At 43.1% G+C, this 72,089-nt stretch overlaps 1 pseudogene; it reads left to right on the top strand.

Moving 5' to 3' along the window:
* Window positions 1–1,479: 1,479 nt before the first annotated feature.
* Window positions 1,480–1,649, top strand: LOC126417538 (U2 spliceosomal RNA; annotated as a pseudogene).
* The last annotated feature ends 70,440 nt before the right edge of the window (window positions 1,650–72,089 follow it).

Genomic DNA, 72,089 nt, shown 5'->3' with positions numbered 1-72,089 from the left:
GGGACTTATAGGACTTTAATGGGGCAGATATCCATACAACATTGGCTTATTAGAAGATGGCTCAGATCAAGATTTTGTAGGAGAGTATAGGAGGAATGTAATCCCTAGGCTCGGTCTGTTAGTAGTTTTAATCTACTGTGGGCTATCTGTTGGATGGTTAGTAGGTCAGGTCACCACATTAGTTTCCAGTCAAGCGTTAGTCCAATACATTTTAGTGTGTTAATTACCTGGATAGGACAGTCATAAATGGTAAGGTAGAAGTCATGCGGGCAGAAGGCACAGGTGCTTCATCCTATAATTATTGCTTGGGTTTTGGAGGTGTTTATCTTGAGGAGCCATTAGCTACCCTTAGAGGTAAACTGACTGAGGCAGATTTGGAAGGATCGTTGGAATATCTGAAGTGTAGAGCAGAGGGCGAGGAAAGCGGTGTCATCACCATACTACAGGAGATGGACTGATGAGTTAGTGTGGGCATGTCAGCAGTGTAGAGGAGATAAAAGAGAGAAGAGAGGGTGGAGCCCTGTAACAGTACAGGGATTTGTATAGTTAATAGTAACAAAGGACAGACAGTTAGGAAAGATGCAAAAAGGCGGACATAGTTAACTGGAAGTGCATATGTTTGGAGTTTAAAAAGGGGACCGGAACGCCATACAGAGTTATAGGCTCCCTCTATGCCGAGGGACACAAAAGCAGCAGCTTTATGGGAGTTGAGTTGGAGGGATTGGAGAAGGGTGAGGTGCAGGACAAGGTCATCAGAGGAGAAACTGGAACAGAAGCCACAGTGATTAATTGGAAGAAGGAGATGGTGGGTCAAGTGTTGATGGATGCGTTGGGATAGAATGGATTCGAAGGTCTGGCTGACCAGCACGACTATAGATACCTGCCCCTACATATAGGAGTCCTGCAGAAACTACATTGTGGAAGGAAATACACTAACTAATATAAACATGGAAAATACATCATATGATATTTTTTACGAGTGTAGCGCTGATTATCTTACTCCAACATGGCATCTCAAGAGGAATAAACTGAAGAGTCACCTCCAGTCTAATCCAGCTCCATGTACCGTGTGTATAGTGAACCTGTAAAGCAGACTACCTCGACTCTTCCCTTGTACCTGACCGCTCAGTACATAATAAGCTGCAACTTCTGGTCGCCGACCCCTCTTGACCACTGCTACGCTGGCCGTGGCACACTGCAAGACAAGCAGGTGTGGCTTGAGTGCGGCTTGGGCATATAATTCGAACTGCAGTTTCACCCCCTATGTAGACTCTTCCCAGTTTAAAAAATCTATTTTACCCAATCCGAAATCGGAATGTTATTGTCCATACACCTCAAATTTCTCGAACGAATTGTAGATTCCTTCCTTTTATACAAGTTGTTTCCGAAGACAGAACAAATAAAAGCACACACGCATTTTCACATTGCTAAAGTATCGTTACTTGTTAAAATGCTGTACAACAGTAGGGCGTAGGCTATATTTCTCCCAAGTATTCGTCATCAGGTAAGTAAATCTATTCTTAACAGCTTAATATATGTTATGTCCTGCATCACAGGACTAGAATATTAAACTTTTTCTTGGCTCGTGATGGAGTGCTAAGAGCATGCGCTACCTCTGTCACAGGATGCCTCCCTGCTTTCAAATTCCCTTAAGATAGCTAAATGCCTCGTCATCTACAAAGTATCTCAAGGCAACCAAATAGCAGAAAAGAGGAGTCGTAAATATCGGGCTAATACTGCATATCATTTTATAAATTCGGTTATGTAACTGATTTTATTAAGATGGCCATCTCTCCCTCTGTAGTGGGATATTGAAGTTTCGTTAAAAGATCTCACCGCTAGGAAAGAACTCCTGATTAACGCTCCAACTTACGAATCATATCCATGGCACTATCACAATCGATTCCACCTGAACAGCGGCACGTCATTAATACCAAATTGTTGACTAAATAATGAAACTGATCATGAGAGTCCCTTTGCACGATGAGAAATTTCTTTCCTGCAATCGGATTACACTCGTCAAGTAAGCGTTACAGACAATTCTGTGACCTCTATAGGGCCTCCCCATAAGCTATGTAGTCACTCCCTCCGATACCAAAATGGGTAGTAACCATTGTCAAACAACTGAAGATATCCAACGCTAATTCCGATCTATCCGTCGGTTACCTTGTCACGCTTGTGGAAATAAATCACTTAGAATCTTGGATACTGCTCCTGCTGAGACCTGTCAGTCTATGGTGGCAGTAGGATGTCTCATTCTCTCCTCCATCCCCACGACGCCTCTGCCACCATTCCTGACACCACCACCGGGTCGCATAAAAACAGCTGCCACCGCCACCAGCCGCAAGTCGGGCCCGTACCACTCCTAGCCAACACGCCACTGCTCGCCAAGCCGCACAGCTGTTAATGATTCTAGACCCGCAGAAATTGTCCTGTCCTTCTCGGAAGGACTGGGCGCTTAAATGTCACTGAGGTATAAAAGAAGATGTTGAACAATATTCTTCCCTTCCTCCAACCTGCAAACCGAAACGTTCTGAGACGTGTTTCCCCCAGAGTACAGCCCTATACAAGAGTTCCTATTGGCAGCCGCCCAATTAGTGGGTGGATGCTTCGAGAACTCAAATTGGGAATCTCTGGAGGGAAGGCGATGTTCTTTTTGAGAAACACTATTGAGAAACGACACTTGCAACCGACTGCAGAAGGATTATGCTACCGCCATCATACATTTCGCGTAAGGGCCACGAAATCACTGATGTTAGATTTAACTGAGTGTATACTGTGAGGTATCTGTTGAGCAGTTACCATACCCTTGAGATGCTACGAACCTGGTGACCTACGCAGTAGACAAATCGCTCTCCATGAGACCTTGTGGAACGAGAAAGCAAAGTCGCGCAATGAATAACTAATTAAATATCTGAATTACACCGGGTGGCAAAATTAGACATGAATTGTAGGTATCACAACTCACATAGATATACTGATAAAGGTTTACATCAAGCTCCTGAATGAAACTGGCCAGTATAAGAATTTGGTTTATTGGTAGATGCATTGACATGCTTTTAGTCGCCGGCCGAAGTGGCCGTGCGGTTAAAGGCGCTGCAGTCTGGAACCGCAAGACCGCTAAGGTCGCAGGTTCGAATCCTGGGCATGGCTGTTTGTGATGTCCTTAGGTTCGTTAGGTTTAACTAGTTCTAAGTTCTAGGGGACTAATGACCTCAGCAGTTGAGTCCCATAGTGCTCAGAGCCATTTGAACCATTTTTTTGCTTTTACTCACTGAATAGACAATACAGATAACTACGAAAGGGTACAGTGGGGCAAAAAGATTTACCTAAGACACTGGCACAGACGGATGGATTTTAGATAGAAATGATAGAAAAACTGTGTCCTCGAAAATCTCCAGTGCTTATTGAATAAGTTGATAGCCTAAAGAGAAGACCCATAAATGTACTACAAACACCAATTCTCTTGCCTAAGAGCATAATGAGAGCAGATAGATAGCTGCCTTGTTACGACATATGTAAATGCTGCCCATGCTTACTACTCTGCTGATACTCAGTTGCAGGGGATGACTGCAGTTCTAAGTTCAGCCCTTGTACCAGTGATCACCTCTAAAGTGAAGATATCTCCATTTGCAGTACTAAAGTGTAGTCATCTCCACCAGAAGATCTACCCCGAAAAGCTGTACTATATCCTCCACAAAATGTAGTTGGTTCTGCCAACACTGGAATCTCGGTAGTCAATAGCAGTATACTTTCCGAGTTCTGTCTTACGAAAAGTTTATAAGAGTTGCAGCAGTTCCCCTCAAATTACCACGTTTAAAGCCAATGCTGCCGAGTTCTTTATTAGAGTGGGGCCGTAGACTGAAATACTTTCCCATTATATGTGTATTTTCGCTTTCGCTCAGTAGAAACAAGTGCACGTCCTCACTCCCGAGTCTCTGATGCTGATACAAAATTAATCATCATGTGCCACGTCTGGGGCTCCTTACAAAATTTAAACATCTATGCCAGCAGCCTCCTCCAGCCTCTACCGGCTGTGTGCCACGCTTTTCTCTTCCCTTCGCAGGTTTTATCTTTACTAAAAGATACTCTTTGAGCTCATCGCATACTGTAAGTTCATAGAGTGCTGGGCACTCTTGGTCTGCCGCCTCCACAGTGACCGTCGGGGGTCCTCGCATCAATCGCTTGGTTTCCAGCAAGTACCTGACTGAATCCTGACTTTCAGCAGAAAAGTTTTCGTTACCTGCCCGCTGTGCTCCGCTCGGTGTTCTTCTGCATTCTCACAGACGGCCATTCCAAGTTGCCGGAAAACACTACAGGGACCCACCACCACACAGAATTAAATGAAACAATATTTAGATATGCAATCACTGCTATTAGATTTCATTGTGTGCATACTTTCATGCAGCGTTAACAATTTAAATGGATTGTGTATCCTGATGTGAATAGTGATAAGGGTACGAAGCAGTTCTGAAAAAGAAGTCCCATAACAGATCAAACAGCATAATATATCCAGACAGGATGGTGAGTTACTTCACCAAACAAACAGACAAACTCAAGAGATTAATCTGCGTAATCTGCTTATTTTGACTGGAGGTAAACTACGTGTGACAAAATGGACGCATCTATTCTACAAAGTAATAAAATCAGGTGCTATCTTGTAGGAATATACAGGATTTATCAGAAAGAATCATCCGATTTGGCACATCTATCATTCTGAAACTAATAAACATATACAATGGATTTTGTTTTTTAATGAACGGGAAAATCACAAAGGTTTTTTCATACCTTTTCATAGGTGTTCAACATGCCTCCCTTGATAAACACAGCATATATCAATGCGGTACTCAAGCTGTTCCCACACTTCAGCGAGCATGCCTTGAGTTACAGCTTCCACAGCTGCTGCTATGCGATGTGTCAGTTCATTCACTGTTGTTGGTAACGGAGGCACATAAACAGAGTCTTTTATAAAGCCCCACAAGAAAAAGCACATACAGTGAGGTCAGGTGACCCTGGAAGCCAGTAATGTAAGGCTGAATCATTTGGTCCAGTGCGATCAATTCGTCGTTCAATAATCCTTTGATTTAAAAATTCCCGCATTTCCAGCCGTCAGTGTGGCGGTGGCTGAAGTCGCTCGAATTGGTCTCCAACTGTGGGAAAAGAAAGCTCTCAAGCATATTGAGATATGTGCTTCCTGTAACAGTGTACTCGCCAAATAGAAATGGACCATACACCTTTTCCCGTGAAACTGCACAAAACACACGAAATTTTGGAGAGTCTCTCTCTTGTAGTACGAGGTGCATTCAAGTTGTAAGGCCTCCGATTTTTTTTCTCCGGACTGGAAAGAGATGGAAACATACGCATTGTTTTAAAATGAGGCCGCGTTCATTGTCAATACGTCCCAGAGATGGCAGCACCGTATGGCAGATGGAATTTTACCGCCAGCGGCGAGAATGAGAACTGTTTTAAATACTTAAAATGGCGACGTTTTCCTTACTTGAACAGCATGCAATCATTCGTTTTCTGAATTTGCGTGGTGTGAAACCAATTGAAATTCATCGACAGCTGAAGGAGACGTGTGGTGATGGAATTATGGATGTGTCAAAAGTGCATTCATTGGTGTGACAGTTTAATGAAGGCAGAACATCGTGTGACAACAAACCGAAACAACCTCGGGCTCGCACAAGCCGATCTGACAACATGATCGAGAAAGTGGAGAGAATTGTTTTGGGGGATCGCCGAATGACTGTTGAACAGATCGCCTCCAGAGTTGGCATTTCTGTGGGTTCTGTGCACACAATCATGCATGACGACCTGAAAATGCGAAAAGTGTCATCCAGGTGGGTGCCACAAATGCTGACGGACGACCACATGGCTGCCTGTGTGGCATGTTGCCAAGCAATGTTGATGCACAACGACAGCATGAATGAGACTTTCTTTTCGTCGGTTGTGACAATCGATGAGACGTGGATACCAGTTTCAATCCAGAAACAAAGCGCCAGTCAGCTCAATGGAAGCACACAGATTCACCGCCACAAAAAAATTTCGGGTAACCGCCAGTGCTGAAAAAATGATGGTGTCCATGTTCTGGGACAGCGAGGGCGTAATCCTTACCCATTGCGTTCCAAAGGGCACTACGGTAACAGGGGCATCCTACAAAAATGTTTTGAAGAACAAATTCCTTCCTGCACTGCAACAAAAACGTCCGGGAAGGGCTGCTCGTGTGCTGTTTCACCAAGACAACGCACCCGCACATCGAGCTAACGTTACGCAACAGTTTCTTCATGATAACAACTTTGAAGTGATTCCTCATGCTCCCTACTTACCTGACCTGGCTCCTAGTGACTTTTCGCTTTTTCCAACAATGGAAGACACTCTCCGTGGCCGCACATTCACCAGCCGTGCTGCTATTGCCTCAGCGATTTTCCAGTGGTCAAAACAGACTCCTAAAGAAGCCTTCGCCGCTGCCATGGAATCATGGCGTCAGCGTTGTGAAAAATGTATACGTCTGCAGGGCGATTACGTCGAGAAGTAACGCCAGTTTCATCGATTTCGGGTGAGTAGTTAATTAGAAAAAAAAATCGGAGGCCTAGAACTTGAATGCACCTCGTACAACTTTATGTGGTCGTTTCGTGACCTATATTCTCACATTATGACGGTTCATCTTTCCATTTAAGTGGAATTTTGCCTCGTCTCTAAACACTGAGCGTGGAAGAAAATTGTCATCCTCCATCTTGCCAAGAACGAAATTATAGAACTCCACAAGTTTTTGTTCGTCACTTTCACGAATAGTCTGCAGTGGCTGAATTTTGTATGGTTTTATTTGTAAACGTCGACTAACAAAAGCCAGATGGACATCGGGGGCATGTTGAGCGAATGGATTTCTGCGGACTGCTTGTGAAACTATGGGGGATGCGTTCGATGTCTGTGTCAGACACGCGGGGAGGGCCCGGCGATTTGCCTTTAAACGAACAACCTGTTTCTCGAAATCGTTCGTGTCATCGTCTGATGCTCTGCGCTGTAGGAGGATCCACAGCATGCCAAGTACGAAAGTCACGCCGAACAGTTATTACTGACTCGCACTTCCCAAAACGTAGAACACAAAACGCTTTTAATTGCCGCGACACCATTCATACCAGAACTGAAATTGGCGGACACTGCTGCTACCTAGCGGGAACCATGTAAAACTCTAGAGTTCGCTGTTTCCAACAGTATGTTGTTCACGCACACGTCTCAAATAACATAATGGTTCTGATTTTTTAAAATCGGACGATTCTTTTTGATATACCCTGTACAATAACGCTACGTTTAGACTGTGGAGATGCCATCATTTTTCCTTCTCCTGACAAGAAGCACGGGGCCACATAATTGTTGACCCTTACCATGTGGCTGCTGACTCGACCATGGTAGTGTTTAACGGCGTAGAGCACGTCGCAACCGGACGCAGGAATGTCAACGTGTTGTTTTCTCTGATGAGATAATGCTCTGACTGGCGTTCGGAGCTGCGGGGGTTAGCGGAGGGATCTGGCAGAGATAGGGGGGAATTACCGGCGGAGACTCATTGTGGTTAGTTATGTGTGCCGTCAGGCAAGACTGCTCATTCCTGGAGTTTTTTTTGAATGTGTTCTGAAAGCACAGGAACTGTTTGTCAAGCTACAGCCTCATTCACTGAAAAGAATTATATCCTGGGGAAACTGGTACCACACTTTTTATGCTCGATTACTTGATATTTACGTTTATCGTGTTCATTTTACAGTCAATAGGGGCGCCTGGTTTTATTGTGAATAGCATATACAGCAGCAATGCGTGAAGTCTTTTGTAAACCGTATTTTGTACGTGTATGGTGTTTTAAACTTCCTGCATTCTCTCCTGTTCAATAGCTGAAGAAACCCTTTTTCAGTGGAAGTTACACAATTAACTTTATACCTGAAACTCAAATCAGTACGTGCTTTATAGGATGATCGATCATCCTGTTGTGGTAGAATAATCTTTACAGGGATACCAAGAAAGTGTAGTAACTTTTGTGATCAATTACAGAAATATCGCTTATATTCAACATTAGAAGAGTTGCTCCGTTCCGAAACGTTACATAGAGTCCAAAAGACTGGGTGTTGTGTGATGTCCTTAGGGTAGTTAGGTTTCAGTAGTTCTAAGTTCTAGGGGACTGATGACCATAGATGTTAAGTCCCATAGTGCTCAGAGCCATTTGAACAATTTTTTTTAGAGTCCAAAAAACATATTACGACATGTGTGGTACAAACATCGAGGAAAAATGCGATACGAAATTGAAGGTGAAAGGATATCAATGATACGATTCGCTGACGATTCAGTGAAAGTGAAGCAGAATTACATGATCTGCTGAATGAAATGAACACTGTAATGAGTACAGAATGTGGGTGATGAGTCTATCGAAGGAAGACGAAAGTAGTGAGAAGTAGCAGAAATGAGAATAGTTAGCGTCAGGATTGATGCTCACGAAGTAGATGAAGAAATTCTACTACCTAGCCAGCAAAATAACTAATGACGTACGGAATAAGGAGGACATCAAAACCACACTAGCACTGCCAAAAAGAGCAAACTGGCCAAGAGAAGTCTTCTAGTATCAAACATAGGCTTTGATTTAAGGAAGAAAAGCCTGCGAATGTACGTTTGGAGCACTGTATGATAGTGAAACACGGACTGTGGGAAATCCGGAACAGAAGAGAATCGAAGCATTTAAGATGTGGTGCTACAGACGAATGTTGAAAATTAGGCGGACTGATAAGGTAAGTGAACCGTGATTTATTTTCAAAGAATATTCTTAAGAATTTATTTTATTTACTAGCGATTCATCAAGAACATTAACACATTTAATCACACTATGTAAGCATGGATGTAGTTGCCAGGGAGTAACTGATGAAATCACAACCAAATTCCTTTTAACGAATGGGAATTTTATTCACCTTAATAGTGCCTAAAAGCATTTTTTTTAAAAGAAACAGATTTAAAATTATAATCAAAAACCACCCTCTAAATATCGAAGTTACAATTTATTCAGAGGCAGAAAGAAACAAGTTTTGACTGTACGAATTTTCGGGCAGAGAACCTTGCCGTACCCTTTTCACATGGCCGTAGTTACGACCGCTCACAACAGCCTCTGAAAGACTACACTGGTGCAAATCTGCAACACACCAGATAACTTTAAACAAAAGTTTTAACAATTTACAGAAGCACACAAACTATGCACCCCCCCCCCCCCCCCCCTGGAGGAGGGATGGAAACGGTACAGAACACTAACAAGTAAAATATTAACCTTGCCACCGAAGGTGCAACTTGATTTTAACTTCTAAGAAAAGTCGAACGGTGAAAGGGTGGCAGCTTTATATACCAAAATGATCGTTTAAATAAAAGCCCATGAAATGCAGTCTTATATAAAATTCTAGAAGGTTAGTCAAACAATAGTTAAGATGCTCTACAGTACACAGATACCGCCTCTCAAGATCATAGGCAATAATATCAAAGTTTCCAAAGATCAAAACTTATTTCAGGTATTAGGCCGTTACACTCCAAGCAATAAATTCGTTAACACACCAAATCCGACAAACATGACAGAGGCAGCTACTAACGTACGGTAGATTGATAGATTACCGAACAACCCGAATCGCAGGTTGCTCTAACCCGCCCCTACTCCACAAGAAAAAAACGAACCACCCGATTTATAAACAACCACCTTCCCGCGGGTGAGCAAACGGAGAAAAATGGTGGCACGACCCCAAAACAAAACGGCTGGTGACCTCACCAAGAACACAAGTAGAATTAACAAGAGTAAATCAAACAACATATCACCAATCACTTCTAATAAACTGCGATTTCTCGAGAAGACCTGGCGCAGCACCCCCAAATCGCTCTCCCGAACCGTCCGCTGCCAGCCGCTTCAACGGACGCAGGAAGGCGCGCCGATCTCCCGTCTCACGACGTCGCAGCTCGCACCGGCCAGACTGATGTCGTGGGTTGACTCCTGCTGCTCTCGTACGACCGCGAAGTCACTACCCCTCGCTGTACGCCGCAGCCCACTGGAATCACGTGGCGACCTCACATGCGCCGACGATCAAGACGAACAAGTCATCTTGTGTCTAGTGCGCGACCGACCAACTGATCAATCCAACCGCCAATGACCATTGCCTGAGCAAACTCGAGCAGACTGGCGGCCTAAAGCGCGGACTCAGATGCAGTAACTAAGCCCCGACCGGGCGACCACTCGCTGAGTTCTCTTCCTGGCGGAGTAGAAAGACTCTCATTTTGCCGGCTTTAAAGGTTGATCCGAACGACAGACTTACTAGCACTCCGAACGACAGACAGACAGTAACTGCATAACAAATGCGGACGAAAGACAGACTAGCAAGCTGGGGACGAGAGACTGACCAAGACTCACTCACTGGCCAGCTCATAGCGCTCCTTAAATGCACGTGAACGGGCAACCTTTCCCCCTTTCCCACCAGAGGGAGACACCAAAGCTGCGATTGCCACAGTGGCGCCACCGCCAGAAACGGAGGGCGACTGCTTCACACTACGCGCTGCGGCGCGCTCTTCAAAACAGCAATATTTATCACGGCTCAGTAAGGGATGAGGACGATCTGCGCAGAATCGAAGAAGAAAGGAATATGTGGAAAACACTGACGAGGAGAAGGGACAGAATGACAGAAAATCTGTTAAGACATCAGGGACTGACTTCCGTGGTACTAGAGGGAACTGTAGAGGACAAGAACTGTAGAAAGACAGAGACTGGAATACATCCAGCAGATAATTAAGGGTGTAGGTTCTAAGTGCTACTCTGAGATTAAGAGGTTCGCACAGGAGATGAATGGTTCCGGTAGACAACCTCTGACCATCACAAGTGATGTCCGCCGTATTGTACACCGAGTACCTCGTAATTGCTTTACATATACGCCTACCACCCGGAAACAAATAATGAACTTACTGGAAAATTCTGTGTCATCCGACACCAGTGTTCGGAGAGTAGCAGGAGCCAGAAAAGGCTATTACCGTTCCATTCGTCGGCTGCCGTTAACACAACACAACGGCTGCGTCGGAATGCTACCGTCAGCGGGAAGCATGAACTCCTGATGAAAAGCGTCGCATTGTGTCCAGTGATGAATCGCGGTTCTTCACTTCCCCGGATGACCGTCATCGGCCAGAATGGAGACGAACCGGGAAGATGTCCAACACTCGCAACGTTTCGGAGAGGCACAGTGGTGTTATTCATAGCGTTATGGTGTGCCATCGAGTATTGTTTCAGGTCATGACAGATAGAGATCGAAAGAACTCTGACGACACAGCGGAGCGTCACTGATTCCCTGCGTTCTCGTGTGTTTCCTCTCGTGCGGCAGTAACGTGGTGCCACTTCTCAACACCCAAGTATCCTCCACATACGTCTCTGTGAACCAACTACATAATTTTATATAAATTATGTAAAAAGCCTTGATCGCAGCCAATGTTAACTCCTGGCCGGTTTCGGCCTTTTAATTACACGCCATCATAAGAGTTTGCATTGTAATAACAAAAGTAAAAGTACTATATTACAGATAGATTTTTAGCACCAAATAGACAACAAATCTTATAAATGTACCTCATTACTCTAATAGTTGTGACTCTCTCCTGATATAAAACATGGAAAAGTCGCAGAAACATTAATTTATAATACCAGTAACGTCGACGATTTTACAAATGACATGTATACGCCTTTAACATAATTCCTAAATTTTTACTTTTCTTTTTCAGTTACAGTTTTATTCTAAGCTCCAAATGCTTCTAAATTATTTGTAACGAATCGTTTCCTCTTGTGGACAGTGAAGTATTGCAGATTATCCACGATGACATAATGTGGCTAAACTGGCGCCAGTTCTGTGAATAACGCCCCTCTTTTCTTTGGTGAGTGATATGGACCTCCAGTGATATACAAACGCCAAGTATATCTTTGACAACTGACAGACATACTAATTAACCTGGATGTCCACATGGAAACTGCGTCCTAATACGTTATTACAGGTACCAAGAGATGGCACACATATACAACGATGCATTTACTTTTTTCTAGCGTTTTTTAAGACTTAAATAACTGAATACTAAGTCAATCGTATAAATTTTGTATTAATACGCCATACATTTGGTTTTATTACGAATAAATAGCAGTAGCTATATAGTAGATCTTATAGTGCTAATTATTTCCTGCAGACCATACACTCGATCTCACGCAATGAATTACATTAAATTTTAAAGCTATTTATGACTCTGACTGTAACACAGATTATGAACCATAAGTCAGTATAAACTTGTTGCTTGGTTAGTTAAATTTAAGAGATAAATATTTGAAAATGAAGAGATATTAGAACAAATAAGCCCTCGGTCACAAATATTAAGTCAAAACTGACCAGGTTTCGACGCTACTATGAGCATCGTCTTCAGAATTAAACTAACTGTTTTAAAACATAATCGGTTCTAGGCGCTACAGTCTGTAGCCGCGCGACCGCTACGATCGCAGGTTCGAATCCTGTCTCGGGCATGAATGTGTGTGATGTCCTTAGGTTAGTTAGGTTTAAGTATTTCTAAGTTCTAGGGGACTGATGACCTCAGATGTTAAGTCCCATAGTCCTCAGAGCCATTTGAACCAAACTAAAGTGTGTACTGATTGGAAAGAGATGCAGTACTTACAAGTCACATTCGAAAAAAATCCAAGCCGGGAAGGCAACGTCATTAAAAGTTATAAATAAGATAAGATGGCTAGCCGCTAAGGACTGTGCGTATCTGAGTGAACATGGGTTGCAAAAAACTGAGGTGCCCACGTTAGAAAGTGTGGGCAAGTAAACATGGTGTTGCTACGAGCGTCATCTAGTAGCCGCAGAAACAACTAGGCTACTGTACATTCAAAATTAAACACATGAAATTGTAATGAAGCTGATTCAGGCATAACGTAAGCACTTATAATAATAAGATGAAGTTACATATTTATCTGCTTTAAACAGATATACATTTTGTAATGTAAAAAAACGTCAGTTATGACATACGAGAAAACAGCCCTTAGCGGCGCGCCATCTTATCTTATTACGACTTTCCGGCTTCGATTTTTTTAGAGTGTGACTTGTAAGTACTGCATCTCTTTCCAGTCAGTACACACTTTAGTTTATTAATGTCTTATATACCTATTATGTGTTTGAACAGTTAGTTAAGTTCTGAAGACGACGCTCATAGTAGCGTCGAAACCTGATCAATTTTGACTTTATGTTTGTGACCGAGGGCTTATTTGTTCTAATATAATTCTGACATGGTCACTGAACCTTAGCAGCTATGTTCAAAGTTTTACGAAAATGAAGACTCAAAACGATATGTAAGTCGTTCCCCACTGGCCGATGGCGAAGCCTTACGCTCTGGAGCGCCCACTCTCTACATTATATAACTCGTGGCTGCTTAGCCATCAGCATCAGTTACAGCGACCTAGGCATCCACACAGGTCACGCGCCATCACCATCATCCAGATGGGTCATAATGGATCGTTTTAAATTTTACATCATTCACTTCTCTAAGTAATACAGCATTTTTGTTATTACAGTGCAAACTCTGATGATGGCCCTTAATAAAAAGTCCGAAACTGGTCAGAAGTTAACAATGGCTGCGATCAAGACTGCATAATGTTTAGGCATCACCGTGCCCATCAAGATCCTTAGATTTATCCCCACTACAAGAAATGTGGGACGAGCTACAACGTCAACTCCTTCCCATTTCCAATATGAAGGACACCAAAGTCCAATTACAACAGTTGTGGACAAACTTCTCTCAAGCGAGGATACAACCGTTTGCAAACCTTCTCAATCGAATCGGTCCATGCATCCAAGCCAGAGAGGGTGCCACGTTCTTTACAAATTTGGATCTCTTTCATAATCACTGAAATAACGTGACGTACTCTCTCTACCTGTGACGCTGCATTTTTTTTAAATTCTCTCCCTGTGGATGCTTCACCATTTAGTCAGGCAGTGTATGTTTTGGTAGTTATTTAAACTCTGCAGCAGAATCTCTGAAGCAGCATTACTCACTAATCAACTTCGTGAAACGACTGTGGGTTACTTGTGTACTTGAATAGAAGCTTCGAAATGTGGTGCTAGAGAAGAGTGCTGGAAATTAAGTGTGTAGATCGGGTAAACTAATGGACTAGAGCAAATAGAAATTTATGCCACAATTTGTCGAAAAGAAAGCTGATGCGACACATTCAGACCCATCAAGGAATGCCAGTTTTGCAATGTAGGGAAGTATGCGGGTTCAAATAGTAGAAGGAGACTAAGGCTTGACTACAGTAACCGGGTTCAACTGGATGTACAAGTTCCAGTCACGTTACAGTGACCACCTGTCCAAAGGACAAATAACCACTTTTTGAAGCTCGGACCGCTCCGAGATGTGCGGGAAGACAGTTCAGATTCTAGAAGGTACTGACAGAGAGATGGAGCAGCGTCGGCTCCATTGGCGTGGTCAGCTGCGCTAGATTTCTCGGTTGAAGATCCAGAGGGCGAGCAGCCGTATCGAGGTGGTCCCACAGATTGTCGATTGGATTTAAATCCAGGGTGTTTGGTGGCCAGCGGAGAAAGGTAAATTCATCTTGGTGGTCTTCGAACCACGCACGTAAACCGCAAGCTGTGTGACATGCTGCATCATCCTGCTGGTAGATACCACTTTGCCGAGGCAAAGCAAACTGCTTGCAGGAGTGGATATGGCCTCCCGGATTGGTGTCTACTTGTCTTGATCCATTGTGCCTACCAGAATGATGAGATCGCCTAGAGAATGCCAAGAAAATATTCCCCAGATCATAAACCTCCCTCCTCCAGGCTGGACCTTTCCGACGATTGTTGCAGGATGTTTGGTTTCAGACGACTCACGCCCCCACACGCCAACGGCTTTCTTTCTGATGTAACGTAAAACACGATTCTTCTGGAAAGGTCATATTTCTCCACTCAGTGGACACCCAGCTGCGCTATTGACTTGCGAATTCCAGCGTTCGTCGCCGATGAAAAGCAGTCAATGTGGGTGCATTGATCTGGCATCTGCTGCGGGGTTCGACAGGCAACAACGTTCGCTGAACGATTGTTGAAGAAACATTGTTGGTATACTCTGTTCATCATAAGAATAAACCTGATGTAAACATCACGCCATGTATTCTTCGGTGTTTGCTTGTATCTCATTGGATTTCGTTTCACATGGAGCGGAAGCCAAGTTGTGTCCAGTACACTCAGATGGTTCAAATGGCTGTGAGCACTATGGGACTTAATACCTGAGTTCATCAGTCCTCTAGAACTTAGAACTACTTAAACCTAACTAACCTAAGGACATCACACACGCCCATGCCCGAGGCAGGATTCGAACCTGCGACCGTAGCGGTCTCGCGGTTCCTGACTGACTGTAGCGCCTAAAACCGCTCGGCCAAATACAGTCAAGTACAATCATAAGGAGAAGGGACAACAGCTTTACCGGCGCTTTAAACTTGGACAGCACTTGCCACCCAGCGGTCCATCTAGCCTGCACTGATGTGAGACGTAAAAAGAGACGAATGTCATTTAATTTTATGAGAATGAAATAGTAATTGGCAAACTCCAGCACTACCGCGCGCTTATTGGGTGAGAAGACGGAAAGCAAAAAATGCTCTCGTTCTCACCTCACATAGTATTCTAATTACAAGCATGAGTGATGGAAATTGCTAACTTAAACACAGGGTAGTTTTTCTGAGCGAAACTATGTGTACTCCAAAAGCATACTGCCGGCATTTCACCGTACTGTTGAAGAGTGAAGCCACTGAAGATGTCGGTCGGTAATCTCTTAGCTCCTTCCTTTTTCGAATCAGAGAAATACATTTTGATAACGAGACGATCAACAACAGAATCAACGAAGCCATCCATGCGCTGCATTTTCTCCTTTTCTTTTATGACGCGCCGCTCTATATCCTGCCAAAATTCGGCAGTGAGATATGAAAAAGCTGCGTCGTTAGTTCCAGTACGTCTGGCAGCTTAATAGACTTCTTATTTCTCGGGCGAAATCCCTTAACTTGAGTCCAGGTCAGTTCTGTTGGGTTCATATTGTAATCGTACAGTGGCAAATGTAAAAATGCAGCATTTGTACGGTGTGCACGATGCTGTGGAAATGATTGTTTTTCATTTTCCTAAGAGACATATCTACAACTGTGGTGTAAAACAATGAGCATAGTGCAAATAAAGAGTATTTACTTTTTCATTTTTGCCTTAAAAAATTAAATTGTTGTGTTTTTTTAATTGGAACAACCTTTATTAACAGTCTTTCATGAAATATCGATAACTGAAAATTTATATTTGAAATGAAAACAGAAATTTCTCATGCAATATGTAATTCAAAACAAGAAGACGTGTATTATTCGTAAAAAATGATGATGAATTTTACAGTTACGAGATGTAAGTAAATCAAATTGAACGAGGAAAAAAAGAAAAAAAACTGAGTCGGGCCAGACTTGAACTTTTTACTGCAATAAGTTATAAAATTGCTACATTTCCAATTTTTTTTATTCCATGAAAACAGTAACAAAAATGGCTAGCTTACAATGAAATTATATAAATAAGATGACAGATAATTGCAGTCATAAATTACAGCATTCATAGAATGAGGATTCTATCTTCTGCTGTACATGGACATACACTGGCGCTTCAACTGTATGTAATACAATGCCTTGGAAAACTTCAAAGTCGGTTATCTCTATAAACTTACGACAAAAATTAAGAACATCCTATTTTTCGGCACTTTTAAAGTGATTTTCTCACGCGTGTTTCTTTACGGAACAGGAAGCAGCCTCAGCCATTTTCATACTCCGTATTAACAGAGCGACAATCAGAGCACAAAAATACAGACGCTGTGACTATACACTGTATTTGAAATAAAAACTCCATAAATGAAACGTGATTAAGAAAAACGTTGTTGGCTGCTAATACATTTGAACTTCTTAAAGTTTCATTTAACGTAACTGAGTAATAATACTGGGTAATCAAAAAGTTAGTATAAATTTGAAAATTTAATAAACCACGGAATAATGATAGAGAGGTAAAAATTGACACACATGCTTGGAATGACATGGGGTTTTATTAGAACCAAAAAAAAAAAAACAAAGTATTGCTACACGCGTGAAGGATCTCTTGCGCGCGTCGTTTGGTTTTGATCGTGTGCTCAGCCGCCACTTTCATCATGCTTGACCTCCCAGGTCCCCAGACCTCAGTCCGTGCGATTATTGGCTTTGGGGTTACCTGAAGTCGCAAGTGTATCGTGATCGTGATGCCTCACCATAACTCCGGACATGCTTTACAGTGCTGTTCACAACATTATTCCTCGACTACAGCTATTGTTGAGGAATGATGGTGGACATATTGAGCATTTCCTGTCTTACTTTGTTATGCTAATTATTGGTATTCTGATCAGATGAAGCACCATCTGTCAGACATTTTTTTAACTTGTATATCTTTTTGGTTCTAATAAAACCCCATGTCATTCTAAGCATGTGCGTCAATTTGTATCTCTCTATCTACATTATTCCGTGATTTATTCAGTTTTCAAATTTATTCTGACTTTTTGATCGCCCGGTATATCTAATACATAAATAGGACCTACTTCCAAGAGCGAAATAACACCAGTGTACATGTTCTACGGTTTCTGACCAATCATCGCGTGTTTGTTTACATCAGGTATATTCTTATTATGAACGGGGTGTAGCCCCTAGGTTCAACTGGACTGTGAGTTCGTCAAAACCGGCACGTGTATTCGCCCATACACATCACCTTTGTCGTTGTTCAACCCTGTCATCTACAGACCGTGGTGCACCACAGTTTCCTCGGCGCTGATTTTGGTTAGCGCCATTTTGTATGCTCGGCATAATTTAACCATGGCGGTGTGCGAACGTTTTACAAACTTAGCCGTTTCGGAAATGTTTTCTCCCCTGGCCGGAAAGCCAATGACGATGCCATTTTGACGTCAGAGAAATCGCTGCGTTTGCTCATTGTGACAACAAATGCACTGTTTTCCTCGTTCCGCCTGGATCGCTATATACCCACCACTGCTAGTGCTGCCACCCCCTCTGTGAGCGGTTTTTGCAAGCTGAAGTGGAGCATAGCCGGTGGTCACACTGATGTGTCTGGACCGAGTAGACTGCAATAGTTGGCGATGAAGAGATTTGCTGTGGATATTGTCGTGGAGAGCTCCAGCAAACCAATCTTGCTCGAACAGTCCACTGGTATACTGCCGGTTCATAGTGTCCAACAAGAACAATATTTCGGCGATCAGACTTGTCGCCATCGTCAGGTGCGCTGACGAATTGAGGTCCTGAGGGGCCGCCCGCCCTCAGGAGCTCAGTTCGTCAGCGCACCTGACGATGGCGACATGTCTGATCGCCGAAATATTGTGCCCGTTGGACACTATGAACCGGCAGTACACCCGTGGACTGTTCGAGCAACAAATACGCCTGGAGAAACTGAAGAACCACAAACCTATCTTGGTTTAGACTATCACAACAACAACAACAATATTTGTACAGTTCTTTTGTGTTGAAGGCGGCCTTTTAGGGCCGGTTTTCTTGGCAGCTGTTACCCGGCAGTGAGTACGCAGCCTCTGCTGCACGCACGCTACCTGCAGCAGCCTTCTACCGCCTCTCTACTCAGCCTGGCGGGGAGCCGTTGAATGCGCGGCAGCTCTCCACTCAGACGGCCCTCTAAATCAAGGCACGCCGCACTCGCCTCTCGGCCGCAGACTTGCCTGCTTTGGCTTTCTCGTTTTTATTTTCACTTCTTTTTTTCTCTCTCTCTCCGCGAGCCCCACAGCCGCACGTGTAGAGGTGAAGCCACGTGCATGCGACGCTGAGCTTCGGCGACAGTAACACGGCCCCCAGTAACACGGCCCCACTCCGTCATCCATTACTTCGGCCGATGGTGTCATTTGTTTCACGTCTCTAAGATGACGGGCCAAGGCTTTGCCTAAGACAGTACGGCGGTAAATGCGTTTGCACATTTAGGAACGCTATGTCAGACGACCGCTCGTTCTGAATTTAGTAGCTATAGCCTCTACACAACGGTGAAACTTCGGTAACAGTCTCAGGTTTTCATACCATACGGGTATCTTATAAAACAACAAGAAAACTGTATCTGTCAATCCGTAACAGTTCCGATGTTGATGCTATGGCACATTACAAGAACTACTGCAAAATATTAAAGACTGTAATACGGACATCAAAGCAAATACATTACAAGGAAAAGATAGTCATATCAGATAACAAAATAAAGACTATATGGGATATAGTGAAGGAGGACACCGGTAGAACCAGACATGAAGAGGGACAAATAGCATTAAGAGTAAATGACACATTGGTGACAGACATGTATAGTGTTGCAAAACTTTTTAACAAACATTTTATAACTGTTACTGACAAGATGGGGTTGTTAGGTTCTGTAGACATTTCAAGTAAGTTCCATAATATGAATTTGAATCTCACTACCCTCAGCAGAAATAATATCCATCATAAAATCACTAAAATCAAAAACATCTAGTGGGTATGATGAAATATCAACAAAGTTAATTAAAGAATGTGATTCTGAGTCAAGTAACATATTAAGCTATCTGTGTAACCAGTCATTTATCAGTGGAATATTTCCTGAACAGTTGAAATACGCTGAAGCTAAGCCACTGTTTAAGAAGGGAGGTAAAGAAATAGCATCAAAATTCCGTCCAATTTCACTTTTGCCAGCATTCTAAAAATTTTTGGAAAAAGTAATGTACAATCGGCTTTATAACCATCTTATCTCAGATAACATACTGTCAAAGTCACAGTTCGGATTTCTAAAGGGTTCTGATGTTTAGAAGACAAAAAATTGCAGGCAATTGATATAATTTGTGATCTGCCAAAGGAATTTGACTGTGTAAATCACAATATCCTTTTAAGTAAATTAGAATATTATAGTGTAACAGGAAATGCTGCAAAATGGTTCAAATCTTATATCTCTGGCAGGAACCAAAGGGTGTTATTAGGAGAGAGACATGTATCAAGCCATCAGGCATCATCCAACTGGGAACTAATTACATGTGGGGTCCCACAAGGTTCCATTTTAGGGCCCTTACTTTTTCTTGTGTGTATCAATGACCTTTCTTCAGTAACATTACCAGAAGCCAAGTGCATTTTGTTTGCCGATGATACAAACATTGCAATAAATATCAAATCAAGTGTAGTCTTAGAAAGATCAGCTAATAAAATATTTGTGGACATTAATCACTGGTTCCTAGCGAATTCTTTGTCACTAAACTTTGAAAAAACACACTACATGCAGTTTAGAACTTGTAAGCTGTGTTCCACGAGTATATGCCTAACATACGATGACAAGCAGATAGAAGAAGTGGACAGTGTTGAATTCTTGGGATTACAGCTTGATAATAAATTCAACTGGGAGGATCACACCACAGAACTGCTGAAGCGCCTTAACAAATCTATATTTGCAATGTGAATTGTGTCAGACATATGGGATATAAAAATGAGAAAGCTGGCATACTATGCTTACTTTCATTCCATAATGTCATATGGGATTATTTTTTGGGGCAATTGATCAAGCCAAGCAAAAGTTTTCCGGGCACAAAAGCGTGCAGTAAGACTTATATGTGGTGTGAACTCAAGAACATCTTGCAGAAGCCTGTTTAGGGAACTAGGGATACTAACTACTGTGTCCCAATATATTTATTCCTTAATGAAATTTGCCATTAAAAATATATCACTTTTTCAAACCAGCAGCTCAATTCATGGAATCAATACCAGAAATCAGAATAATCTTCACAGCGATTTAAAGTCACTTAGTCTTGTACAAAAAGGTGAGCATTATTCAGGAACACACATTTTCAATAACTTGCCAGCAGCCATAAAAACCTTAATAACCAACGAAATTCAGTTTAAGAGATGCCTAAAGGATTTATTGGTGGCCAACTCCTTCTATTCCATTGTTGAATTTCTCAGTAGAATCAACTGATTTGTGTGTGTATATGTATATAAGTACAATATAACTTCTGCACAATTTCAGTGCAGTAATGTGTTCATTGTAAATAAGTGTGTGTGTGTGTGTGTGTGTGTGTGTGTGTAAGTACAATCTAGCTTCTGCACCACTTCAGCGCAGTAATGTGTTCATTGTAAATAAGTATTTAGTGGTTGTATTAGACGTTTATTACCTTATAAATAAATAAACTTTTTTTATTTTAAATTCAGTGCATTAGTATTTGTAAAATGATTCTTTCATATAGCGTTCATTGAAAAATGACGACCATGCCACTTGGTACATTAGGTTATTTGAGTTGTGAATATTTGTCGTGTATTGTTGTTTTTCTGACATGTTCTACATCCTGGAGGACCTCCTCACTACGGATCAATTGTAATGAAAGTAAATCTAATCTAATACTTCATATTTGCTGTACTGGGGCAGAGACGGATGAGAGCGTCGCCCGAGTGGTGGACAATATCCTTGACACTGTGCTGAAAGTAATCTGTGGTGGACAATATCCTTGACACTGTGCTGAAAGTAATCTGTGGTGCGCTTGGTCACCGATCGGATGTAAGGCCCTACGGCATTCTTGTTAGGGGCATACTAGCGAGCAGCTGAGTTTTAGAGAAGGAGATCAGTAATTTGTGAATCTGAGGGGAATTTACTGGAATACATTACTATGGAGATGAAAACTTGAAGATATTTTCTTGGCTGTATGGATGGAGAAAATTTTTGAATAAATGTTTCAAGGTAACCAATGCACGGTCAAGGATGAAATGTTTGTCAGAACTATGTACTGAAGGAAACCTTTGTTCTTAGATAACTACTAATATTCATGCTTGTTAGTGTTAATTTGACCTCTTTGATTTCATTGTGTCACAGACAATGCAATTTCCTTAAATGTCTGTAATTCTTGTAACGAGTGAATTTGGAAATGGCTAGAGTCTTCTTGTGTTGTACAGTCTTTTTTGACAATAATCAGAGTTAAAGTTTTAAAGAACACTTTTCTTTAAAGTAAAACTCTCCTCCAAGTTTAAAATATTTTGTGGTGTGTGCGTTGCACGTTACGCCACACACAGCCACATATTGTTTCTGACAAGCAAACAAAAATTTATTAGTGAGCAGATTATTTTTTTCTTTCGCTGATTTCAGTTTGCTTTCGAGAAGTTCATTACCCCAGACACACAATACCACGCTGAGCAAGCGGTAAGTTATTTCTCTTTCAGGGCAGATCTCACTTTGCATTCTTGTGAGCAAACAGTATGTAGTCAGAGTTTTCAGGTATTGTGTCAAGTAAGCAGATTAACTGAAACAGTTTAGGTACTCTTAAACAGTTATTTTCTTCCGAGTGAAGCAATATTTTATGGCTCTAAGCACTATGTGACTTAACATCTGAGGTCATCAGTCCCCTAGACTTAGAACTACTTCAACCTAACTAACCTAGGGACCGATGACTTAAGCAGTTTGGCCCCATAGGATCTTACCACAACTATCCAAAAAAATTACTGAGGTCAACACATCATATATTGCAGTAATTCTTTTTTGTATGTTAAAATTCAAAACATGGAACAACGCGCGGTCCAAAGTAGAAATGTTTGTAACAGAAACGTGGTCCGTTTTTCATACGAAATATTACTGTGTAGAAATAGCTGACTTGGTTAATTTGCGGCCGCTGTGGCCGAGCGGTTCTAAGCCCTTCAGTCCGGAACGCGCTGCTGCTACGGTCGCAGGTTCGAATCCTGCCTCGGGATGGATGTGTGTGATGTGCTTAGGTTAGTTAGGTTTAATTAGTTCTGAGTCAAGGGGACTGATGACCTCAGGTGTTAAGTCCCGTAGTGTTAGAGCCATTTGAACCATTTGAAGTCTTGTACAATGGATTTTTAACGAGATAGGCCCACTGTGTATCGATGTCCTCATAACATGGTTCTGAAGATGACCTGATGGCCGAAAAGCGAAAAATGTAAAGTTTATTACAAAAAATTTGACCATGATGGATTATAACATTTTCCAGTGCATTTATAATCCCGAACACTGTAAGAGATTTTATGTTTTTATTGGCGAGGTTCCCCAATGCCATATTTCACAAATGAATAAAATGTTTTTAGTGAATACGGCCTGATGGCATTGAACAGATTTCCTCCTGTATCTCGTAATGTTGTGTAAAAGACATCTTGTAAACATCACAATAATATATTTCTTTTGCGGAATGTAAGGGTGTATTTGATGCATACCTTAAGTATACTGGTACCAGCATGTACTTTACTCTCGAATAGCATCATAGGGTCCTCTCAACTTAATGTCCCCGTCAACAATATCACTTTCGTTTCTCGCACGAGACACCGCGTAGAAATGTGAAGTTTAATCATGGCATCTATCAGAACCTGACGACACCACCTTTCCCCTACCTGCCGTCCACATAAGAGAGGTGAAAGTTTTCTTCGCCACCATAATTTAGACTTCGAGACGAGTAGCACCACACGAGATGCGTGGAAATAAATTACGAATAAAACGAAGTAATGGGCTAGAATGTTGTCGAGAACACTGTAGCAGTTGGTAAGTTATTTTGGAACAGAGAAGTTTTTTGTGTTTGGTCTGTCAGATAAACAATCGGGCGTGCCCTATCTGGGAGGTGGGTGGGGAGCATTCCTCAGTCAGACTAAACATAAAATAACCTCCCGCACAAAGGAAGATATCCCGTGGCCGAGGTACTGTTGGTATCGGGCTTGGATTGTAAACAGTTATTCACATCGATATCAGTGGGTGTTGGTATGTTGGGAAGGTAAACAGTGTCTCTCCTACAGATGTATCAAACATTCTTTAATCGTGACGTATGTCGTTAACGTATACGTGTTCAAGACTTTCTGTGTAAACAATTTTGATGGCCATAAAATAATTATCATAATATAAGACAATAAGATTATCCCGACTATGTAAGTTGTGAAAAAATTTCAAAATCAACAGTAATTCGACAATTATACATAAATTAAGATGACAACTTAATCTGTCATTAGAGAACCTCGGCAGCGAGAACTTTCACATGACGATCAAGAGTTCTGCGATTCACTGCACGTCGGACAAATGCATGTTCGATGGTTAGGTGCTGGTGGGTGCTGTGTGAAAACCGACGGGATAGTCAATGTGGTCGATTGTAATCAAGGCTTCACTTTCTGGACGATCTGCGAAAGATGACCACCCCACCGGGAGTGTAGAGGAAGTAGTCAAGTGGTTGACGGATTTTTTTTTTTTTTTTTTTCATTGTGTGACAAATGTTTTCAACCAAAGGTTAAGACGCTCGTTCGGCGAAATAGGGCCGCCAACACGTCGGTATTATAGCCAAACTTTGCTACAGAAAATATTGTTATATTTCCTGCATATACTGTTGGCTATGTTGATGCCAGAAAGCGGATGTACTCGTCGTGTTCCAGGACGTATCTTCTACCGTTAATTATGGCGAACATACATTTCTGAGTCATAAGACCGGCACATTTCTGTCACTTTGTGGTAAATTACGAAGACTGTTTTTGAAATAGTGAAACACGTATGTAACATAGCAGCGATGGCGAGGCATTGTAGCATCTGTGACCAGAGAGTATGCGCTTGACCGCCCGAGTGTTGCGAGCGGTTCTCAGTCTGTCATTCAGTCGTTGCAAGTCTGTAGCTCTGTCTAGTTGAGGGCAGTAGTCTGTCAGTAGTCGTCGCGTGCTGTACGCTAGTAATCGTCATGCAGAGCGGTCGGTCAGTAGTAGCAGTCCAGTGCGGTTGTGTGATGTAGTCAGTCGGCAACACTGGTCAAGATGCTGAATGAGGTATACTGTTAATTAAGATAATCATCGGATAATGTAAAGTTTAATTATTGTAATTAATTTTCAACAAGTGCCCCCAATAATAATTTTGATTTCAAAAGCAATTTTACATAAAATTTTTATTTAATTGAAGTAACTATTTCGTTCCACTTCCCTTAAACAAAAGTTTCAGTTTTCAATTAGATTACAAAAAAAAAAAAAAAGAATATTATTATTTGCAATGCAGTTCCTCCAAGCGGTGCGAATTAAACTTTACATTATCCGATGATTATCTTAATTAACAGTATACCTCATTCAGCATCTTGACCAGTGTTGCCGACAGACTACATCACACAACCGCACTGGGCTGCTACTACTGACCGACCGCTCTGCATGACGATTACTAGCGTACAGCACGCGACGACTACTGACAGACTACTGCCCTCAACTAGACAGAGCTACAGACTTGCAACGACTGAATGACAGACTGAGAACCGCTCGCAACACTCGCGCGGTCAAGCGCATACTCTCTGGTCACAGATGCTACAATGCCTCGCCATCGCTGCTATGTTACATACGTGTTTCAATAGTTACACATCATCTATAAATTTACAAATGATAGTGTGCAGCAGTCAGTCTATTTTTTTGCACGTTTTATTATGCAAATCTAGATGTCGGCTAATGCCTATCCATCACCAGTACACTATCTTTTAGTCTCGATGCATGTTAGTTCCCTGTTGTTCGGGCGCCCGAGCAACAGGGAACTAACATGCATCGAGATTAAAAAATAGTGCATTGATAATGGCTAGGCTCTAGCCGACATCCGGATTTGCGTAAAAAAACCTGCCAAAATAAAAGACGACTGATTGCTGCGCTTTGTCATTTATAAATTACATAACAGTCGCTGAGTGCACCCACTTTCCTGATGAGTTACACATCATGTATTATGACGATGTACACTATGAGATCAAAAGATCCGGACGACCCCAAAAACATAAGTCTTTCATATTAGGCGCATTTTGCTGCCACCTACTGCCATATGCTCCATATCAGTGACCTCAGTATTCATTAGACACCGTGAGAGATCAGAATGGGGCGTTCCGCGAAACTCATGGACTTCGAACGTGGTCAGGTGTTTGGGTGTCACTTGTGTCGTACGTCTGTATGCGAGATTTCCACACTCCTAAACATCCCTAGGTGTGATTTCCCTAAATCACTCCAGGCAAATGCCGGGATGGTTCCTCTGAATGGGCACGGCTGACTACCTTCCCCATCCTTCCATAATCCGATGAGACCGATGACCACGCTGTCTGGTCTCCTTCCCCAACCAACCAACCAACCAACCATCCCTAGGTCCACTGTTTCTGATGAGGTAGCGACGTGGAAACGTAAAGGGACACGTACAGCACAAAAGTATACAAGCCAACCTCATCTGTTGACTGACAGAGGCCACCGACAGTTGAAAAGGATCGTAATATGTAACAGGCAGACATCTATCCAGACCATCACACATGAATTCCAAACTGCATCAGGATCCACTCCAAGTACTATGACAGTTAGGCGGGAGGTGAGAAAACTTGGATTTCATGGTCGAGCGGCTGCTCATAAGCCACACACCACGCCGGTAAATGCCAAACGACGCCTCACCTGGTGTAAGGAGCGTAAACATTGGACGATTGAAAAGTGGAAAAACGTCGTGTGGAGTGACGAATCACGGTAGACACTGTGGTGATCTGATGGCAGGGTGTGGCTACGGTACCAACAGTAAAATTCGGAGGCGGTGGTGTTATGGTGTGGTCGTGTTTTTCATGGAGGTGGCTTGCACGCCTTGTTGTTTTGCGTGGCACTATCACAGCACAGACCTACGCTGATGTTTTAAGCACCTTTTTGCTTCCCACTGTTGAAGAGGAATTCAGGGATGGCGATTGCATCTTTCAACACGATCGAACACCTATTCATAATGCACGGCCTGTGGCGGAGTGGTTACATAACAATAACATCACTGTGATGGACTGGCCTGAACAGAGTCCTGACCTGAATCCTATAGAACACTTTTGCAATGGTTTGGAACGCCGAATTCGTACCAGGCTTCACCGACCAACATCGATACTCTCCTCAGGCAACACTCCGTGAAGAATGAGCCGCCATTCCCCAAGAAACCTTGCAGCACCTGATTAAACGTATGCCTGCTAGAGTGGAAACTGTCATCAAGGCTAAGGGTGGGCCAACACTATCTTGAATTGCAGCATTACCGATGGGAGGCGCCACGAACTTGTAGGTCATTTTCAGCCAGGTGTCCGGATACTTTTGATAACATAGTGTATATCATGTTCTTGTTTTAGTGGCATTTAGCCTAATCTGTTTCTTATTCAACTGCGTGTAATCTGAAGATGTTCCTTTAGAACGAAACAGATATCAGCGTAATATGCGTACCTGACATAAAGCAGTGACAGTTTTTCTACGCTTTTCAGCTGTGGAAGCACGGAATGATCAAGATTATTCATTGTTCCCACACAATACAAATACGATTGTAAGTGATCCCTCGTCCCACGAAAAGGTCGTGGCTATTGGTCGTGATGGTATTTACTTCGACAGTGGTGGGGACGTTTCCATTGATTGCTAGTTATTTTTCTTTTTTGTGTTGTGACATAGAGACGTTTGACGACAAGCGATAAGACAACAGTTTAGAACTGGAAGCTTCAGCAGTTCGTTCGTTCTGTGAAAGAACTGGTAAAGGACTGAGCATTAGCATTAGAAAATTCCGGAAGGAAGTTTAAAATTTAATGCACTTTTTCCAACTGGAAAATAATCCAATGTGTTTACTACACTCTCTGTTTTTTTAGCGGTCTTCAAAATTTATAATCTGTCGACTGTGAGTTCTATCGACATCACAGAAGATATTTTATCTACGTTGGATTTCGTGAAATCTATGGTCGTCAATGAATGTTCGCGAATAACGCACCAGCCACAAATGGTTTTAAGCCGTTTTTATTTTATACCGATAGCTGATTTAGGGCATAAACGTCCATATTCAATGGCTAATGTTTCCCTTTTCATGACATCAATAGCAGCATGTCACCAGCTTGTGAGGTAACGGACGAGTTGTTGCGCGCTGAAAATATTCTATGTTCCGAGTTGGCGTTGCCGCACGGACCACTCGGCAAGCTGGGGCTCATCATCAACTGCGTGGTGCCGAACATTAGCCGGAGCATGAGGGGTAGCCCTAGCGTGGTGTCCAGGCCGACCGCGTGGCTGGGAATTCCATGTTGACACTATGTCCAGGAAGGTGGCTTTGTGTCGATGAAGGAGATTTGTATGCTGGGACTGCCAAAGATGGCTGATTTTGTGAAACCATAATGGCAGACATTTCACAGTTCATGACGAAATTAAAAATAGCCAGAGGAATCATGATACCTTAAAAAACCATGTACATTACCATTATTTGCACGACGATTCTGATGGTGTAATCAGATTTTCAATATCTTTATTAGTTTAAAGTTTAGTATCTGCCTGTAAATTATACAAGTAACACCCAGCCACGAATTTCCGAAATCTAAACGGTTAATCGGCTAAGCAAGGATGGCTAGAGGACAAATGTAAGGATGTAGAGGCTTGTCTCACTAGGGGCAAGATAGATACTGCCTACAGGAAAATTAAAGAGACCTTTGGACAGAAGAGAACCACTTGTATGAATATCAAGAGCTCAGATGGAAACCCAGTTCTAAACAAAGAAGGGAACGCAGAAAGGTGGAAGGAGTATATAGAGGGTTTATACAAGGGCGATGTACTTGAGGACAATATTATGGAAATGGAAGAGGATGTAGATGAAGATGAAATGGGAGATAAGATACTGCGTGAAGAGTTTGACAGAGCATTGAAAGACCTGAGTCGAAACAAGGCCCCGGAAGTAGACAACATTCCATTAGAACTACTGATGGCCTTGGGAAAGCCAGTCATGACAAAACTCTACCATCTGGTGAGCAAGATGTATGAGACAGGCGAAATACCCACAGACTTCAAGAAGAATATAATAATTCCAATCCCAAAGAAAGCAGGTGTTGACAGATGTGAAAATTACCGAACTATCAGTTTAATAAGTCACAGCTGCAAAATACTAACGCGAATTCTTTACAGACGAATGGAAAAACTGGTAGAAGCGGACCTCGGGGAAGATCAGTTTGGATTCCGTAGAAATGTTGGAACACGTGACGCAATACTAACCTTACGACTTATCTTAGAAGAAAGATTAAGAAAAGGCAAACCTACGTTTCTAGCATTTGTAGACTTAGAGAAAGCTTTTGACAACGTTAACTGGAATACTCTCTTTCAAATTCTGAAGGTGGCAGGGGTAAAATACAGGGAGCGAAAGGCTATTTACAATTTGTACAGAAACCAGATGGCACTTATAAAAGTCGAGGGACATGAAAGGGAAGCAGTGGTTGCGAAAGGAGTGAGACAGGGTTGTAGCCTCTCCCCGATGTTATTCCATCTGTATATTGAGCAAGCAGTAAAGGAAACAAAAGAAAAATTCGGAGTAGGTATTAAAATTCATGGAGAAGAAGTAAAAACTTTGAGGTTCGCCGATGACATTGTAATTCTGTCAGAGACAGCAAAGGACTTGGAAGAGCAGTTGAACGGAATGGACAGTGTCTTGAAAGGAGGATATAAGATGAACATCAACAAAAGCAAAACGAGGATAGTGGAATGTAGTCAAATTAAATCGGGTGATGCTGACGGGATTACATTAGGAAATGAGACACTTAAAGTAGTAAAGGAGTTTTGCTATTTAGGGAGTAAAATAACTGATGATGGTCGAAGTAGAGAGGATATAAAATGTAGACTGGCAATGGCAAGGAAATCGTTTCTGAAGAAGAGAAATTTGTTAACATCGAGTATAGATTTAAGTGTCAGGAAGTCGTTTCTAAAAGTATTTTTATAGAGTGTAGCCATGTATGGAAGTGAAACATGGACGGTAACCAGTTTGGACAAGAAGAGAATAGAAGCTTTCGAAATGTGGTGCTACAGAAGAATGCTGAAGATAAGGTGGGTAGATCACGTAACTAATCAGGAGGTATTGAATAGGATTGGGGAGAAGAGAAGTTTGTGGCACAACTTGACTAGAAGAAGGGATCTGTTGGTAGGACATGTTTTGAGGCATCAAGGGATCACAAATTTAGCATTGGAGGGCAGCGTGGAGGGTAAAAATCGTAGAGGGAGACCAAGAGATCAATACACTAAGCAGATTCAGAAGGATGTAGGTTGCAGTAGATACTGGGAGATGAAGAAGCTTGTACAGGATAGAGTAGCATGGAGAGCTGCATCAAACCAGTCTCAGGACTGAAGACCACAACAACAACAACAATCCGATTTTGTTGATCGACGTGTCTTTGGAAAGCTATTAGTGTAAACCTAAATTGGTATGAATTACAGGCATGTGACTTGAATAGTGCATGAGTTACTGGAGGTCAAAGTGGCCGATTACTGTTGGTTGCGTCAGGCCATAAGTACACCACAGTTACACGAAAAACGGTACCAGCATGCTTATAAATATATTTATTCGTCTGTGTGTTTGTTTATATCCGATATTAACTATTGATGAAGAAATTGGTTAAATATTTGCTGTGTTTTAGAAAGCACAGATACATTAGGCGACTGCCCTACTTTTGTTTCTAATCCTTTGATACATGTTTATTTGATTTGTTTATGTATTTAATAATGTGTGTTAGAGTGTGTTTATGGCCCAGCCGTAGGACTGTTTATTTAATTTCAAGTTATTTAAATGTAAGCCTGCCGCGGTGGTCTAGCGGTTCTATGCGCTCAGTCCGGAACCGCGCGACTGCTACGGTCGCAGGTTCGAATCCTGCCTAGGGCATGGATGTGTGTGATGTCCTTAGGTTAGTTAGGTTTAAGTAGTTCTAAGTTCTAGGGGACTGATGACCATAGATGTTAAGTCCCATAGTGCTCAGAGCCATTTGAACCATTTTTTTAAAATGTAAATCCAGTATTTCGTATGTGTTTCAATATGTTTTTGAGTGTGTTGGCTTGGAGACATGGCGGGAGCGCTCTGGCCAATCACAACGCTCGTTACTGCGGTAGGCGACTACTCAAGTCAATGGAGAGACTGTATGGAAGTGAGGGAGGAGCATCGGGTCGCACAGTTCATGGGGGAGTGCTCGACGGGAAGGCGCGACGGACTGTCCCAGGAAATACTTGGAGAGTGTTGAGCAATTTGCGTGTGGTCGCGGGAGATAGAAATATTTCGTAGTGCCGACTTGTGCAATTGTGAGAATTCCGTGGCTTCTGCAGTGAAGACGCGGTGTGCGTTGAGAAGTGAATATCTCGCGAGCTATACAGTTGTTCATAATTAATTACACGAAGTAGGAATCTAATTTTTCCCGAGCTATACAGTTGTTCATAATTAATTACACGAAGTAGGAATCTAATTTTTCCCTGTTATGCAACTTATATTTTGTTTAAGTACTGGACCATCGACACCAATGAGTGTTTTGCAGTAATAAACGGCATTCTTAAAGGTATCGTAATAATTTAAAGTCGTTAAAAATAATATCTGCAGATTTTATTTAATTGCTATCTTTCATTTTTAAATTTCTATGTTACATTCAAAATTCGCAACCAGCGATTTATAGGAACCTTCGACCATTCGATTCATGTGTATATTCATACTGTATACTGCAGACTCAGCAGTATTTGGCTTGTAACGCCGCAACTACGTATCCCAGGCCTTAGACAATGAAACCAGCCAAAACTTCTAATATTTCAACTCTGAATCTGAGGGTACGTAGTTGAGGGCCACCATTAATTTTTTATTTGAAAGTCCGCAAGCTCTAGCACTGCCCAAGAATCTTTGAATATATTTATATTGTTTTGATTGTAAAAATCATGCTATTACATCTGTGTTTCTTTATATATAAGGTGATACAGTAGTGTATACTTATATATGTTCCAGTGCAGTGACCGAGCGAGGTGGCGCAGTGGTTAGACACTGGACTCGCATTCGGGAGGACGACGGTTCAATCCTGCGTCCGGCCATCCTGATTTAGGTTTTCCATGATTTCCCTAAATCATTCCAGGCAAATGCCGGGATGATTCCTCTAAAGGGCACTGCCGAATTCCTTCCCCATCCTTCCCTAATCCGATGAGACCGATGACCTCGCTGTCTAGTCTCCTTCCCCGAAACCACCACCACCACCACCAGTGCAGTGTGTTCCGTCTTGCCATGGTTCCTAAAGTTGTATTGCAAACAGGACACACACAGTTTAAAAGGATCGGTATGAGGCGTAAGACACACTTCAAAATATTTATCACGTTAGTCTGGACTTCACACATGTGCTTTACACTCGATGTTTTTATTTCACAGGCAAAGAGCATGCACTAAGCAGAGATATTGTTGTTTTCTTATTGGAAAACATGTAAACCAAACGAAGAAAATATGTTGAAGGTGTAGCATGTAAAAAAGAAAAAAACTTTTGCTGGAAACATGAGGTTAATGAACTTCTTATTTCAAGAATCTAGATTAAATAGATTAATAGCTTCCATGACACACACACACACACACACACACACACACACACACACACACACACAAGAGAGCCAAACAGATAATGGTCGAATTAGAGGAGACAGAAAATGTGGACTGTCAATGGAAAGAAAAGCATTTCAGAAGAAGAGAAATTTGTTAACATCGAATATAAACTTAAATGTTAGGAATTCTTTTCTAGAGGCATTTCTCTGGAACATAGCGTTCTACGGAAGTTAAATGTGGACGCTAAGCAGTTCAGGCGAGAAGAGAAGAGAAGCGTTCTGAATGTGATGTTACAGAAGAATTCTGAGAGTTAGGCGGTTAGGTCGCGTAACTGATGAGGTGCTGCAGAACAGAATTGGGGAGAAGAGAAATTTGTGAAATAACTTGCGTAAAAGAAGGGATTGGTTGATACGACACATTCTGAGACGTCAAGGAATCGCTAATTTAGAACTGTAGGGAAGGTTGGAGGGGGAGGGGGTGGCGAATGTAAAAGTTGCAGAGGGAGGCGAAGAAACGAATAGAGTAAGCAGGTTCAAATGAATGTAGGTTGCGGTAGTCATTCGGAGATGGATAAGCGTGCAGAGATGCATCAAACAAATCTTCGGTATGAAGATCACAACACCACCAGCACCCAATATGGCGCCACTTGAATATTACTTAAAAAGATAATAGATCATAGATATACTGAATGCAAATATGGGAGAAGCAATTCACTCAGAAACAACGAAAATGTAAGTACCAATAGGTAATGTGTTGAGACTGTCTGTATATACAGGGTGAGTCACCTAACGTTACCGCAGGATATATTTCGTAAACCACATCAAATACTGACGAATCGATTCCACAGACCGAACTTGAGGAGAGGGGCTAGTGAAATTGGTTAATACAAACCATAAAAAATCCAGGGAAGTACGTTTTTTAACACAAACCTACGTTTTTTTAACTGGAACCCCGTTAGTTTTGTTAGCACATCAGAACATATAAACAAACACGTAATCAGTGCCGTTTGTTGCATTGTAAAATGTTAATTACATCCGGAGATATTGTAACCTAAAGTTGACGCTTGAGTACCACTCCTCCACTGTTCGATCGTGTGTATCGGAGAGCACCGAATTACGTAGGGATCCAAAGGGAACGGTGATGGACCTTAGGTACAGAAGAGACTGGAACAGTACATTACGTCCACATGCTAACACCTTTTTATTGGTCTTTTTCACTGACGCACATGTAGATTACCATGAGGGGTGAGGTACACGTACACACGTGGTTTCCGTTTTCAATTACGGAGTGGAATAGAATGTGTCCCGACTTGTCAGGCCAATAGATGTTCAATGTGGTGGCCATCATTTGCTGCACACAATTGCAATCTCTGGCGTAATGAATGTCGTACACGCCGCAGTACATCTGGTGTAATGTCGCCGCAGGCTGCCACAATACGTTGTTTCATATCCTCTGGGGTTGTAGGCACATCACGGTACACATTCTCCTTTAACATACCCCACAGAATGAAGTCCAGAGGTGTAAGATCAGGAGAACGGGCTGGCCAATTTATGCGTCCTCCACGTCCTATGAAACGCCCGTCGAACGTGTACCTCACCCCTCATGGTAATGTACATGTGCGTCAGTGAAAAGACCAATAAAAAGGTATTAGCATGTGGACGTAATGTGCTGTTCCAGTCTCTTCTGTACCTAAGGTCCATCACCGTTCCCTCTGGATCCCTACGTAATTCGGTGCTCTCCGATACACACAATCGAACAGCGGAGGAGTGGTACTCAAGCGTCAACTTTAGGTTCCAATATCTCCGGATGTAATTAACATTTTACAATGCAACAAACGGCACTGATTACGTATTTGTTTATATGTTCAGATGTGCTAACAAAACTAACGGGGTTCCATTTAAAAAACGTAGGTTTGTGTTAAAAAACATACTTCCGTGCATTTTTTTATGGTTTGTATTAGCCAATTACACTAGCCCCTCTCCTCACGTTCGGTCTGTGGAATCGATTCGTCAGTATTTGATGTGGTTTACGAAATATATCCAGCGGTAATGTTAGGTGACTCACCCTGTATATCTTGCGAATTGAGCTCCAGTAAAAAATCAAATTAGAGCTCAGGCAGAAGCCTATCGATACTATCGATAGTTGTTCTTCCCACATGCTCCATTAATGAAAGGAACAAGAAACGAAGGAATCGATGGTAGTCTCAGACCTACCCTTCAGAACATATCGTGTGCACTGTGCGTATACAGTGTAGCAGGAAGAATACATTTTTGATTTGGGGGTGAGCAGCGTACGAAATTTAGGACAGAGAGCTGACAATAAAACTTCCTATAAACCGGCTGGTTGTCGAAGATAACTGACAGTGAGGTTGGATGACATTTATTTGCTTGATGTATTCCAATCTCTTTCTCTACAGTTTTACGCCCTACATTTCCTTTAGTACCATGGGAGATATTCCCTGATGCCTCAAGACGTCCTATCTCCCCGTTTCTTCTTTTTGTCAGAGTTTTCTATAAATTCCTTTCCTCGCCGATTCTACGGAGAACCTCCTCATTCCTTATCTTACAGATAAGGGCGCGTAATTCCACGCTGCTTCAACTCTATACCTGAGTACATCAGTCACAGTGGATGGTGAGTTTTGGAGTGCCAGTCTCTCGGGAATCCTGAACAAATGTTTCCAGTAGGTGAGAGATTTGGAGAATGTAATGGCCAGGGCAAAAGTCGAACACCCCCCGCCCCCCACTACCTCCCCCTAAAGCGGTAGGTCAGAACAGCATTGCGTTGTCTTGTCGAAAGAAGATGTCGCGAAGATCTCGAAGACTGGAAACACCTAAAGACCTTACAGCCACACAAATATAGGCCCTGATGTCCAAATTACTGGCCACCCTGATCATAGGTGATCGTCTTGGAGCACCGTAACCAGCAAACCAGGTGCTGAGTCCAAATGACGATGGCAAACGCAGTCTGGCATTGCTCACTGTCCTCGAGTTTCCGAACACGGACACTTTCATTGTGACACTACATACGAAACGGGGACTTTTCTGCAAAGACAATGTGTTCCCCTCTTATGTCCATTATCGTGGATGGGGCGCATCACTGCCGACGCGGCTCTCTCTGCTGCCGCATAAAAAGAATCTGTAACAATGATCGTCCTGTTGAGAGTCCTTGGTACTCCACACGTCACACTGTCTCTGGGGATACTTATCTCGCAGTAAACAAGCACGTTTCCTCACTACAGTTATGTGACGTGGCTGTATGATTCCGCAAGGCAGAGCAATGTAGGGTGTTAGGAATGTAAGCGCACAGATATTTTTATGGGTGACGGAGGACAGTCTGCTGAACAATTATAGCTATTGTGTGTAGTACATTTGAGGTTGGGTAGTACCTCCAAGTACGCAAGACCCCAGCAAGCCCTTACCATTTATTTTCCCCTGGGCAGCAGGTCAGATATTGAAGTGTGGACAAATGGACGGTAGATGGAATTTCTTCACTGAAGTGCCAGAGGAACTGGTACAACTGCCTAATATCATGTAGGGCCCCCGTAACCACGCAGAAGTGCAGCATTACGACGTGGCATTGACTCGACTAATGTCTGAAGTGGTGCTGGAGGGAACTAACACTATGAATCTTGCACGGCTGTCCATAAAACCGTAAGACTACGAGGGGGGTGAAGCTCTCTTCTGAACAGCACGTTGCAAGACATCCCAGATATGCTCAATAACGTTCATGTCTAGGAAGTTTGGTGGCCATCGGATGTGTTTAAACCCAGAAGTGTGTTCCTGGAGGCACTCTGTAGCAATTCTGGAGCTATGGGATGTCACATTGTCCTGCTGGAACTGACCAAGTCCGTCGGAATGCACAATGAACATCAGTGTATGCAGGTGATCAGACAGGGTGTCCATTATAATTATCCGGGCTCTTATGCCGTGGTCGGTTGACGAATTCTGTGTCGATTCCCAACGTTTCGTCTCCGACTGCGGGGGACATCTTCAAGGGGGTCCGTAGCTCAATGGAAGGTCCAACACACCCACTGGCTCGCTACAGGCTGCCGCTAAATTCCGTGTCCGCGCGCTCCCACGCCGCGGCGTGACGTCACGTGTTTTGAAAACGTCAGTGCAATTGGCCGCTGTCCGTCGCCGTCGATCGCCGTTGCCATCACCCAGTAGTGGACGGGTGGTGCACATCTTCTTTAACACCGGCATCCATATTCCGTTTAATTTCACGCCCTCCTCCTTTCGGTTGAAATTATTAGGGTGTTTAGCGATTTCGATTGCCTCCCTGTAGAGCCTTTCGTAGTATCCGCTTGTGGCCGCTAGTACTTGCGTCTCCTCGAAACAAATATTGTGGTTCCCTGGCTGGAAAGCATGCTCCGCAACAGCTGATCGTTCCGTTTCTCCTCTTCTGCAATTTCCCTTATGCTCTTCCAAACGTTTAGAAACAGTTCGTTTAGTGGTACCCACATAAACATCACCACAGCTGCGTTGAGGCACCCACGCAGAAATCATACTGACGTACAGGCTACTGCAAAATCTAAGGTTTTCCTGCCGTTTGTTAAAAATGTAACGGAAAGAATAGGGAGGATCTTGACGAAGCGGAATATTACCGTAATTTACAAGCCCACCAGGAAGATACAGGAATACCTTAAGCCTGCCAAGGACGCTCGCAAACCACTGGAAAAAGCTGGAGTGTATAGGATCCCGTGCAGCTGTGGTGATGTTTATGTGGGTACCACTAAAAGAACTGTTACTAAACGTTTGGAAGAGCATAAGGGAAATTGCAGAAGAGGAGAAACGGAACGATCAGCGGTTGCGGAGCATGCTTTCCAGCCAGGGAACCACAATATTCGTTTCGAGGTGACGCAAGTACCAGCGGCCACAAGCGGATATTACGAAAGGCTCTACATGGAGGCAATCGAAATCGCTAAACACCCTAATAATTTCAACCGTAAGGAGGAGGGTGTGAAATTAAACGGCATATGGATGCCGGTGTTAAAGATGATGTGTACCACCCGCCCACTACTGGGTGATGGCAACGGCGATCGACGGCGACGGACAGCGGCCAATTGCACTGACGTTTTCAAAACACGTGACGTCACGCCGCGGCGTGGGAGCGCGCGGACACGGAATTTAGCGGCAGTCAGTAGCGAGCCAGTGGGTGTGTTGGACCTTCCATCGAGCTACGGACCCCCTTGAAGATGTCTCCCGCAGTCGGAGACGAAACGTTGGGAATCGACACAGAATTCGTCAACCGACCACGGCATAACAGCCCGGATAATTATAATGGACATGATATTTCCGGCCGTGAAAGTCTACATTTTAGGATCAGACAGGATGCTTACGTACGTGTTACCTGTCAGAGTCGTATCTAGACGTATCAGTGGTACCACATCACTCCAACTGCACACGCCCCACTCCATTACAGTGCCTTCACCAGCTTGAAAACTCCCCTGCTGACATGCGGGGTGTATGGATTCATGAGGATGTCTCTATACTTGTACACCTCCACCCGCTCGATACAATTTGAAATGAGACTCGTCCGCCCCGCCAGGCATTGAAATCTGCAGCAATTTGCGGAAGGGCTGCGCTTCAGCTGTCACGTTGAACGATCCTCTCCAGTCGCCGTTGGTTCCATTCTTGCAGGATCTCTATCCGGGTGCAGCGACGTCGGAGATTTGATGTTTTACCGGATTGGATTGGATTGGATTGTTTGGGCGGAAGAGACCAAGCTGCGAGGTCATCGGTCTCATCGGATTAGGGAAGGATGGGGAAGGAAGTAGGCCGTGCCCTTTCAAAGGAACCATCCCAGCATTTGCCTTGAGCGATTTAGGGAAATCACGGAAAACCTAAATCAGGATGGCCGGACGCGGGATTGAACCGTCGTCCTCCCGAATGGGAGTCCAGTGTGCTACCACTGCGCCACCTAGCTCGGTTTTTACCGGATTCCTGATATACATGGTACCCTCGTGAAATGGGAAAATCCTCGCCTCATCGCTATTCGGAGATGGTATGTCCCATCGCTTGTGCGCCGACTATAACACCACATTCAAACTCACTTAAATTTGATAACCTGCCATTGTAACAACAGTAACCGATCTAACAACTGCCGGCAGACACTTGTTATCTTATACAGGCGTTGCCGACCACAGCGCCGTATTCTGCCTGTTAACATATCTCTGTATTTGAATACGCATGCCTATACCTGTTTTCTTGACAGTTCAGTGCAGGCCACTCTGTGACGCAGTTACGACTGTGGAGAAAACATCTGTTAGTAAATTGTGTGACACGTATGCAGGAAGACAGCTGGATGCGGAAAAGTAACAACACAGTCAAGTGGATACGTACTGAGGCAGCAATTATCACAATATCAGTAATTATACGTCCAACACCTTGTATGTTTTCCTTTCAGGCGTTACTCGCTCGGTGTGTGCTTAGCGTTGACTGCGTCTTTCTTGAACCCGTCGATTGCATATTTGAATGAAAGTCATCGGACAACGAGCAACATGAGGAGCATTATCACGGTATGATAAACCGAAGTCCTGATAGGCCACGATCTTGTTACTTTCGAATTCCGACATATGCTAGAAGCTGTTTCTCCTCAGCCGAGGCATAACGCGGTCTTCTCACAAATAAACAACTTTCGACTGCTATTTCTTAAAAATGGTTCAAATGGCTCTGAGCACTATGGGACTTAACATCTGAGGCCATCAGTCCCCTAGAACTCAGAACTACTTAAACCCAACTAACCTAAGGGCATCACACACATCCGTGCCCGAGGCAGGATTCGAACCTGCGACCCTAGCGGTCGCGCTGTTCCCGACTGTAGTGCCTAGAACCGCTCGGCCACAACGGCCGGCTCATCTGTTAATACATGAGGGAATGACTTCCATGGTACGAGAGGGAGCTCCAGAGGGCAACAAATGTATAGGAAGACAGAGATCGACACACATTCCGCAAGTAAACGGGGACGTATGTTGCGAGTGCTACTCTGAGATGAAGAGGTTGGCACAGAAGAGGAATTCGTGGCATTAAGGCAGTCTGATGATAGATGGTTGATGACTTAAAAAAAAAATTACGGTGCGGTGTTGTAAGCGGCGGGTACCTGCGCACCACTCTAGATTACTTCCATGTCTCCAGCTGCTGCCGAACTTTCAGTGCACATAAACGAACGCCCGAGCAGGGTCTCTGCTTGTAGCAAGCCACAGCTGCCACAATTAGTCAACAGTGTAGCATTTCTTCATCCACTAGTTGCGTACAGTATAAATTAGTGTCCAAAATTAAAGCAACAAACCGTTTTTTCCCCGTCCTGTGTTTAATTCACTGCATAATCATACACTGTCAACAGATGTCCGTGTCCGTACGACCGTGTTCTTCACGGAAGATGGCCGCATCAAACCAGTCAGATGACTAATGACTCAATTTAAAAAAAAAAAAAAAAAAAAAAAGAAGTCCACAGCTCTCCGGAGCTTTCGATTACTACTGCAGGTCCCATTGAAGCCCAGATGAATGTCCACCAACACATAATACTGCTCCCACCCGCCTGCGTCCGTGGCTCTTCGCATGTTTCGAGCAGGCGTATCTGCACACGACCGTCGACCTGTTTTAAAAATACACGGGATTCATCCGACCAGACGACACGACTCTATTGATCCGCGGTCCAATCTAAATGATCCCGTGCCCATTATAATCATGATTGACGATGTTTTTGCGTCAGAATGGAACTAAGAAGGGGTCCTTTAGTGCTGAACACCATGTTCGACATTGTCCGCTGAACGGTTATGAAACTTCCCCTTTGAATGAAAAAAAAGACTGAGCTGGTAAAACTTCTACATTACTTGATTTTCAAACTCCAGAGTGGAACTGAACGTACTGAGACGGTTTTCTCTTTGCTTATGCTGATCATTGATATGAAATGATCGTATGGCATTGTTGGCCCGGAGGCTCCAGTCGGGGGAGTTCGGCCGCCGTATTGCAAGTCCTCTTTAGTTGACGCCACTTCGGCGACTTGCGAGCCGATGATGATGATGAAATGATGAGGAAGGACACACAACACCCAGTCCCCTGCCGGGAATCGAACCCGGGCCCCTGCGTGGTATGCGGGAACGCTACCGCTACGCTAGGGAGGCGGACATTCTGAGCATTACTAAAGTGACACATAATAGTTTAGTGCAACGCAATCTGGCTTTCAATAATCCATAGAAAAGAATAGCCCTGACTAACAATAACCTACGTCCTTCATGAATCACTTACCTCACAAAAATCTTCGTTACTCGGACTGCTGCAATACAGCGACCGCAAATACTGCCAGCTATACAGAAGATTCTAACTACTGAAAGCACTAACTACTGATAGGCATATAGTTAGCAATAGTGTTCAAAAGTCATATATATATTCTTGACATCCAGTTTAACAGATTTCCTTTTTTCTAATGGATACTCGTCCAGATCTTCCGCTCATATTAACATCTCAGAACTCTGGCATCTCTCTCCCCACATCCACCACTGCTGGTGACTCACCACCAACTGCCCAACGCTACAGGATGTTCAGATCCAACTGCCCAATACTACACTGGCGAATAACTTCCATCAACGGGTCCAACAGCCACAGACTGCACACAGCGCAGTCAGAGATTTTAATACGGAGCGCTACGTGGCGTCACCAACATAAAAACCTACACAGTCTACTTACACGGTGTGCTCCAAAACACTTGTGCGTGCGCCAGCTCTGTACTCCTGTACTCTGCCTCAGAGCTGCCACACATCGTCGCCTATCTTGCCTTACAGAGCTGCAATGTCTCCGGTCCCTATGTTATGTGAAGAGGTACGGACGTCCACATTCTTGTCGCGTACTCTCGGTGTTTCACCATTCTTCAGCCGATTTCCGTCGAGGCTCACAACAGTAGTTCACCAACAGCCGACCAGCTTCGCCGTTTCCGAGATGCTCGCTCCGAGGCACTGGGCTACAGCAGTCTGGCTTTTGTCAAAGTCGCTTAGGTCGGCGAATTTCAACATTTGCGCCACTCATCGTGCTACAATGATTCCACATTCGAGTATGCTCAGCTAGTATACTCTTAGTGTGTCAAGTGTTCTCAGCAGCGTACAACCTCGCGGTGGGCAGTGGTTGCAATGTTTTGGCTCATCAGTGTTTACCGAGCCCAGATAGCACCATTTTAACTTCCATCATTGACGATAATAGGCAGTCACGTGGAAACGAGACAGATGGGAAAAGCTGAAACAACCCCGGCAACATGTGGGCGAGCATTATCATGCAACAGAAGGTTCCGACTACCCTGCAGGAGTTTCGGTGGAATCCCTTACACATCCTCTACACAGTTCCGGTATTTCCCTCACAGTCTCCGCAGATTTGGAGGCCTGAAGAACGGACAAGAGATGCACGCTTGGGTACAATAATGATTCCGTAGCTAAAAGCAAAGATTGCTCCAGGAAGGTCCGTCTAGTCTCACAGTTGTATAGCAACATCAAGATTGGGCACTTCAAAACCAGCGACTTAGGAATTGAGGAACATTGTTTATTTTGTCTGTCGCCCATTGCTTGCGACACATCTGTTTAACACAAATTTAAGTATTGTCCTTACTTTTCGTAATAAAACTCATTAATACGATTTGCCTGAACTGTTGCCTAGCGATCCGAGAAGCAGCTTTCCTAGACACCCCTTCTTAGATAACTAGGCAGGATTCAACAAAACAGAGTACTTACGAGGGTGAGTCAAATGAAAACCTTAAATTTGTAATGACAAAAATTTCGAGCCGTTCTCCTGTAAGTTGGTAAGCGTGCTACAAGCAGCGTGCAGAACGGTCTGTAGGTGGCAGCATAGTGCAGATGCACACATACCGTCGCAGTATCAGTATAAAAATATGGCCGCCTCACTTGCGACTTGCACCAGGGAAGAACAGCGTTCTGTTATTCGGTTTTTGCGTGGTGAGGGTGTTAAAACTATTGAAATTCATCGACGAATGGGGGTTCAGTACGGTGATGCATGTTTGTCACAGCAGCAAGTCTACGAATGGAGTAGGATGTTTGCAAATGGTGTGACTTCAGTGGAAGATGCTCCTCGTCCAGGTCGGGCACAACGAGTTGTGACTCCACAGAACATTGCAGCAGTTGAAGCCATAGTGAACGGAAATCGCCGAGTGACACTGAATGACATTGCTGCATGTTTACAGATTGGTCATGGGCCAGCACACGACATTGTGTATGATGTGCTCCAGTTTGACAAAGTGTCTGCAAGATGGGTGCCACGGCAGCTGACTCCTGAAATGAGAGAACGACTTGTTGATACTTTCTTCGGCTCTTCGAACGAGAAGGTGTTGGCTTCTTTGCAAGAATCGTTACTGGGGACGAAACCTGGGTTCACGTCCACCAGCCGGAAACAAAGAGAGCTAGCAAGGAATGGCGCCATTCCTCATCACCAATACCAAATGAGTTTCGAACAGAACCTTCAGCAAGGAAGATTATGCTGACTCTCTTTTGGGATGAAAAAGGCGTCGTTTTGGAGCATTAAATGCCTAAAGGGACCACTGTCACCAGTACATCATACACAGATCTCTTAAAAAATCATCTGCAGCCTGCAATCAAATCAAAGCAACGTGGATTGCTGTCAGCAGGTGTCCTTTTGCAACATGACAATGCAAGGCCCCACACTGCCCGTACAACAGCTGCAACAATTACATACCTGCATCTTGAGTGTCTACCTCATCCACCGTACTCACCAGACCTTGACCCAAGTGATTTCAATATGTTTGGACGACTCGAAGACGCAATGAGAGGAAAGAAGTTCCGTTCTGATGAAGAGGTACGCCATGCAGTGCATGAGTGGTTGCGCGGACTATCAAAAGAAGTTTTTTCTAAAGGAATTTACCCACTTTGTAAGCACTGGAGGACTTCCATTGCCCGTGGGGGAGATTATGTTCAAAAGTGATACATCTTTGAACCACTTATGCACAATAAATAATATTTTAAAAATATTTAAGGTTCTTATTTGACACACCCTCGTACTTTCCTTCCCTGTGTCTCGTTTTCATTTGATTGTCCCTTATGCATTGTATGTACAAAAATTTCAACTAGCAAAGTCTGACTGAATGATCGGTGTGTTTCCATTTCTTTTCCGTCACCTCAAGCAAGAAGACGGGTTACATTATCCTGGCACGCACACTATGTCCTAGCCTAGCGTATTAGAGTCAAAGTAATTTTTATGTTGCGTTCCTAATAACGTCACGTCTACATGAAGGGTAAAGTGTGGTAAGTTTCTGAACAATCATTGAGGAGAGGAAATGACTTATCAAACAAAAACATTCAAGGTGCTCTTTAGAAACACCGGACACGTGCGTGCAGGTCTCGCGTTCTGAGGCTTCCACACAAATATAAGTTGCTTACAGCTAATTCATCTAGAGGTTTTGATGAGTGAGATTGCGAGCATCAAAATATGACACAAAAGGTCCTACCTTTCGATTGCATTGCCTTAGAAGCTTAAATTTTTCACGCATCTATCGACCTTGAGGTCGCTACAGATATTAATTTCAACTTGATACCCCAACCCGTTCCCGAGATACCGACAGAGATACGGAACCATAAAAAAAGACGTTCTCCTGTTCATAGCTTCGTAACGAACAAAGTTACAAGAGAGGCAATGATGCCTGTTAATTTCCCACTGGTTGGAAACAGCAATTTTTGATACATTTTTTGTTTTGATTCTAGACAAAAAGTTTATATGGTGTGCTCACGAGAACTGGGACACCTCGTATACTGAACGTAGATGGCGGTATGTCTACTTTGCTCGTTTGTACTGAAATGCCAATCATTTCTATATCGAAGCATCTAGCAAACGTCAGTTTGACATTTGTTACGAGCCATCTTCGTGCTGTCGCAATTATAGTGGTGAGCCGATTAGTCATAAACTTATAAATACACTACCGGCCATTAAAATTGCTACACCAAGAAGAAACGCAGATGATAAACGGGTATTCATTGGACGAATATATTATACTAGACCTTACATATGATTACATTTTCACGCAGTTTGGGTGCATAGATCCTGAGAAGTCAGTACCCAGAACCACCACCTCTGGCCGTAATAACGGCCCTGATACGGCCGGGCATTGAATCAAACAGAGGCTTGGATGGCGTGTACAGGTACAGCTGCCCCTGCAGCTTCAACACGATACCACAGTTCACCAAGAGTAGTGGCTGGCGTATTGTGACGAGTCAGTTGCTCGGCCACCATTGACCAGACGTTTTCAATTGATGAGAGATCTGGAGAATGTGCTGACCAAGGCAGCAGTCGAACATTTTCTGTATCCAGAAAGGCCCTACAGGACCTGCAACATGCGGTCGTGCATTATCCAGCTGAAGTGTAGGGTTTCGCAGAGATCGAATGAAGGGTAGAGCCACGGGTCGTAACACATCTGAAATGTAACGTTGACTGATCAAAGTGCCGTCAATGCTAACAAGAGGTGACCGAGACGTGTAACCAATGGCACCCCATACCATCACGCCGGGTGATACGCCAGTATGGCGACGACGAATACACGCTTCCAATGTGCGTTCATCGCGATGTCGCCAAACACGGATGCGACCATTATGTTGCTGTACACAGAACCTGGATTCATTCGAAAAAATTACGTTTTGCCATTCGTGCACCCATGTCCGTCGTTGAGTACACCATCGCAGGCGCTCCTGTCTGTGATGCAGCGTCAAGGGTAACCGGAGCCATGGTCTCCGAGCTGATAGTCCATGCTGCTGCAAACGTCGTCGCACTGTTCGTGCAGATGGTTGTTGTCTTGGGAACGTCCCTACCTGTTGACTCAGGGATCGAGACGTGGCTGCACGATCCGTTACAGCCATGCGGATAAGATGCCTGTCATCTCGACTGCTAGTGATACGAGTCCGTTGGGATCCAGCACGGCGTTCCGTATTACAGTCCTGAACCGACCGATTCCATATTCTGCTGATGGATTTCGACCAACGCGAGCAGCAATGTCGCGATACGATAAACCGCAATCGCGATAGGCTACAATTCGACGTTTTTCAAAGTCGGAAACGTGATGGTGCGCATTTCTCCTCGTGATACGAAGCATCACACCAACGTTTCACCAGGCAACGCCGGTCAACTGTATGTATGAGAAATCGGTTGGAAACTTTCGTCATGTGAGCACGTTGTAGGTGTCGCCACCGGCGCCAACCTTGTGTGAGTGCTCTGAAAAGCTAATCATTTGCATATCACAGCATCTTCTTGCTGTCGGTTAACTTTCGCGTCTGTAGCTCGTCATCTTCGTGGTGTAGCAATTTTAATGGCCAGTAGTGTAAGTACACCTTTCCGTGGATCATGAACCTGTTGGTGTTTTCTGCCCCCTGGCCACCCGCACGACCCGTTGTATTCGACGCAGGAAGCTGCGCCGTGTCTACCGGCGCCCCGGGCGGTCCCAGCCGCCGTGACAGGCCGCCTCTGACTGCTGCCAGCAACGGCAGCGCCGGGCCGCGCGAATGGGGTCAGTTAATTCTGGAGCCGGCGCTGCCGCTGCTGTTGCCGATCTGACCTGATCCACACGCGCATTCTTCACAAGGTCCTTGAACCGGCCGCCCATTGGTCGGCCCGGTCGCCCACTCAGGGCCGCCGCCGGGAGAGCGCGCGCGCGCCGGCGTGCGTACGCGTGTCTGTGTGTGCGCGTCGAGCTGCGCGTGCGCGCGCCGCTGCTCTCCAGCTCCAGCCAGAGCGCGGCCGGCTCCAGCGGCTGGCGGGTCGCCTTCCTCCCCGCCTTGCGCCGGCTATTCCGGGAGACCGAAGCGGCGGCGGCGGCGGCGGCGGCTGGGAACCCACAGCGGCTGCCGAGCCGGCGTCCACCGGCGGACGCGTCTTCGCCACCTGTCAACAGCACTCGGGATAGCGAGCACCTTAAAAGCGCTTTGCCCTATAACACTGTCGGAGTAACCGGTGCTAAGATAATTAACAACTTTACATTCCATAGCAGCAACCTCATCAGCGTAATTCTTAAGTTTCTCCCGGCGTATTTGATAATCAAAATATCCAGGAGTGTACTGCCGGTCTAAAGTGTCCAACGGGCACAACATTTCGGCGATCATACATGTCGCCATCATCAGGTGAACTGACGGTCTGAGCTCCTGTGAACGTGCCGGCACGGAGATCCGTACGCCGCGACCGAACCCAGTTCCCTCTGAGCAGCCATATCCTACGGATCTCCGTGCCGGCACGTTCACAGGAGCTCAGTCCGTCAGTTCACCTGATGATGGCGACATGTATGACTGCCGAAATATTGTGCCCGTTGGACACTGTAGACCGGCAGTACACCGTGGATATTTTGATGTTCATCAGCGTAGTTTCTCGTGCCTTTCTTCACTTTTTTTATTTTTTTATTTTTTATTTTACTGTCAACAACAGTGTCTTGATCACAATTTATTTATTACGGTGACCGGTTTCGACCACTACTGTGGTCATCTTCAGACCAATGAGTAGGAACCTCATTCTGCTGCAGAGTAGTGAGTAGTGATTCTCCAGCAGAAGGAGGTTCTTACTCACTGGTTCAGATGGTTCAAATGGCTCTGAGCACTATGCGACTTAACTTCTGAGGTCATCAGTCGCCTAGAACTTAGAACTAATTAAACCTAACTAACCTAAGGACATCACACACATCCATGCCCGAGGCAGGATTCGAACCTGCGACCGTAGCGGTCGCTTGGCTCCAGACTGTAGCACCTAGAACCGCACGGCCACTCCGGCCGGCTACTCATTGGTCTTAAGATGACCACAGTAGTGGTCGAAACCGGTCACCGTAATAAATAAATTGTGATCGAGACTGTTTTTGATAGTAAATATTTGTAACACATTGGTAAATGTCACTCCCATAATGAAAGTAATTTCTTCACTTTATTTATCAGCGTAGATCACGCGTTTCTGCAGACTGCCATCATCGGATCAAAGTACAAATGAAAAATCAATACAAGTAATGATGTTACAAAGAGTTCTTAAGCATATGCTGTGCACTTATATGTGGCACGTTTAGGTCTTGATTTTTCCCTCGTGTTTTGAACCGACAATGGTAGTCTGCCGAAACGTATTATCTACGTCAATAAAGAAGTGTGATCCAGGCAGTTAATTTTGTGTAACTACTTCATTACGATAAACAACCTGTAAAACTAATAAAATTTTCACGGTAATTCTTAAGAGCGTATGAGAGAGTCACGATGTGTCGCTCACTACTGAAAGTCACCTTCATCAGTGTGTCTACCGGGTATATCACACAAAGATGAAACCGTTAGGAGACCGACATGTTGATCGTGTGTCCTCCGAGTATTTGGCAGTGACAGACTTCAATAAAATCTTCTCTGTTTAGAAGCAGAATCACTTCGAATTAAACTCTCGAGCTCTCGATAGCTGTCCCTGCCATCTTAATCAGGAGCCCTCTAACTGCTGGATCTGGCACCGAAGGTTCCAGACGCTGCTATACCACTTATACGAGGGTTGCGACTTAAACAGTGGCAACTATTTATTCACAATCGATACAAAAGAGTTACATGTTTGCACCTGCTACTGTCCCCATTAGACACCAGCGTTATGTAGAGCCCGTTGCCAGCGATGTGGAAGGCGTAGTATACCGTTAGCAGAGCCTGTTCTGTAATTAAAACTTCCGGGCTAAGAGGTCGTGGTCCAATAGTAGAAATACTTCTCCCTGACGTTTCGTTGCCAGCTGCGGGCAACATCATCTGAGGTGAGTCTGCGACTGACTGCTAGGCCGTGGAGGTCCTGTTTATATAGAGCGCGTAGGGGGCGCCACCACTCGTCACGTGTTGTCAACAGTAAAACTATCTCTGGCTTGCGTCATTACTCTCGATCGAAGGTAATCGATTGTCACATCTTTGGTACAGAGTCGATCGCCATATCTTATCTAGCTTCAAACCGTCTTCTTTCCTGTTAAAATTATTGTGGTGTTTAAAAATCTCTACAGCCTCTCTATACATACGTGCATAATAATGCGATGTCTTAGCTAGCACGCTCGTCTCACTAAATTTTATTTCATGGTCACCCGTTTCAAAAACATGTTCCGCTACAGCCGATTTGTCCGTGTGTCCCAGTCGACAGTTCCTTTTATGTTCAGTTAGGCGAGTATTGATACTTCTTTTTGTGGTTCCAATGTAAACCTTCCCACAACTACACGGAATCTTATAGACACCAGGAGTAGCTAGAGGGTGTCGTGCACTTTCGCCGATCTTAAGCATTCACTAATCTTCTTGGTGGGTCTGAAGATTGTTTCAACTCTGAACTTGTCCAGCACTTTCCCGATACGGTCCGTAATATTGTGGATGAATGGAAGAAAAACTTTCCCCACCGATGGTTGTTGTTGTTGCACGTTTTCGGACATTTTTCTTCTGGGATGGAGTGCTCTATCTATCTCCTTGCCAGCGTACCCATTTTTCTGGAAAGCGGTTCGCAAGTGGTTTAGTTCCTCTTGCAAATAAGCTGGCTCACAGATTTTATTAGCCCTGTCCACCATGTCTTGATAATACCTCTCTTCTGCCTGGGATGATGGTTTGAATGCTTATGAAGATAACGATCGGTATGCGTATCTTTGCAAGAGGAACTAAACCACTTGCGAACCGCTTTCCAGAAAGATGCACGACACCCTCTAGCTACTCCTGGTGTCTATAAGATTCCGTGTAGTTGTGGGAAGGTTTACATTGGAACCACAAAAAGAAGTATCAATACTCGCCTAACTGAACATAAAAGGAACTGTCGATTGGGACACACGGACAAATCGGCTGTAGCGGAACATGTTTTTGAAACGGGTGACCATGAAATAAAATTTAGTGAGACGAGCGTGCTAGCTAAGACATCGCATTATTATGCACGTATGTATAGAGGGCCTGTAGAGATTTTTAAACACTACAATAATTTTAACAGGAAAGAAGGTTTGAAGCTAGATAAGATATGGCGATCGACTCTGTACCAAAGATGTGACAATCGATTACCTTCGATCGAGAGTAATGACGCCAGCCAGAGATAGTTTTACTGTTGACAACACGTGACGAGTGGTGGCGCCCTCTACGCGCTCTATATAAACAGGACCTCCACGGCCTAGCAGTCAGTCGTAGACTCACCTCAGATGATGTTGCCCGCAGCTGGCAACGAAACGTCAGGGAGAAGTATTTCTACTATTGGACCACGGCCTCTTAGCCCGGAAGTTTTAATTACTGAAAACGCCGGCCGTGAAAGCCTACACGCTATGAGAGCCTGATCTGTTGATGGTGCGAATGGAGCGGTCTACTGCCTGTCGAATCTCTGGAACAGTTCTGAAGCGAATGCCACGAAGTGGTTCCTGCAACTTCGGAATCAAATGAAAGTCACAAGGGCTATAGTCTGGGGAGTGTGGTGGATGGTACAGTACTTCCCAGTCCCATCAACCGAACAGAGCAGCCACAGGCTGCGCTGTATGCGCCCGCGTATTGTAGTGCAAAATGATGAGTCGGTTGCGCAGAAAGTGTCGCCGCTTCTTTCGCAAAGCTGGTCGCAGGTGATGCTCCAAAAACGAACAGTAATACTGTGCACTGACGGTCTGCCGTGGCGGAACGTAGTGCTTTAGGATAACACCATCACAGTCGTACACGAGAATCACCATAACTTTAGACTGCTCCATTCGCACCATCAACAGAACAGGCTCTGCTAACGGTATACTACGGCTTCCACATCGCTGGCAATGGGTCCTACACCACGCTGGTGATTACTTTGAAGGACAGTAACAGGTGCAAACATGTAACTCTTTTGTATCGGTTGTGAAAAAGTAGTTGCAAGTATTTTAGTTGCAACCCTCGCGTAAACCGAACATCTCGCCAGCCCCAGCAGTCAGTGATTTTAATTCCCTATGACGATGACGGGGCAACCATCGATACTTCGAGAATTTTATTCAAAATGACTAGGCCTGTAAACCTAGAAACTGATACTAACATTAATTTATACCATAGTAAAGAAATTATACCTCTACCGCATTAACTACCATTTCGGACATTTGATCGTGGACAATTATAGCCACCTGGTATAGTATGGGTAAGCAGCATAATTTATAGGGACTGTCACACCAGGAAGGGTATTGTGAGACGATAAATCATGGGTGCGGCGCAAGAATAATTGTTGTTTTCCAAGGACTTAATCTATATCCCACCGCATGTTTGGTATATGGCCTCATGATGCTCTTCCTCGTGCCACTGCAGTATAACTGGAGGCTGATAACCATACGCCTTTATCTGTTCGTGCTTATGTGCCTTGAGAACTGATCTTCTGAAAAAAGGGGCCTTTAACAAAGGATATTCCGGCAGAGGTAAAGTTTCCTTATTGCAATTAATACGCGCCATGTTGGGGGTCAGGAATATAGACAAGCTTATAACTGACTCATATTAAAGCCTGAGGCGCTCACATGAGCTGAAACATTTTATTTGTACGTGTCATCTTTTTCAGGTATGAATGGAAGCTTCGAACTAGGGAGCGCATTCACTTCGATTTGCAATCTCTTGACAGCCTTCAACCAGTGTGGAATTACTTCAGTGCAAGAACAAATCAAAAGCAGTAAGTGGGTAAGAATGGCTTTCGCTCTTTTTGAAACACGTAATTCCAACAAAATAGTGTTTTCGGTAACAATGTCCAAATAGAAACTTTTGTTAGGGGACCCATCCTCATATAAAGCAAGTTGCACGAATACTGCTTCGTATGGATCACCGCTTGTGGAAGACGGAATGTATTTCGGCTGTGTTTAACAGAAAACAGATTACCGTTGACTGTTCCTGGAACAGGAAAGCGAACAGTCACTGAGGTCACGGGAGACCAGTAAGCACACGACACTTGGAACTGGTTTCTAGTGAGTAAACTCTGGCTGTTTGTTCTGATAAGCAAGAAATTCGTTGAACGGATACTCCAGTACTGCTTTCTTGTTTGTATAACAGTTTTATTGCTTCCTGCTTCTTATATAGTTCTCTGTGTAAGTGGCGAACGTCTTGGTGCCATACACTGTCGATTTGAAAAACTCGCGTTTGTATTCGTGCCTGATGAATGGATGAGTGGAGTACGGCATACCTTTGAAGTCGATATCGTTGGAGACGGTGCATCTGCTGAAACGAATAACAGTGGGTGTACGCTATCGAACTTGGTCTTTTTGAAAGAATCTCCCAACCCTTAGCCAGAAATCATTCAAGGGAATCGTGGGAAGCCGAAACCAGCAGTAACGGGCGTTATGCAAACTGTGCTCCTGAGTATTTGTTGAGTGCCTTAACACTGGCATCATCTTAGGCTATACGCACTCTAATGCGTTATGTCCTTTCGCCAAAGCTTATTAGTACTAAATTTTATATTTAGAATCTCAGCAACAAGAATATGATACACTTACATAATTCATATTCATTATGTTTTCCTCTGAAATATGAAACTTGGTTCAGAGTAATTAACTCTAGTTAAAAATCAACAATGTTTTAAATCTTGTACTGTCGCCATATTATATAACACAAATGTAACGGTCTACACATGTAGTAATAACAATATCAAAGAAGTGTAACAGCCCATGGGATTTGTAATTTTGAGACTTGTATACCGAGCCAAAATATTATCACATTGGGCTTAAGAGAGTGTTGAATTGAAGGTTATATGGCAAGCTAGATAGAAGGATTGCAGGGGATGAGTTCGGATTTGGAAGAGGAAAAGGAACAAAAAAAAAAAAATGGTTCAAATGGCTCAGAGCACTATGGGACTCAACTGCTGTGGTCATCAGTCCCCTAGAACTTAGAACTACTTAAACCTAACTAACCTAAGGACATCACACACATCCACGCCCGAGGCAGGATTCGAACCTGCGACCGTAGCAGTCGCACGGTTCCGGACTGCGCGCCTAGAACCGCGAGACCACCGCGGCCGGCGAAAAGGAACAAGTGATGCTATTGGCCTGTTTGGAACTATAGGGGAAAGATATATGGAAAAGGGTAGAGAAATCTTTGCTGTTTTTATAGATTTAGAAAAGGCTTTTGACAGAGTTCAGTGGAACAAGCTGATGGATATTTTGAAGAGGAAAAGGAGTAGGTGGTAGCTTTTAAATCGGCCATGGTCCGGTAGTATACGTCGGACCCGCGTGTCGCCACTGTCAGTGATCGCAGACCGAGCGCCACCACACGGCAGGTCTAGAGAGACGTCCTGGCACTCGCCCCAGTTGTACAGCCGACTTTGCTAGCGACGCGACACTGACAAATACGCTCTCATTTGCCGAGACGATAGTTAGCATAGCCTTCAGCTAAGTCAATTGCTACGACCTAGCAAGGCGCCATCACCAAGTTATATTGAGATGATAATACTGTATCAACAAGACCAATGTTCACCAATTGTGGATTAAAGTTAAGTATTCCAGAAGCTACGTACTTTTCTTTATAGCATTCATTACGTATCCTGTTTCAGACCTCACGCCAGCCTGCGTGAGTTTAAGCGCGTGCCTTTCGGCTTCCTCTCATTGTGTCTAGGCTGTCTTGCCTAGACACAACAGATTGTAAAGAGAGACGACTGACACAAAATCTATATTTACACCAGAAAGTAAGGATAAGGATTGGAAATGAAATGTCAGAAAAGAAGCGCCATTGGACGAAGTGTTAGGAAAGGTTGTTGCCTTTCCCCACTGTTGATTGACGTATACCTTGAAGAGATTATTGCGAAAAGCTGTAACCTCCCCACCGCAATTTTTTTATAAGAGAATATAGCAATACTTAATAGAAATGGGGACCCAAGTGTAACCTCCCCACAAAAATTTTAAAAGAAAATAACGATACTAATTAGAAATGCTGATGGACATGGCTCTATGCGTAACCTGCCCACAATCAAATGTACTGACAATGGCAACAAATGTGAAATTCGCAATCTGACTCAATTATAAATCCTTCAAAAAATTAAAGTCCATTCAGTGACAAGAAAATTCAATTAAACCGAAATATCGGTCTTTGGCCCTGTGTAAAAACAATCAGAATTAAAGTCTTACCTCAGAATAAATGGATGTCACATATCTGCTCTTGTTGTTGCGCACCACTTGGAGGAACTACATTGCAAATAATAATATTCTCCTTTTTTTTTTGTAATTCTAGTGAAATTTTTCTTCAAAAAGAAGTGGAATGAAATGGGAAGTGCAACGAGATCTTTAGTTCAAAAAAAATTAAACTTTTGAGAAAATGCTTTTGAAATAAAAAATTATTATTGGGAGACTTGTTGGAGAATAATTACAATAAATAAAATTTTTCATTATCTAATGATTATATTAATTAACAGTATACCTTATTCCTCATCTTGACCATTGTTGCCGACCGCCTACATCACACAACCGCACTGGGCTGCTACTACTGACCGACCGCTCTGCATGACGACTACAGACTGAGTACTGCTCTCAACTAGACAGAGCTACAGACTCGCAACGACTGACTGACTGCTACTCTGCATAGCGACAACTAACTCGCAAAGACTACTACTTACTGAGAACCGCTCGCAACACTCGCGCGGTCAAGCGCATACTCTCTGGTCACAGATGCTACAATGCCTCGCCATCGCTGCTGCGTTACATACGTGTTTCATAACCCTCCACTCGGGGGGCAAAAATTTGGCAGCGATGGTGAGTCATTTGGACTTGCCAAGCGCGGCAAAATTTTTCTTTAATTAACAAAATCCTACAACTTACAGAATATTTAAATGTTGTGCACACGCACTAAGTACAAAATATATCAGACAAGGACAAAATGTGAATACTAAACATAGTAGCAAATCAGAAAAAAGTATATACAAACTTTTTGACAGATAAAGTGCACAGGCACTGAAAAAATTCTTTAGCATATGCAGAACAAATAAACAGACTGGCAAGAATAATTAGATGTAGTACATAAAGTAAATGTTGTGCACACGCACTAAGTACAAAATATATCAGACAAAGACAAAATGTGAGTACAAAACATAGTAGCAAATCAGAAAAGTATATACAAACTTTTTGACAGATAAAGTGCACAGGCACTGAAAAAATTCTTTAGCATATTCAGAACAAATAAACAGACTGGCAAAAATATTATGTTGACAAGTGTACATGCACTGAAAAATGTCTTTAGCATTTTCACAACAAATAAACATAATGGCAAAAAAAAAAAAAAAATTCATGTCCAAAGTGCACATGCACTGAAAAATGTCTTTAGTATTTTCACAACAAATAAACATAATGGCAAACATCATGTCGACCAGTGACATAAGTGTACTCACACTGGAGTTTAGCGAATCGAAAAATGTATAACCTATGAACATAAATGATGTTACCAAAAAAAATTTTTTCTTTATGTGACAAGAATCAGGATAGGAAAGGGAAGGATTGCATCATGGTTGTAGCACTTTAGATTGCACACAGCTGCTCTGAAAGTCCATATCTTTCCACAGTAGTACAACACCAAGTGACACAACTTGAAGTTCTTTTCCCATCAGAATTTATCAGTGTAGCCAAGACACTGAACTGTCGTAGTAATGTTCCATGTTTTCATTTTGGCAGTACATTAGGTACACCAAACAGTGGGACCATAATAATGTCTTCATCGCTCATGGTGGTGGACAGCATGTCGTGTCAACACCACACTCTTACAAGGCACACCAACGTAGAATTAGTGCAAAACCAAATATAGTGCTCCATGATCACTGGGATAAACAGGACAAATGGACATTGCAGTAATTCAGGGTAGTCAGCTTATGAGGTGAAGGACATCAAGTCACATAATATTGACAATTACAGTCTTCATTGATAGTTCGTGGCATTCATAGCCCAGTTATTGAACATTTCTGTACCAAGTATGTAGTATTACAGAAAAATGTTCATTAATTGTTTTACATAGAATCAGTAGCCTTCTTTTCCTGGTTACAAAATATTATGAAATAATCGCATTCTTTTCAGTTACAGAGTATAATTAAGAATCATTAACCTTCTCCTAATTACAGTTAATTAATCATTTGTCATTCCAATCTATTAAGAATCATTAGCCTTCTTCTAATTACAAAGCATTATTAAACAATCACATTTATTTCCAATTACAAAGTATGAACATTGAAAACAAGAGTTAATTAATGGCATAATTAATAACAATTTCGTTGATTGACATTAATTATTGGCACTCAGTGGCCATCAAGTATTGAATAGAATAAAACATAGTTCATCATTCAGTATTATTCAGATCATTACAAAGTCATTATTAAAAATCAGTTAATTACAGTCAAATCATTAGTAATCACAGGCATTACAATAAACAGTGGCAGTTATTAGCTAGTGACAAAGCATTATTTTGAATATAGTCTCATTAAGAGGTCATTACTCGAGTGACATGCTATTCAGAGTTGATCAGTATTATTCAGAATTATCATAAACTAGTGACATTATGTGGGACTGGTAATACATTTTTTTGGTAGCAATGCATTGCGTTGGGATCGATAATTAATTGCTGAGGCATAATACTTTTTGCTTTTGACCTATTGCTGCAAATGAGGATAGGTAACGTCATTCGTCATGAGTCAGCTGTAGCAAGATTATGTAACAAGGCAGTACATGTGATCACATTTATAAATGATAAACACAAATGGGTAAAAAATATAAAAATGCAAGTACTAGAACAGGTATAATAAGTAACAGGTTTAGTAAGTGTCATGAAAAACTTCTCCTGGAAAAAATACAAAAACGGATTATTGACTTGAAAGAAGAAACGCACACTATGCTGAAAAGTAGTGAACTTCGAATTAACAAGTAGTGAAATGTGTATAAAATGTGTTCCATAGCTGTCCTTTCCAAAACTTTCCGTCATCCTACTATGCAATGTAACACCTGCTGTCAAAGCAAACCGCAACAAATACTTAAATAACTACGTGGCATAAAGAAAAAAACTTCATTATCCATATCATCATAACTTCACCATTATCATCACCTGTAAAGAAAAACTTCATTATTCATAATACCATTTCCTTCATCATTATTCATCAGTATTCACTATCATCTGCAAAAAATCACTTCATTACTCATTACCTAACTATTCCTTATCTCTAGCATATTTCATCACTAAAAATAAGATGTGTAGTTCTCTCTGACAGCCTGCATCAATCACCTTGTATTCTGAAAGAAAAAATTAGTTAAGACTGCTATTCTGTGATGAGTATAGTATAGTCTTGTTAATGTTTGTTAATCCTGATCCATTTACTCTTCCTCATAAAGTTATTGCATCTCCTTTCGTTTATTCCGTAGGTGAAATTCCATTTATGTTAAATTTATTTCTTAGAATCATCATTCCTTTCTGAAATTGATGAACAAAGATTAATGTCTTGCATTTAAATCCTATACCCACTAAATAATGACTGGTTTATGGTGACACAATTAACCATACAGCATAACATGACAGAAAACGTAATATGTCCAAGACATTGACAGTGTTCGGATGCGAAAAAATGTACACAGAATAATACAATGCAGTAGCAAAAAAATGTGAAACAGTCACGATGTTGAGATGTCATAAGGCAAAAAAAAAATGTCAAAGTCGACTGGTGTGTGTTATATCTTAACTATTTCATAGTGCATACAAACAAAACTGGAGTACAGTCATATACACAAAAAAAATGGAAAATGTGCACGGTCTGATGTGTAACGACAAGAAAAGCGACCTGCTAACCTTACCTTGCCGGGCACTTGCCAAGAAAAAAAAATACGATAATCATTAATAAGTAGTCACATAAATATAATTGCAGAAATAGTCGTAAATGTGTAAATTCATCTGGAAAAATATGCACGGTCTGATGTGTGACGACAAGAAAAGCGACCTGCTAACCTTACCTTGCCGGGCACTTGCCAAGAAAAAAAAATACGATAATCATTAATAAGTAGTCACATAAATATAATTGCAGAAATAGTCGTAAATGTGTAAATTCATCTGGAAAAATATGCACGGTCTGATGTGTGACGACAAGAAAAGCGACCTGCTAACCTTACCTTGCCGGGCACTTGCCAAGAAAAAAAATACGATAATCATCAATAATTAGTCAGGTGAATTAATTGCATTAGTAAATGGCATCATAGTGTGTTGAATCATACAGTGGTTTCACTCAATAAACGGTTTAATGTTTGAGATATGGTGATTGCCTTTCGATTTTCTGGTTCTCAAAGTTTCGACGTGTACAACATTGGGGTGAGGGATACTGCGAATCCGATACGGACCTGCGTATAGAAGTTCAAATTTACTGCACTTACCTTTTAATTTGCTGGATAAATAGTGTGTACGTACTAATATCTTCTGTCCAACGTGAAAGTCGCGGCGTGTACAAACCTGTTTTTGCTGTCTTCTCCGGCGCTCTGCGGCACGTTTGATGTTGTTCAGCGCAATGTCAATTATTTCGTGGTGTCGTAGGCGACGATTTTTGGGGAATTCTATTAATTCTTTAATTTTGTTCGGTGGTTCAACGTTTTTCAGTATAACAGTCGGAGATAGCATAGTGGATTCATTTGGAATGGAATTAATTACATCTTGGAATGAGAGTATGTGTGTATCCCAATCAATATGTCTTTTGTGGCAGTATATTCTGCACAGCTTACCAATTTCCTTCATTAATCTTTCACAAGGGTTCGAAGAAGCGTGGTACTTGGATATATAGATCGGAGAAATGTTTCTAGCTCGTAACATGCGTGTCCATATACTACTACGAAATTGTGATCCATTGTCGGAAATTACTTTCATTACATGCCCTACATGAGATAGAAAATGTTTTATAAATGCATTTGAAACAGTTTTAGCAGTAGCTTTGCGTAATGGAGTGAAAGTAACAAATGTTGAAGTGAGTTCAACAGCGACAAAGATGTAGCAAAAACATGGTAGTGAGGTCGGACATGTTCTTTTGTGTTCCGATTCTACTTTGTTACTATCCGTAATAGTTTGCACGTGTCAAAATTAATCATTTGCTGAAAAACATTTGTTTGTGTTTTGTGAGTGTCGTAAATTGGTAGTGACAGCAGAAGACAACACAGCTGACGGACAGAAGCATTAGCTCGTGCAGCTGACCAAAGCATGTGAAAGAAAAAAAAGAATACTATGTCTCGTAATGACGACGAAATGAAATTTTCAAATGCAACTTGTTGAATGTACATGACGCTGAAATTTGCTTTGCAGAAGTTGGTTGCGATGTCTTGCTGATTGTTGCCGAGAGAACGCGATAGTGCGTCTGCTATAACATTTTGTGTGCCGGGAATATGAACAATCGTAAAATTAACTTCTTGTAAATATAGTTTCCATCTACTTAATCTGTCGTGAGTAAATTTAGCTGAAAGCAAAAAATTGTATAGCTCTATGGTCTGTGTAAACGGTGGTATGTCTGCCATAAAGAAAGTGCCGAAATCTCGTAAAAGCCCAGACAACGCATAATGTTTCCAATTCTGTAACAGAGTAATTTCGCTCAGCAGGTGACAGAATGCGGCTTGCAAATGCGATGTTTTTGATTACTGTTGAACCATCTTCTTCAATTTCCTGGAAAATGTGTACGCCTAAAGCGGTGTTAGAACTGTCGGTGGCAATGGAAAAATTTCTAGTAAGATCTGGGTGCGATAATAGTGGAGCATTCAACAAAGCATGCTTCAAATAACATTCTCGTGAGCAAAATTCTGCTTGTCAAAAGTAATGTTTGCGTTACTGTAGTATGCAATCTGTGCTGTATCTGGTTAAATTCTATCGTACGTGTTATTATTTACGGGAGAATGTTGTGGCATATCCACTGTATGAACTGTTCTGTTATTTCATACTGACGTGTTACGCTATGGATGACACCTATTGTCTGGATCATTCATGATAATGTGTTGTTGCTAATGTTCTTGCTGCTGAAAAGATCGACTGTTATTAAATGTACGCTGAAAATTGTGCTCATCATTCTTTTTACGTCTGTCCTAATAATCATTCCTATACGGTGTATTGCGATAGGAATTGAAATAGAGTGTTGTCTGTACGTAGTTATTTCTTTGCTGCCATGCGTTACTATTTGTCGGAGCTGAGACTATACATGCACGCGGCGAAACATTAAAGTTTGGTTCACCTTGTAGACTGCATTGTTGGTTAGGTATGCTAAGCGGCTGACTTTCATGCTATTGTGGTGAAAAACATCTATTGTTACAAAAATATGGTTCCGACTGCTCAAAATTTTATACATACTGATGATTACGATTTTATCTGTAATTAAAATTACGGCGGTACTGGAGTGCCTACTGAAAATTGTCACATTCGGTAAAAGATTTGTCGTATCCGGTTTTCATTACATACGTTTCTTAATACTAGGTAGAGCAATAGTTAAAGAGCAGTTTGGATAGATATAAAGGATAGTAGAAGAGAAGGCAGCAGTGCAGAAAACTAAAGATGAAACAGCACTACTACAGCTCGGGGCCCTATGCTCGCTACGGCACATATTCATTAAAGCGTAATGAATCCCCTGAGGTCTTTTACGCACTGCAAATAAATTTTAGCTTTTGTGTTACAGGCAATAGCGGTAAAATTTCAAAGGCAAATTGTTGTATTCGTGCTAATTCAAATTTCTTCATTACAGGCAATGCTGTTGTAAATACAAAAATAAATTGTCGCATCTGGTTCAAAGCTAGTTTCTCCATTACAGATAATAGCGGTGAAAGTACAAAAATAAACTGTCGTATACAGTGCAAATCGTGTATCTGTGTTCTGCCATTATTAAATTCCTTACATTTTCTTACAAATGCAAACTGCTTATTATCAACGTTCTCGTCACTGAATTTGAGAACACGTTCGGGTTTGTGTGTGAATCTGTTCGTCTCTGTCATTTCGGTTTTCAAGTTGCGTAGCTTTTCAGATTTTAATTCGCGTGGCTTTTCGGATTTTAAGTCGCGTAGTTGCTGTAAATTGCTCACATTATACACGCTGCGTGAGTCTGACAAATGTTCATAAAGTGGCGTCTGTTGTGGTATGTTATTAACTGAAATGTTTTTCATCTCTGTTACTTCTTGTTGTAAATTTGATAACTTCCGACGTAACGTGTTGTTAGATGAATCGATTTCATTAATTGTCAGCTGTAAATTTTGAAATTCAGGTGTTTGGATAAAAGAAACCGGTGCAGTATCGTCTGATTTATTGTCATTAGTATTTTCGATAACATCAATACGACTGGCCAATTCATCACATTTTTCAGTCAGTATTTTAACCTGATCATCGGTTTTAGAATCAGACGCATTAATCTGTTTTTGCAACTTGCGCGTAGTTTCGCTCAGTTTTTTAACATCAGCTTTGATGACATCGCAATCCTGTGTTAGATCTAGTTGTTCGAATCTATCTGTCACTGTTTGAATATTTACTGTGTGTGTATCCGTTTTTGCTTTAAGATCAGAAATTTCATCCCGTAATTCCGCGTTCAATTGTTCTATGGTATTAATTTTGTCGGACACTGTAGTAATATTATTGTCTACATACGTCTTCGCTTTCGCGAATATTTTACGTTTGTCCTCTTGTCTCTGTGCAGTGATTGTTTCCATGACTTGTCGTTTTACTTTGTTTTGATCTTGAATAAATCTGCGGAAACGCGTATCACTGTTCTGTATGTGCTGACTAAAGCGCTCGTTAATCTGAGTGTTCTGCTGTTCGAATTTCGCGTCTATCTTTGCGTCTATAGTGCGCGAAAGTTCTACCGTCATTGCTTTAAACTCGTCCCGTAATTGTGCAGCTTTTTCAGAGCATTGTTTAGCGACTCCCCTAATTTCGTCTCTGAGTGTTTCTGTTGCGGCTGTTTGCATTTCTCTTAATTCTTGCGCAACAGACTTAATTTCTTCGCTATTTTTTTGAGAACAAGCCTCAATTTCCACGCGCAATTGTTCCTTAGTGTCATGGCACTGCGCGGCAACGTCTCTAATTTGTTCACTAAGCTGTCTGTTATCTTCCCTAAGTTGTTTGAAATTTTCACTCTGTTGTTTATTATCTTCCCTAAGTTGTATCAGTATTGCCATAATTGGATCCGAGCCAAAATTACCATTTCTATTATCTGTACTGTTCAATAGTGGATCTGGAATTGTTTCACTTTCTGTAACCATTTGGTCATTCTGAAATTTACAAAAAGGTTTGTCAGTCAAATGTATACTATCAGTCATTGTTTCGGAATTAAATACATCTGTCCTACTTTGTGTGATCTGTTCATTTTCATTAGACAGATTTGACTGTACATTACTTGAATTTTCCAAATCGGGTGTGTTAAGCTCTACAGCGCTCATTACCATAGAGCATTCTGCGTCATCAATTGTCGTCAAGTTAACAGACGAGACAATTGAGTTCGTTTGTTCATCATTAAGGTGAAAGTCATCATTAGTGGTTGGAATGCACTGATTGTTAGTGAACGCAGGATTGTCATCATTACGTTGCGTATCACAATTACTATCGGTCACGTTGTTTAAGTCGGTAATTTCATTCACAATACTTCGCGATACACTATTCACAGTCTTTCGCGGCATTTTTACAATAGTCAAAATTTTTCACAAAGCAAATAAGCACAATGCAAAAGCAACACACAAATACAACAAAGCAGCAAATTGCCGTTGACCTGTAGAAAGAAAGTCACAATATTATTAAAAGCGTTGCGCCAAATCCTAATTATCTAAGCAAATAAGAGCAGATATCTGACTGTCGCTCAAAAGACTCTCAACGAAATACGATCCTGGACTGGGTGTCGCCAAGTGTAACCTCCCCACCGCAATTTTTTTATAAGAGAATATAGCAATACTTAATAGAAATGGGGACCCAAGTGTAACCTCCCCACAAAAATTTTAAAAGAAAATAACGATACTAATTAGAAATGCTGATGGACATGGCTCTATGCGTAACCTGCCCACAATCAAATGTACTGACAATGGCAACAAATGTGAAATTCGCAATCTGACTCAATTATAAATCCTTCAAAAAATTAAAGTCCATTCAGTGACAAGAAAATTCAATTAAACCGAAATATCGGTCTTTGGCCCTGTGTAAAAACAATCAGAATTAAAGTCTTACCTCAGAATAAATGGATGTCACATATCTGCTCTTGTTGTTGCGCACCACTTGGAGGAACTACATTGCAAATAATAATATTCTCCTTTTTTTTTTGTAATTCTAGTGAAATTTTTCTTCAAAAAGAAGTGGAATGAAATGGGAAGTGCAACGAGATCTTTAGTTCAAAAAAAATTAAACTTTTGAGAAAATGCTTTTGAAATAAAAAATTATTATTGGGAGACTTGTTGGAGAATAATTACAATAAATAAAATTTTTCATTATCTAATGATTATATTAATTAACAGTATACCTTATTCCTCATCTTGACCATTGTTGCCGACCGCCTACATCACACAACCGCACTGGGCTGCTACTACTGACCGACCGCTCTGCATGACGACTACAGACTGAGTACTGCTCTCAACTAGACAGAGCTACAGACTCGCAACGACTGACTGACTGCTACTCTGCATAGCGACAACTAACTCGCAAAGACTACTACTGACTGAGAACCGCTCGCAACACTCGCGCGGTCAAGCGCATACTCTCTGGTCACAGATGCTACAATGCCTCGCCATCGCTGCTGCGTTACATACGTGTTTCAAAGCTTAGATGGGAAAAGAGGAATATGTATTGGTGGAAAGAGAATAGAATGTTTAAGATTTGCTGATGACATTGTATTAGTGGCAGAAAGTGAGCGGAGAGTGAATAACATGCTGAAAGATCTGAATGAAGCTTGTGTGGAAGATGGGCTGTAAATAAACACAGCAAAAACAAAGAGTATGGTCATCAGTACAAGACGCAGACTGTCCAATATTAAAATAGGACAATCTACCATTAGGCAAGTAAGTGCATTTAAATATCTTGGAAGTACAATAACTGAAGACTTGAGATGTCATCAGGAGGTGAAAAGTCGAATTGCCATAGCGAAGGATGCATTCAACAGAAAGAGGAGACTCTTATGTGGCAGATAAAGGACTAAGGAAAAGGTTTGGCAAATGTTTAGTCTGGAGTGTGGCACTATATGGGACAGAAACATGGACGCTGAGACGAGAGGATGAAAAAAGGTTACAAGCATTTGAGATGTGGATGTGGAGGAGAATGGAGAGAATAAGCTGGATGGAAAGAGTGAGTAATGAAAGAGCATTGGAAAGGGTTGGTGAGAGAAGATGTCTGCTGAAGGTTGTAAGAGAAAGGAAAAAGAACTGGTTGGGGCATTCATTGAGAAGGGAGTGCTTGCTACTATATGCTTTGGAAGGATTGGTTTGTGGGAGAAGACTGAAAGGAAGAAGGAGATACAAGGTGATAGACGACATAAAGGGAAGAGGAAATTACGCAGACCTGAAGAGGATGGCAGAAGACAGGACACCCTGGAGAACTACCATGTGAAAACCTGTCATTTGGCAGAACACTGATGATGCTGATGATGATGTGATGATGATGATGATGGGCTTAATACCGTGTTGCTCCACCGTCGGAATGCAATACAGCAATGATCGTGCCCGGATTCGGCAGCGCTTGGTAGGATTCCGAAGATGTACGGCACAGGTCACGATTTCCCCGTGAATTAAAGACCGATGGCTTGTGGGTACGGAGCCGGCGCCAATTAGCGTGCCAGATGTGTTTCATCGGATTCACATCAGGCCTGTTTAATAGCCGAGATACCAAAGTGAGTTCAGGCTCTTCAGACTAGCGTAGCACGTTTCTAACCTTGTTGACACGTGCAGTTATTCTGTTGGAAGATGCATAACCATCGTGGAAGACATGAAAGGATGCTTGTGGTTCCCAATAATGTCATGATGTCATGATGTCTTCGATCATTACCGCAGATCCAGTGGAATTCCAGGTAAATAACCCCCACAGCATAATAATGCCTCCACCAGCCTGCGTCCGTGGCAAGGGGCATGTTTCGAGGGGCCGTTCGTCTGGATGATGGCGTCCCTGCACACGAACAGCGACTTGGTGAACATGAAACGTGGTTCATTCGACCATGCGATACGCCTCCATTGGTGCAAGACCCAGTCTCGATACCACGCCTGCAACCGTAACTGGCGATGACACTGGATCCAACGGAACAAGTGGGGCTCGTTTGCTCCAGAGCCCCATGTTCAACAATTTCAACTGAACAGTGTGTTCCGAAAGGGCACTTGTGCCTTAACAAGCTTTGTGCTCTGTCGTCAAATCTGCCGATGATGGCCGCCTATTCTGTTTCCAGTGGGACAGCCTCCGACCTTCACGTTCTGTGACGAGCCGTGGACCTCCACCGTCTTGTCGCCCGCTCGTGATTTCACCGTCCTTGCACTATTTTCCGTAGTTGCTCAGGAGAATAGCACATGAACAACCGACCAACTTCGCCGTTTCCAAAGTCTCGTTTTCAGGTCCTTAAGAATCTGCCCTTTGCATACATACTGTATAAAAGAAATGTGACTTTTTCCTGTTATGTCATTGTACTTCCCTCTTCGTGGGCCATATCGTCGCCAGAGTGTCTCTGCTCTGCTTGTATACACTGCCGGAAAATGAAATGCAACACCCTCAAAGAGTGTGTTCAGTGGCACGAGGGTAAGTGCATATTTAAGGGTTTTAGTATCAGTGATTCATTTGCCACAGTCATCGGCGATCAGATGATCCTCAGATGGCCTGTCTGTGCTCCTTCTATGTTGACTCTGCAGGCAGTAACTGCGCTGAGTTTAGAGGCGAACAGTATTTCCAATATGTAAGCGTAGATTTCTGAGACCGTTGTCACTGTCAATAAAATTATTGACAATGCATTCGAGAGCTGAGAAGAATTTTATAGACAATGTTTGCAACAGTGAGTTTCGGGTACAACCATGCCCCGCCGACGAGTATATTTTCCCGCTGAACAATTTTACCCATTTAAATGGGATCACATTGTGGTCCTGCGGGAAGCTGGATGGACAGATTGCCGCACATGTTGGGCACAATGTATGTGCGGTGCTTCGCTGGTTCCAATAGCGATATGTGGAAAATAATCACACCTGAAGACCAGATTCTGGATGTACGCGTAGTACAGCACGTCCTCTCTCACTAGGACTTGTTATCTATGAGGCGGAACTCTGGGACTCATGTAAAAAAGGGTGACCTGGTTGATTCACGCAATTTGACTCTCAGTCTAATCACGAGGTGTGGCCATTAATTACACGCGTTGATCACTTAGACTGACGTGAGGATCAATGAACTATACTTGACGGGATGTATCTGGAACATATTAGGTGATTAGAAAGTTAGTAGACAGGAATACAATTAAATATTTATCTAGCTTTAATTCAGCATCAGTGGTGAACGTCGATCTTGACTTTGTACAATAATATTTACAAGTGCCATTATAGACTGAACTGCGGAAACTTCTTTACAATTCTGATTGCTTCACACATATAGATCAATTGTCAATGCATAAACTGTATGTGGCGCCTGGCTAGGTCTTAGCTAGTGACTTAGCTGAAGGCTATGCTAACTAGCGTCTCTGAACATGAGATCTCTGAAGCTATAACGAGTGAGCCATTCCTATTAAAGTCGGCTGTAGAACTGGGCAGGGCGCTAGCTTGTCTCGTAAGGCCAGCCGAGTGGCGGCGCTCGGTCTGCTAGCGTCGACAGTGGCGACTCGCGGGTCCGATGTGTACTGACGGACCGCGGCCGATTTGAAGCCTACAACCTAGCAAGCGTGGTGCCTTGCGGTGACACCACAACAATCAGTTCAGCAAAGAAGCGAACGGAAGCTTTCGAAAGTGCTGCTGCAGAAGAATGCTGAATATAAATGGGTAGCTCGAATGAGGAGGTACTGAAACTGAGAACAAGAAATAATGGCACAACTTGACTAAAAGGGTTCGATTGACAGGACACATCCTGAGGCATGAAGGGCTGGTGAATCTGGCAATAGAGGGAAGTGTGCAGGGTAAAAATTGTAGAGGAAGACAGTAAGCGGGTAGAAATGGATGTTGGTTGTAATAGCTACTCAGAGATGAAGACGCTTCTACGGGGTAGGGTGGCATGGAGAGCTGCCTTGAACCTGTCCTCGGACTGAAAACCACAGCAAATAAATTGGGTTGGTGAGGCACACTTGCTACAGTGGCCAAAACATTCGTTTTGTAAACATGACGATGAGCTGACATGCCCGGAAAGATGACAACGATCTCGTAAGCCTACGCTGCAATAGATACTGGTCCTATTGTGTTTCATGAGACTCCCACACTCAACAGAAAACTGTTGCTTCTTGTTACAAAAAAAATGCCAGAATGAGATTTTCACTCTGCAGCGGAGTTGTGCGCTGATATGAAGCTTCCTGGCAGATTAAAACTGTGTGCCCGACCGAGACTCGAACTCGGGATCTTTGCCTTTCGCGGGCAAGTGCTCTACCAACTGAGCTACCGAAGAACGACTCACGCCCGGTCCTCACAGCTTTACTACTGCCTGTATCTCGTCTCCTACCTTCCAAACTTTACAGAAGCTCTCCTGCAAACCTTGCAGAACTAGCACTCCTGAAAGAAAGGATACTGCGGAGGCATGGCTTAGCCACAGCCTGGAGGATGTTTCCAGAATGAGATTTTCACTCTGCAGCGGAGTCGTGCGCTCATATGAAAGTTCCTGGCACATTAAAACTGTGCGCCCGACCGAGACTCGAACTCGGGACCTTTTAATCTGCCAGGAAGTTTCATATCAGCGCACGAGCTACCGAAGAACGACTCACGCCAAGGACGCACAGCTTTACTTCTGCCAGTATCTCGTCTCCTACCTTCCAAACTTTACAGAAGCTCTTCTGCAAAGTAGCTCTTCTCCGCAGTATTCTTTCTTTCAGGAGTGCTAGTTCTGCAAGGTTCGCAGGAGAGCTTCTGTATGGTTTGGAACGTAGGAGACGAAGTACTGGCAGAAGTAAAGCTGTGAGGACGGGGTGTGCGTCGTGCTTGCTATAACTAAGAATAGGATTACTGTACCAATTATTCAGGTGTGTATGTATATGTAAGATCCATAGTAAATTCCTCGTCCGACATGTAAATAAATACAAATAAAAAATATCTCAGATGGTTGAGCACTTGCCCGCGAAAGGCAAAGGTCCCGAGTTCGAGTCTCGGTCGGGCACACAGTTTTAATCTGCCAGGAAGTTTCACAAATAAAATGGTTTTTAAAAGCTGAATTTTATGCTCGCATTCGACCGACCGGTTCCATTCTTTTGTCTTCCACCGCCATGCGGCGACGATATTTGATCGCTGCCGGAATACTTGCTATTCTTCGCTTTTTCTCTCCTTTCTAACGCATATTGTAAACTGGATTATCGCAGTAAACTACTCTCCAAACAGTCCCTCGATTGGGGTCGTAAAATTTCGCTTTAAAATAGTTTTTTGTTCATAACAAGATACAAACCAAAATTTTCTGTTGACTCTGGGCATCACAATGCACACACTACCAGCAGTATTGGTCAGCGTCGACTATCTGTAGTGTGCTATATGAAACTGCAGTAATCTACTCACACATCAGAGAAAGTGCTCACTACAACCCAGAACAAAGGGTGTCTCTCCTAAGAGTCGTATGGCACATTTCCTCTGGTGTTTCTGCAGATGTTTACAACTAAAATTTCGCAACTTGTAGCTGTGTCAGTCCAGTGTCAATTGAATGCGCTGGATCGTCTGCCGTAACAAATAAAATTATTTTTAAATCGGAATTTTAGATGCCAGTTCGATAGAGCGCTACCAGACTGGTCTAATGTGGTATTTGGTCTATCGAAAGATATTTAAGGTACACCAAAACACAAAGCAGAAACAATACTCCAGCAGTGATTGAGCAGCGCGCTTGTGAATGGCGGAAGCGGCCAGCGCGGGCCAGGGCGGTGCTCCAACTGCTGGAGTGTCGGTTATTCCCAGTGTTTTACTGTCCTTGTTAACAGAACATACCATTTTGATCAAGCAAACTTACACTTAAAATTTCTTTTCTTAGGAACTTAAAATTCATGGAGAAGAAGTAAAAACTTTGAGGTTCGCCGATGACATTGTAATTCTGTCAGAGACAGCAAAGGACTTGGAAGAGCAGTTGAACGGAATGGACAGTGTCTTGAAAGGAGGATGTAAGATGAACATCAACAAAAGCAAAACGAGGATAATGGAATGTAGTCAAATTAAATCGAGTGATGCTGAGGGAATTAGATTAGGAAATGAGACACTTAAAGTAGTAAAGGAGTTTTGCTATTTAGGGAGTAAAATAACTGATGATGGTCGAAGTAGAGAGGATATAAAATGTAGACTGGCAATGGCAAGGAAATCGTTTCTGAAGAAGAGAAATTTGTTAACATCGAGTATAGATTTAAGTGTCAGGAAGTCGTTTCTGAAAGTATTTGCATGGAGTGTAGCCAAGTATGGAAGTGAAACATGGACGATAACTAGTTTGGACAAGAAGAGAATAGAAGCTTTCGAAATGTGGTGCTACAGAAGAATGCTGAAGATAAGGTGGGTAGATCACGTAACTAATGAGGAGGTATTGAATAGGATTGGGGAGAAGAGAAGTTTGTGGCACAACTTGACTAGAAGAAGGGATCGGTTGGTAGGACATGTTCTGAGGCATCAAGGGATCACTAATTTAGTATTGGAGGGCAGCGTGGAGGGTAATAATCGTAGAGGGAGACCGAGAGATGAATACACTAAACAGATTCAGAAGGATGTAGGTTGCAGTAGGTACTGGGAGATGAAGAGGCTTGCACAGGATAGAGTAGCATGGAGAGCTGCATCAAACCAGTCTCAGGACTGAAGACAACAACAACAACAACAACAACAGGAACTGGAAACAGACCGACGCTTTCCATCGACGCTAGACATCACATGAAACTATGAGCAGCGTTTGTTTGGGCTGTCGCAAGTTACACGTTGGAAAAACAAAACTGCAAATTTCTGCCGAAACACTGCTAAACTGACAAAAAAAAAAAGCTATGTAGGAGCTGGGCTGCGAAGTCATTGCGCACCCCACGTTATTGACATCATCTTGCGCCCTCTGATTTTTCAGTCCGCAGCTCGTTGTCTCGTGGTCGCATTATCGCTTACCGAGCACGGGGTCTCGGATTCGATTCCCGTCGGAGTCAGAGATTTTCACCTGCCTCGAGATGACTGCGTGTTTGTGTTGTCCTCAGCATTTCATCATCATACATGAAAATGGCGAGATTGTACTGAGCAAAGGTTGGCAATTTGCACGGGCACTGATAACCTCGCAGTTCAGCGCCCCACAAACCAAACATTATCATCATCTGATTTTCACCTTTTCCGCTCTCTGTCGAACAGCCTTCAAGGAATTTGGCTCAAATGGCACTGAGCACTATGGGACTTAACATCTTAGGTCATCAGCCCCCTAGAACTTAGAACTACTTAAACCTAACTAACCTAAGGACATCACACACATCAATGCCCGAGGCAGGATGCGAACGTGCGACCGTAGCAGTCCCGCGGTTCCGGACTGAAGCGCCCAGAACCGACGGCCACCGCGGCCGGCTCAAGGAATTTCCTTTCCAGATGAAAATACGCTCCGTTCGCCTCAAAACCGCATGATTTCTACAGTCGCGAAATCGAAAAGTTACCGCAGCGTTGGGAAACTGTTATAAACAGCGAAGGAGATACGTTTTTAATGAGTAAAGCCTCTGTTATGTGTATCTGTTGTGTTTATTAAACTTCTGGAAAAATGCTACGAACTTGTGTAGCAGTCTAATACTTTCCTAAGTCTAAAAGCAGTTTATCCTTAATTCAGATGGTAATAGTGTTGTAAAATACACTACTGGCCATTAAAATTGCTACATCACGAAGATGACGTGCTACAGACGCGAAATTGAACCCACAGGCAGAAGATTCTGTGATATGCAAATGATTAGCTTTTCAGAGCATTCACACAACGTTGGCGCCGGTGGTGACACCTACAACGTGCTGACATGAGGAAAGTTTCCAACCGATTTCTCATACAAAAACAGCAGTTGACCGGCGTTGCCTGGTGAAACGTTGTTGTGATGCCTCGTGTAAGCAGGAGAGATGCGTACCATCACGTTTCCGACTTTGATAAAGGTCGGATTGTAGCCTATCGCGATTGCGGTTTATCGTATCGTGACTTTGCTGCTCGCGTTGTCGAGATCCAATGCCTGTTAGCAGAATATTGAATCGGTGGGTTCAGGAGGGTAATACGGAACGCCGTGCTGCATGCCAACGGCCTCGTATCACAAGCAGTCGAGATGACAGACATCTTATCAGCACGGCTGTAATGGATCGTGTGGCCACGTCTCGATCCCTGAGTCAACAGATGGGGACGTTTGCAAGGCAACAACCATCTGCACGAACAGTTCGACGACGTTTGCAGCAGCATGGACTATCAGCTCGGAGACCATGGTTGTGGTTACCCTTGGCGCTGCATCACAAACAGGAGCGCCTGCGATGGTGTACTCAACGACGAACCTGGATGCACGAATGGCAAAACGTCATTTTTTCGGATGAATTCAGGTTCTGTTTATAGCATCATGATGGTCGCATCCGTGTTTGCCGACATTGCGGTGAACGCAAATTGGAAGCGTGTACTCGTCATCACCATACTGGCGTATCACCCGGCGTGATGGTATGGGGTGCCATTGGTTACACGTCTCGGTCACCTCTTGTTCGCATTGACAGCACTTTGCCGGCCACGGTGGTCTAGCGGTTCTAGGCGCTCATTCCGGCACCGCGGGACTGCTACGGTCGCAGGTTCGAATCCTGCCTCGGGCACGGATGTGTGTGATGTCCTTAGGTTAGTTAGGTTTCAGTAGTTCTAAGTTCTAGGGGACTGATGACCTCAGATGTTAAGTCCCATAGTGCTCAGAGCCATTTGAACCATTTTTTGACAGCACTTTGAACAGTGGAAGTTTCATTTCAGATGTGTTACGACCCGTGGCTCTACCCTTCATTCGATCGCTGCGAAACGCTACATTTCAGCAGGATAATGCACGACCGCATGTTGCAGGTCCTGTACGGGCCTTTCGGGATACAGAAAATTTTCGACGGCTGCCCTGGCCAGGACATTCTCCAGATGTCTCACCAACTGAAAACGTCTGTTCAATGGTGGGCTCGTCACTATACCCCAGTCACTACTCTTGATGAACTGTGGTATCGTGTTGAAGCTGCATTCGCAGCTGTACCTGTACACGCCATCCAAACTCTGTTTGACTCAATTCCTCGGCGTATCAAGGCCGTTATTACGGCCAGAGGTGGTTGTCCTGGGTACTGATTTCTCAGGATCTATGGACCCAAATTGTGTGAAAATGTAATCACATGTCAGTTCTAGTATAATATATTTGTCCAATGAATACCCGTTTATCATCTGCATTTCTTCTTGGTGTAGCAATTTTAATGGCCAGCAGTGTAGCATTGCGGAAGTCCTGCAGATATAAGTCCGTGGAAGAAGGACAGTCATGACGAGTGGAGACTCACGGTGGCACTCACTCCCGGAGATGCTGCAAACACGCGTGAACTTGCTCCAGTCCAGTAGCTCCGCCGTAGCGGCAGCTGCCGTGGAAGGGTCACCGGGCGTCGAGAGCGCTGGCGCTTCCGGGTGCCAGTCCGGTAATTGGTACGCCGCGCCGAGAGTAAACAGAGCCCGACCATAAGTCGACGGTGTGTGGGAGGGCCTCCGCTGAGGGCCCCGCCGACGCGAAGTGGCGCGAACCGCAGCACAGCGCAGACGTCGCTCCGTCCCGA

The sequence above is a fragment of the Schistocerca serialis genome, chromosome 8 (assembly GCF_023864345.2).
Source record: "Schistocerca serialis cubense isolate TAMUIC-IGC-003099 chromosome 8, iqSchSeri2.2, whole genome shotgun sequence".
In the NCBI taxonomy this organism is placed as follows: Eukaryota; Metazoa; Arthropoda; class Insecta; order Orthoptera; family Acrididae; genus Schistocerca; species Schistocerca serialis.
This window is presented reverse-complemented; position numbering and strand designations above follow the sequence as displayed.